This window comes from Staurois parvus, unplaced genomic scaffold, assembly GCF_062004578.1.
Source record: "Staurois parvus isolate SC_StPar_1 unplaced genomic scaffold, SC_StPar_1.0 ptg000402l, whole genome shotgun sequence".
Lineage (NCBI taxonomy): Eukaryota > Metazoa > Chordata > Amphibia > Anura > Ranidae > Staurois > Staurois parvus.
Window position 1 is genome coordinate 5,182,957 of NW_028318198.1, and position 72,089 is coordinate 5,255,045.

Here is a 72,089-nt window from a genome sequence, read left to right on the forward strand (position 1 = left end):
GGGGACAGTGACAGAAGAATGCCATCCCAGCAGCAGATCCACAGTCTGGGAGTGGAGGAAGCCAGCCTCCCTCCCTCCCCTACGGTTAGCAGGAGCAGATGTGGGGTCCCCACCAGAAGTGCTGGCAACAGGACAGAGCGCCGCTGGCCTCTGCCTAGCAACTACAGTCACCACCTGGATACCTCAGGGATTCTGGGCAGTCAGCCCAGATCCCCCACAGCATGATGGAGTCGGCCCAGTCACCCTGTCTTCTCTCCAGCAGCTGAGAGGACTTCAGGGAGAAAGACCAGCTCGTACTTCTCCCCAGCAGTGGGTATGTTCTACGAGAGAGGCAGAGGTTGGCTTGGTGAGTAATGCTTTGTGTGGGACAATTTGTTTGGGGTACTGTGTGGGTGCTGGCATTGGGGGACTGGAACTACAGACTAACTTCGGAGTCCACCCGTCTGGGGTTTACTCCTGCATTAATCTCCTCCCGAAAGGGGAGATATGTGATGGGAGTGACTTTGGGTGGGGGGACCATGGAACACAGCTCACTTTGGAGGGGTGGGGAGACCCCTGTCTTAGCTCCCCATATCCCTCCTATGTGTAAGTCACCCTGTGCCTGTTAGGGGTACAGGGTGGAATGTCCTGATATTGAGTAGACATGTAAAGGTGGGGTGTGGGGGGTTGTTCATTGTTTACTGCCATGTGGTGCATCCCATTGTTCTATTGCGTGTCTTGCTTGGGAGCAAACTATTATGGGATGTATGTGTTTGTGTTTCGCCCTGTGTCAATATGCAGAGAGGTGGCTTGTTCCCTTTAATGCATATATCTTGTGTCTGCGTTAAAATAAAGCGGTCTGTCTCCTGGTTTCCTTCAAGTCTGGTGTTGTCTTGTCTTGTTTGGTCAGCAGTGGTGTCTGTGGTTGGTGTTCAGACAGGGAAGCCGTATTCTAACGGAAATACCCTAGTGCAGTCGGAGTCCAGTTCCGTTACAAAAGCCTTCCTGTTTTTTTGGGCGGTACCGCAGACCAAAGTTTTTTCACGGTACAGGTGGTGGAAAAGGGGCAGACTGGTATAGAAATTGTCTAAGTAGATGTGAAAACCTTTTTGGAAAAGTGGAAAAGCCAGGTCCCAACCAATCTTTCCGCTTGTGCCAATGTAGGTTGAGCACTCAGGGGACTGGAGCTGGGAATCTTTGCCTTCGTAAATATTTATATATCCAATGGCTCTTTCACAAAGCTTGTCGAGCTTTACTCTATAACTGTCCCTTTTGCTTGGAATGTATTGCTTGATTCCCAGCCAGCCAGTGAAGTTGATAAGGGATTCTACCACACATATGTTTGGGTCAGGGACATCATTTTCAGCAAATCTTTGGGAAAAATTTTGTATAATTTGTCATGGTTGGGATGATCTCGGAGAGGGCACTTGGTATTGTCACTGAAATGAAAAAAGAGCATGATCTTCCCATAGCGTGACCTGGGCATTACAGCAGAATAAATGGGTATGGGGTGGATGGGGTGTGTGGATCAGTAAGCATGTCCTTAATTTTTTTTTGTTAAGGGTGAGTCACAAAAATAACTTCAATTCCTCCAATGTAAGAGGTCTCCCTTCAAATGGACGGACATAGGATAAATTGGGGTTGTTAGTAATATATTGTTGGGCAAAAAAGTTTGTCTGGTCCACAATAAAATGAAGGGCAAAAATAAATTTAAAAAATCAATTTCTGAAAAGTTTTCTGTGTTGGCCTGCACACTTGACTGTGCTGTGAAAGGGAGAATACTTGCTGATCCCGAATTGGAGGGCAGCCATAATGGGTTGACAAGAGCATCTGGGAGGTATGTCTGGGCCCTGATTCTTGGGGTTTGATGGGATATCCAAGTACTGGTACTGGGCCTCTCATCCATGGATCTAGCACCATTGTCGCTTGCCAATTGACCACTAGGGTTTATGGTGCTGCTGGTGGCTGCCTGGTTTTCAGAGCACCATATCCTTTTAGGAGGGACCCTTTCTTCCTCCGATTCGGTCGCTGATCCACTACTTTTGATGGGTTCATACACTGAATTGGAATCAGATGGTGAGAGCTCCCTGCTGCTCTTATCCATCATATTGAGGATTTTGAACACCTCACTGGTGTAATTTTTTTTTACATAGCTGGCTCTGGGACAGGTAGACTGCTGATGGTGGCTGTAGGATGGGTACCCTGGTGATAGTGGCTGTGTGATGATATTCTGCTGATGGTGGCTGTGTGACGGTACTCTGCTGATGGTGGCTGTGTAATGGTACTCTGCTGGTAGTAGCTGTGTGACGTGTACACTGCTGATGGGCAGCTGTGTGATGGGTACTCTGGTGATGGTGGCTGTGTGACGGGTACTCTGCTGATGGCGGCACTAATGGACAATGTGCAACAGGTGCACCGTTGATGGGCACTGATGGGCGACAGGTGCAATGCTGATGGGTACCAGGTACACTGATGGGTATTGATGGGTGACAGGTGCACTGATGGGCAACAAGTACACTGATGAGTGACAGGTGCACTAATGAGTGACAGGTACACTGTTGTGTGACTGGTACACTGGTGGGAGACAGGTACACTGAAAGGAGACAGGCACACTGATGGTGGGCACTGTGAAAGGAGCAGTGTGATCTGTTTGTGCACTGTGCTGTGTACAGAATTGTAACTCACTGTTTGAAGATTCCTCTCCTCACACAAGATCTGTGTGTGAGGAGAGGAAGCTGGTAACAGTGAGTCCGCTCTCTGTTTACATTTGTGACTGGCTGTGATTGGACACAGCCGATCACATGGTAAAGAGCTGCTGCAATTGGCTCTTTACCTCGATCAATGATGGGCACACACGTGTTCAAGGGACACAGTTCACCAGACACCGCATGCTGTCGGGGGTGTAAATTGACCACACTATTCATGGCTACCATTCAATGACAGTGTGGTCAGTTCACGTCTTTCATCATCTAGCTCTCTGTGTAGTATCTCTGTATCTCCCTCACTTCCCCTCCCTCCCCCTCTGAACTATTAAAATCATAATCGAATGTGCTTTTTTAATGCAAGCATATACCCAACGTAATGCTTCTCAAAAATGTGAAAAAAATCTTGAAAAATGGATGTATACAATGCATTCTACCCACGTTTCATAGTAAAAATTGGGTATGCATGGAGCTCATTGAGATGGTCTGTTATAAAGTTTTAGTACACTATTGATGCAGCACACTGGTGCACTATAATTGTTACTCTGTAGTATTTTGCTATACTTGTTGGTACTGAACTGTACATGCTGATGATATTTTCTTTATTTTTCTTCCTCTTTTTAATTTGGTTCTTTGCTGCTTCGTGAGGCAATTTTTTTTGTTTTTTTGGGGGGTTTGTATTTCTTTTTTTCTGTATTTTTTTATTTTTCATAAATAAAATCTAAAAAAACAAAATACAAGCAGTGTAAATACCTGAATGTTACTTTATTTTTTAATAGCCTCTTGCAATTTCTTGCAAATTAACAGATTTTTTTTCTACAGCTGCAGTGGTGCTTTAATGGGAGGAGGTATTACCCTAGATCAGTGGTCGGCAAGCCGCGGCTCGCGAGCCACATGCGGCTCTTTACCCAGTCTAATGCGGCTCTTCTGTGTGCCGGGCGCCTGCTCCCCTCCCTCCTCTCGGTCGGCCGCTCCCCTGCCTCCTCTCGGTTGGCAGCCCCAAAAGTCCGCGCGGACCTTTTAATCCGGCCTGCGCATGTGGCTGTCAGGATGTGTGTAGGCGGGGCAGCGTGCCGAACGTGAGGGGAGGGGAGCTAGGCTCCTCTCACAGTCCGCCCTGAAGACCCGAACGGCGCGGGAAGACAGCGAGAGGAACGCAAAAGGTAAGTGAATTGACACGGGGGACTTGGCTTACTAGAAGGGGGGGGGGGGGGAATAGTACTGTGGGGGATGAAATACTATATGAGGGATGAAATACTATATGGGGGGATGAAATACTATATGAGGGATGAAATACTATATGAGGGATGAATTACTATATGAGGGATGAATTACTATATGAGGGATGAAATACTATATGGGGGGATGAAATACTATATGGGGGATGAATTACTATATGAGGGATGAATTACTTTATGAGGGATGAAATACTATATGGGGGGATGAAATACTATATGAGGGATGAAATACTATATGAGGGATGAATTACTATATGAGGGATGAAATACTATATGGGGGGATGAAATACTATATGAGGGATGAAATACTATATGGGGGGATGAAATACTATATGAGGGATGAAATACTATATGGGGGGATGAAATACTATATGAGGGATGAAATACTATATGAGGGATGAATTACTATATGGGGGATGAAATACTATATGAGGGATGAAATACTATATGAGGGATGAAATACTATATGGGGGATGAAATACTATATGGGGGATGAAATACTATATGGGGGATGAAATACTATACGGGGGATGAAATACTATACGAGGGATGAAATACTATACGGGGGATGAATTGCTATGGGGGATGAATTACTATATGGGGGATGAATTACTATGGGGGATGAATTACTATATGGGGGATGAATTACTATATGGGGGATGAATTACTATGGGGGATGAATTACTATGGGGGATGAATTACACTATGGGGGATGAATTACACTATGGGGGATGAATTACACTACGGGGGATGAATTACTATATGGGGGATGAATTACTATGGGGGATGAATTACTATATGGGAGATGTATTTTCAGTTTTAAAAATGTGGCTCTCAAAATAAATTTCAATCATGGTTTTGGCGAGATTTGGCTCAGTTGAAAAAAAAGGTTGCCCACCACTGCCCTAGATTAACCCCTATGAGCCACTGTGTGTCACTTAAATCATCTACAAATAAAAATCTTTTCACTATAGCTTTTGTAAGGTTATTTTATTCCTGCTTTTTTGTTGCTCGCTCATCTGAGAAAATCGCAGAAAATAAATTCATGTTCAACATCTACTAATTTACTACATGTAACCAACACACTCCTAGAAAAGGGTTCAGATTAATGGATGGCACACATTTTCTTTTCTTAATGAAAAAGTAATTTTTTTTTCAAAACAGTGTGTACTGCCCATTGTAGAAATAAACAACCAACCAACCAACCAACCAAAAAAAGAGCAACCTGTGTGGGAGTGCCCCCAATCCATATCAGACACTTTTCCACTCATGAAGCCTGGCCAGGAAAGGGGGTGCAGAGGACAAGGATTGTGCACCCCTACATCTGGCCATATGTTCTCAACATTGGGAGGATACCTTGCAACTGAAGTGGCGAAGCCAAGGCATGTTGTCCCCATGTTGGTAGGGTTTGACCTGTGCCCACAGAAAAATGTCACATGACAACAGATTGCATTCCCAACTAGCTGTTACCATGGATATCCCCACACCACAGCCTCACTTATGAAAGGTGCAGGGATGTCGGTGACATCATTGACCTAATATGGGCATGTGGTCTGAACTTTAGCTCATCCTTAACCATTTAACAATTGAGCTATAGCTGAATGATGGCTACAGCGTGGTCGTCTACTTCTGGATAGGCGCCATATGACGTCCTCCAGAATTGCGCCTCCTGGCGAGCTCTGCGATTGCTGTGTCGTTTGGATACAACTGATCACATGACATGGTAAAGGGCCAATCACAGTGCCCTTTTACCATGTGATGAGCTGTGTCCAATGACTCAACGCCAAAGCCAAGGGCGACTACTCTGTCCTCCTTCTCCTGGACCTCTCTGCGGCCTTCGACACAGTTGACCACCCCCTCCTTCTTAATAAACTACTCTCCCTTGGCATCGGAGATGCTGCTCTCTCTTGGTTCTCATCCTACCTATCCCGACGCTCCTTCAGTGTCACCTACAATGGTGCCACCTCCCCCTCCCTCCCCCTCTCTGTTGGGGTCCCCCAAGGCTCTGTCCTTGGACCCCTTCTCTTCTCCATCTACACCTCCTCCCTGGGCAAACTTATACAATCTCACGGCTTCAACTATTACCTCTATGCTGACAACACCCAAATCTACCTCTCCACCCCTCACCTCACCCCCACTATCTCCGCCCGCATCACTCACCTCCTAAATGACATCTCAGACTGGATGTCGCTACATTTCCTCAAGATTAACCTCTCCAAAACCGAGCTTCTCGTCTTTCCCCCTGCCCACACCCCCCCCCCCCATCCTATCCATCATCACCAACAACTCCACTATCACTTCCGCCCCGCAAGCCAAAGTCCTTGGCGTCATTCTTGACGCGAACCTCTCCCTCCAACCGCATGTCAAATCACTCACAAACACATGCAGGCTCCATCTTCGCAACATTGCCAAGATCCGCTCCTTCCTCACCCCAGACACCACCAAACTTCTAGTACACTCCCTCATCATCTCACGCCTTGACTACTGCAACTCCCTCCTCACTGGCCTACCCAAGTGTAGGCTCTCCCCGCTCCAGACCATCCTGAACTCAGCTGCCAGACTCATCCACCTTACCACCCGCTCCACCTCTGCCACCCCCCTCTGCCTCTCCCTCCACTGGCTCCCGATTGCCCAACGCATCAAATTTAAACTCCTTACCTTGACCTACAAAGCCGTTCACAACACTGCCCCTGACTACCTCACCAATCTGATCACCAGGTACCACCCTACCCGTACCCTTCGCTCCTCACAGGACCTCCTTCTATCCTGCTCCCTGGTCTCCTCCTCCCATGCACGACTACAGGACTTCTCCAGGTCCTCCCCCATCCTCTGGAACTCACTGCCCCAATCCATCAGACTGTCGCCTTCTCTATTCACATTCAGGCGCTCCCTCAAAACCCATCTCTTCAGGGAAGCCTACCCCACCCTCACCTAACGGCCATCCTCCCTCATTCCTCCTACCACTTCATCCCCCCCAGCCACTTCCTACTGTACCTTTACCCCCTCCCTCCTAGATTGTAAGCTCGTAAGAGTAGGGCCCTCTTACCCCTCGTACGCTGTCTGTCTTTGTTGTACTGTGCCATGTATTGTCCCCCCCTATTGTACAGCGCTGAGCAAACCCTTTGGCGCTATATAAACTCGTAGTAATAATAATAATAATAATAATAACAATGTAAATACATTTGCTGGTTATCGGCTGCACTTTCCCTAAGCTGTCACAGAGGAGAGCCAGTAATCAGCAAGTGTATTTACACATCAGAGGCCATCAGTGCAGCTCTAACAGTGTCCAGCAGTGCAGTCCCAGAAGTGCCCATCAGTGCAGTCCCAACAGTGTCCATCAGTGCAGTCCCAACAGTGTCCATCAGTGCTGCCAGTCAGTATCCATCAGTGCCCTTCAGTGCTGCATATCAGTGTCGTCGATCAGTGCCCATCAGTGCTGCATATCAGTGCAGCCTTATCAGTGCCTCTTCATCAGTGCCCATCAGTGAAGCCTATCATTGCCTATCAGTGCTGCATATCAGTGCCCATCAGTGCAGCCTCATCAGCACACATCAGTAAAGTAGAAAAATTACCTGTTTGCAAAATTTTATAACAGAAACTAAGAAAAATAAATTCCCAAAATATTTGGTAATTTTTCATTTGTTTAGTAAAAAATAAAAAAATCCAGTGGTGATTAAATACCACCAAAAGAAAGCTCTATGTCTCCAAAAAATTATAAAAATTTAATTTGGGTACAGTGTTGCATGACTGTGCAATTGTCATTGGCCTGGGCAAGAAGGGGGTGAAAGTGCCCACTAGGCATGTGGTTAATATACATCACTGGATGACATGATAGATGTTGGACCTATATAAGGGACTTTTATTAGTATCTAATAAAAGCCTTTTTGCATGGTGTGAAATTTTATGGGAGACCCCATGTCACTTTACTTATTTAACCACTTCAATACCGGGCGCTTTCACCCCATTCCTGCCCAGGAATTAGAATGACATTTGTTCGGTCATACAACACTGTACCCATCTTAAATTTGTATTTTTTTCACACAAATAGAGCTTTCTTTTGGTGGTATTTAATCACCACTGGATTTTTTATTTTTTGCTAAATAAACAAAAAAAAAATACAATTTTGAAAAAAATGAATTTTTATTAGTTTCTGTTATAAAATTTTGCAAATAAATAACCTTTCTTTATAAATTTAGGCCAAAATGTATTCTTCTACATTTCTTTGGTGATAGTAACCCCGATCAGTGTATATTATTTAGTCTGTAGGAAACTATGGGACATACAGCATATCTGAAAATCGATTAATTCTGATGTACTGACAGCCAATCTCATTTCTGGAGGCCTGAAAATGCCATGACAGCACAAATATCCCCCAAATCACCTTTTTTTGAAAAGTAGATAGTCAAAGGTAATAGGCATGGAGAGGTTTTTTTGTAATTTTTTTTATCACAATTTTTTGGACCTAGCAGATGATGCAAGTCTGAATAGGAGGGTCACACACTGCTGGCATCATCCACAAGAAACTTTATTGGAGACTGCTCAGACAGAACATGGTTCTCTGTCTGAACAGTCTCCAATAATGTTTCTTGTGGATGATACCAGTGGCGTGCGACCTTCTTTTTTTTCAAATGGCATAGAACTGTATTATTCACATAATAATTATAAGTAGATGTCCAGAGCACTCCACCACACCCTCCCTTATATCAAATGTCAAGAGTCCTCCCAACCATCAGAAGTCAAGTCCCTCCACCCTCCCTTACATCACAGTGCACCCAGCCCTTACCTTGTGCTGCTGCCGGGGAGGAGCTGGGGCCAGAGCTGGAAACCAAAAAGTGAAGTGCCTAGAGGAGGAACAGAGGATGGCTGGAGTCAGCTGCAGGAGTCTTCTGAATGCTGAAACCAGGGGAGGCTGAGAAGAGGAGGTGCTGTGGCTGCACAGAGTGGCACAGGATCTGTAGGAGGAGCTTTGTCCTCCTCTCTGCTGCCAACTACTGAAGAAGAGGGGAGGGCAGAGATGCTGCAGTACTAGTCTTGGAGTTTGGGCCTGAAAGCAAATAGATTTGGAGCTGTTCTTCTCTGAATACAGGATGGAGTCCAATGGAAGCTAGTTGACTTCCTGAAGCAGAAGGATGCTGCTGCTACCAGTGATGTCTGCTAAAGAGTTCTAGCACAGGAGTGTCAGTCTTGACTGAAAGGTATTTTCCCTGTGCAGTGAAGCATGAAGTCCCAGAGTTCTGCTTTAATCTGAGCAACCCTAATCCTCTCTCCCATAGACCATGAGTGATAAAATTCCTTCTGTGCTTAACCTAAAAGTGACTGGCTCCTATCTCTCGACGTGTCCCACTATGCCTAAGTGGTCTACCCCTGAGGTAAATGTCAGCCAACCTTGACTCTGGGTGTACCACCATGCTTCCAGGGGTCAGGGGGATTTGGACATAATAACATTCTCAAAATGAATGTCTTGCCCATATTGACCTACCTATTCCAGAAACTGACTATATCTCTACAATCCACCTTTCCAAAAGACTTATGCTCAACCACTCTATGTTTTCTTTGGGCAAATTAGAGGCCTAACTTAAATGTCAACTCCTTAACTTATCCAAGTGTAATGGAGTTTCCCTCACCCCTTACTATAACACAGTCCATTTGGTGCAAATAATTGACTGGTGCACCTCCTACTCCCTTAAATCCTGGATTCAACTAGAATAGGATTTTACATCCATTCTTTTGAGAGGGCTTCCAAATCAATGTTTAACTTAAACAACGCCCCTAAATAGGTCCTATTTGCATTGCATCCTGAAAGCTCTTTGCACGTCTTACCATTTCCTAACTTCCTGGTCTACTCACTCCAATACTGGACTCCTATGCATTCACTCCTGGGGAGACAAATGCCAAATTTCTTAACCTTGCCTGAGCAGGTCTCTTTCGGGCCCTACATTTTACCTCGGCAGGTACATTTCAGTCACATGAACACTTCAGGACACAACTGGACCAGAAATTAGGAACATGATGAATGCTCCAACTTTCTCACTTAATTCATTCCATCCACTCGGATGAAAAGTGTATTTAGTAATACCACTGCCTTGGAAAAATTATGTTTTGCATCTTCCCCCCACAGATACACCCTCTCCCTAACATACCCTTGCACAATACTGAGTCTGATTCCCATCCAGTCTACATTTGAAGCTGTGAGAAAGAGCTCAATCTGACATGGTGATTACATCCTTTTCTTAGCCCATAAGCTTGTTTCTAATAGAATTCAGGAAGTGGGGTATAAACTATTAATAAGATGGTATAGATGCTATAGACGTATTAAGCACTGTAATATGGAAAGAGGCACACTTCTACACCTTTTTTTTTGAATTACCCAATTCTTATCCTCTTCTGGTCAGCAGTCCAGGCATTATGATACAGACTAACAGAAGATTCCTTTAGCAATGTGCTTTTAGCTTTTCTACTCTATCTTACTCCCATTCTGATACATAAACTCCCATTCTGAAACACTCACTGTTAATCCATTTAATCAATGCTGCCAGAGCATATACCCCTATCCTGTGGAAACAGGCTACTCCATCTACCCTCTCACACTGGTTTGCTCACATCAACAAACCTATGTAGATGGAAGACTTAACTGCTTACTTTACTAGAGAGAGGATAAATGCCAAAAGACCTGGTATTACTTCCTCACTGGGGAGTGTCACATGGAGGGTGGGTGGCAGAGTTCCAGATTAGCTGGTCATTCCCTCCTGTTACAAGAGGATTTTGTCTAAAATTTGTCCTCCCGCTAATTCTGAAATTTTGGAGTATCCTGGACCCCTAAATCCCCTTTTGTTAAATTTTTTCTGCAATAAATTAAAACAAGACATCCCTTAGACTAAGCCTGTATTGTCAGTAGATATGAAACTATGCTTGTGACTGACAGCATCTGTACTAACTAGCGAGACCAAGGATAATATACTATGGCCCCTTTGGGGAAGAGCGCTACTCATGTAAAATAGTGTGATGATTTTTACTTCAACTTTAACTCTTTTTTTCTTTTTTAATGACTACTAGACCTTCTCAGCATCTGTGCTGGCAGAAGGAGTGGGAACCTGAAATCAACACTGAGGCTGAGATGCTAAAAAAGACTGGAAAGCTACTGCCAACATAGGTAGATAGGTGAGAAATTATTGTTAAAAATTAAATCCCTGCATTGATTCCTCCTATTTCCTTACAACTTCAATCCACAGCACTGGTCCCTAGTAGTCAACTGCCTATCATACCAGCTCTTCTGCTACCTGTTCCAGATGTAAACATTCTCACATATGTGACAGTATTTTTCTAGTTGACACTGCTAGATGCAACACTTCAAGAGGTCATTGGAGGGGCCTCATCAAAATTTTGTTATGGAGCCCTGTTATCTGAAGTTACTATCCTGTGAAGAAGTCCGCTCTTCTGCATGCTCAGAAACATTAACAACCCAGCATGGTAAGAGTGTAAATCCAGATCTCTCTTTAGAAGCCTTAGAGTGCTTGCATCCTGTTTACCAGCCTGTAAGATAATTTAACCCCTTCATTATGTAAGGTAGAACAAACCTAATGCCTGAAAACAGTTTTTCAACTTTGACATGTGTTAGTAAAACTGTGCATATCATCACAACTACTTAGTATATCCAGGTGAATTATACCTTATCTTTTCAGGACAAATTGGGCTTTCATTTGGTGGTAAATGATAATGGATATATATTGAAAATGACTATGGATATACTATGATAATGAAAATAATAGTACAGAAATAAATACATAAATAAATAAATAATAATAACTAAAAAAATATATATATACTGTTCACAAAACTTTGAAAACACATCAAATCTCAATGGGGAAAAATATCATGCTGGATATCTATACTGATATGGACTGGGTAATGTGTTAGGAATGCAAGGATGCCCCATTGTTTGATAGAAATGAAAATGATCAACCTACAGAGGCTGCCCGAAAATCAAAGTGAACAAATGATACAGCAGGCTAGTCCATTTTGCTGAAGTTTCACTGCAGCAACTCAAAATGGTGCTCAGTAGTTTGTATGGCCCCCATGTGCTTGTATGCATGCCTGACAACGTCTCGGCATGCTCTTAATGAGACGACGGATGGTGTCCTGTGGTATTTCCTCCCAGATTTGGACAGTCTGAGGTGCAACCTGGTGGCTTTCCTGTTTTGGGGGTTGTCTCATTGTTGCCCATCTAGTGCATCTGTTGTTAATTTCATTAACACCAAAGCAACTGAAACTGATTAATAACCCCCTCGGCGTCTTAGGTGATCAATATCCCAGGAGTTTAATTGACCTGATGCTATACTCTGATTAAAAAGTGTTCCTTTAATTTGTTTGAGCAGTGTATATATATATAAATGAGGCTGTATGTTTCATACAGTTACTTACCAGAACAATGCAAACTAAATTTGCCTGCTCCTGACAGTCACAGCTATAGTAAAACAATGTTTTTTTGTTGCTGTACCCCTGACACTGCTTTTAAATTAAAAAAGATTTTATTTTAATTAATCCTACCCAAAAAACACTGAACATGACCTTTGACCCTCACCTCTGCTTCTGCCTGCCTCCCTAAATCCTAGCCCTAGCGCTCACCTTTAACCCTGATCTAGCTATTCTGGTTTTTTTTGTTTGTATTTTTGTTATGTTTTTCTTTTTATGCACACTTTTTTGTTCATAATTTTCTCCTCTAGCAAGGAGAAAAAGATACAACGTATAAAGACACACTTCTTTTGGGCTGCATATATATGTGTGCAATTGGTAGGAAGGGGTTAAAAAGTCATATTTTAAGATGAGTTTTCACCAAAAATAGTAATGCACAAACTAACATAATGCTAACTTTTTTGGTTTGTATTTCTATAAAACATATGTACACAATACATTTTTTTCTATAGCCTAAATCTAGGGCATCGAATGCAGGAATCATTTCATCTGCTCAAGTAAAACTTCAACAAAACCCAGTAAGACATCAAAGAAGTCTTTTCCTTTACCAACACAATAACATAATAATATAGTATAGTTATTCTGTTCTACTGGCATTTTATAGGTTTCGCTTGGTATTATGTTTCTATAGTTCTTCAAGTAGACACTTGTTTCTATTGTATTTTTTATGTGCCCTAAAAAGTAAAACTTTACTACAACAAGCCCTCAATCTACATAGATAAATTATTCTTTCTGACCATTTTTTTTTCTTAATTAAGACAAGTAGAAAAGTACAAACATTTGCTTTAAATGGCTAATAATTAAATTGTTTGCAATGCCAGAATTTATTTTTAATTTTGAATAGAGTAGGAAATAGTTAAGATTCCCATAAGTTTTTTTTTGCTGTATATATCTCATTGTAGGGATTTATTTTTACAGTTTTACCCATTTAAAATTGTCCCCTCACCTTCTGTTCTTGGAACTCTAAAATGTTGGATTTCCCATGCCTTCTTGTACTTGAGACAATGCTAACAGGACTATTAATGAGAGTGAAATTTCTCTACAGACAAAAGTAAAACCCTAACAGAAGTTCCCTTCAACATTTTATGCAGAACTAAAAAAAAAAAGTTTGGGTTAAGTGACCCTGTTGATAAATTTGATTCACAAAATAATGGAGTTCTTGCAAAGAAGACATGGAATACTTGCTTTCCCTACTGGCCATACAAAACAATAGATAAGAGAAAATTCTGACCATCTAGAAAAATCCAATACTTTTGTGAATGTCAATATTTTGGTCCCCTGTTGATTTTCAGCCAGTGCTTTATCTTTACTATTGCTGTGTTTTGCGGGTTTGGTCAGTAGGATGGTGATAAAAAGATTGATTTTAGTGTTATAAAGGTCTAACTTATGTCTGCTGGATAACAAGTAAAAAGGAATTACATTCATTACTTTTTTTTCCATAAAACAAGAAAGGGTTTGTTTTGATGTTTGGGTTGTTTTGGTATTTGATTTGTTCTTGATGTCTGGGTTAATTTTGGGTGATTTTTCCTGAATTCCTACCCTGGTGACATGGCATGAAGTAAGGCTAATCCTCTTAAAAGTGGGAAAATGCCAGCCCTAACAATTCTGACCATGGCAGTCCTCTCTGACTGTTCATTTGCTGAATGCTGCCGGGCATGTATCCCCAACTTATGGAAGCTCACTACCCCACCAACTTCAAAACATCGGTTTACCAGACTAGATGAAATGAGAATGATGGAGAGCTTGACAGTGTCTCTTCATGGAAGAGATGATCAGTTGCTATGGGACAGCTTTTACTTGCACGTCTCAGTACACTGATGTTTTATTCGAATAGAACAGTAGAGCCCAACACATGATAGTGCGCTGTGGTTCTCAGTTCCCCTCATCTGGACCCGGGGTGGGGGTGGGGGGGGTGGGGGGGTTTAGAATAGATGGAGTAGAGTCTTCCAGCCCCTTCCATCCCTTAATTTTAATGTCCCCTCGACCGCCTGTTTTTTTCCCCTTTTTTTCCAGTCTTGTTTTTGTTAAGGTATGCAAGTTCATCTTGGGAAAATAATGCATTGTGGGTATTAGGTCATGTTTAAAGTCCTAGAGCAGACAGCTGATTGGCTCATACGACAATGCCCGTTCATTGTGGTACATTGATCGAGATAGCTGGATTGTTCTTCTTGCTTCATATTTTGCAGCCGGTACATGCCGCATGTCAGCAGAGCTGTGTTAGATATTGCCCTGCAGTTGGTCACTTCTGTTTAGAATGTAAGGTCTTACATTATTATTGTACTGTAATAACGGAAATTTATGCGCAGCATGTCATTGTTAGTACCTAAACTATGCATATTCTAAAAAGAAAACCCAGATCTATGGACATTTTTTTCTTCATGCACAAACATGTTGAGTATTTAAAATATTTAGTATAAAAAAAAAGAAAAAAAGGGACAGCCTTTGACTACACGATAAACGATATTTGAGTGTAAAAACTGAAGCGCAACACCAAGATTTTAGAGTCTGAAATGAGGATTTATTTCAAACACATGGCAGATACTACAGCCAATACATTTCGAGGACCAACACTGTCCCCTTCTTCAGGGCCTAAAATAAACAATATCTGCTGGTAAAGACTCAAACTGAAAGTTTAAACTTTATTTTTTGTTACTTTTCCCCTCAGCTGCTGAACTAGTGATGATACTTCAAAACACAGAGTGTAAACTTTCAATTCAAGTCCTTACCAGTGGATACTGTTTATTTTAAGCCCTGGTGAAGGGGACAATGTACAGTCCTTGAAATGTGTTGTGTGTAGCACCTGCCATATGTTTGGAAAAAAAACAAATTTGGGATTCTAAAATCTTAGTGTGGCACTTAAGTTTTCACACTCAAACATCATTACTAGAGTAGGAGTCCACTGTTCCAGTTCCTCAGTTCACCAGAGCAGCCCACCCATCACTTAGATGCCTCATTGGGATACCATCAGTACATTTCAGTCAAATACACCAATCAGTACCCAAGTACATCTACCTAAGGTTTCAGCGTCATCAGTCTACCACGTCAAGCATTTGTCTACACTATGAGCTTCCAGTTACCTTGTTATAGATAACAAAAAGGACCCTTTGCCCTTCTGAAGCTTTCATATAGATTTGCTTATTTCTTTTCTCAATATACCTCTGCTTCAAAACAAGATTTCTTCTACAAAGCCCTAAAGGGCTCTCTTGTTATTTGGGGCTAGTATGCTGCTGCATAATCAACATATCCATCCATGGTGTTATGATCTTAAATGTTCTACTATGCTGGTATGAACTTGGATCTTATTTCATGTACCAGAAACAGGTTTAACTGAGATTCAACTGGCTTCCTTTAGTTTAAAGATTAAGGGGCTTATTTATAGCTCTGAGCAAGATACTTCTGTTTTTATTCCCAACTACAACTGAATTTTATGTCATTCATAAAATTCTGGAGCCAGTATGGAGTTTATAGCGCTCCATTGAGTTCTCTTTCTAATACCGCAGAGAGGACACTGTGATTTGAAAAGACACTTGTCATATGATTTTGACAGATGACACATGACAGGCTCTCCTCCGATTTTCTTTTCTTACTTATTGAAATAATGGTACTCGTTGTTTCAAAACACCAAGCGAAAAATGTCTAAAATAAAATTCTGTGCTTTATAAAAGTGCTGGTAACTGTCTTTTTAGGTGGCCGTTTGGCAGCAGTAAGGCCTTAATTCTGCTTTCCTAAACAGGTCATTTGTGTAACTACAGCAAAGCATTGTTAAACTCGTCAACCTCAGTATAAAACTTTTGGTTATTATCTGAGAATAAAAACTTTATTGACAAAAAGCCTCATAAAAAAACCTCTGCTCACAAACTGTAGTGGCTAGTGAGGCCCATAGGATATGGACAAGGGCAGAGAAGATCTACAGGAACTTTAATATTAAAAGTGAATTAATACATATTTCTAAAGAAATTACAAGGGAGCACAGTAAGTAATACCTCACTGTGGTCATGTTGAATATTTTATGGAATATTCCTCGAAGTTCTTGTTCAATGAAAAAACAACAAATTAAACCTACAATGCCCATAGCTAAACTGTCCTGAGTGTATGCAAACAATAAACAATTAATTTGTCCCTCCGGTCCCTCCTGTAAAAAGCAGGTTTGCCGAGGGGCTGGGTGTGCCAGCAATGCTCAGGAGAAGATTTTACTCCAATAAAATGAAAGTAAATCTAGCTAATGTACAGGCCGCTGATTTCTCCGCATTGGGCTGTGCTGAAATACAAACTCTCTTTATACAAGCTCACAGCTGTAACAGCTAATTTATTCATACTCATGACAATAACAGAAGTGTACGGTCTGGTTAAATATTTATATGGGCAGCATAAGCAGTGCAGACACGCAAGGCCGAATAGCAAATGCTCCCTTAAAAACTGCTGCTGGGGACAGAAAGCTCTATCTATTTATCCTCAAATACTTCTTGTTATACATATGAATTTGTACAAGCAGAGTAGTTCATTTTGCTGCTGTTTAATACAGAGTTTTGAAAAGTACTCAAAATAGTTTTCATTATGCAGTCTTCTAAGGTCGCAAGCCACTTATATTTATTTATAGCATGGTAGTTTTTTCTGCTTCCTATCAACCCTATAATAATTTGCTCTATTCTCTCCTCCTGGGCTAACCTCTGATATCCTACAATTAATAGCTTTTTGAGGCAGAAACAGGTCCCCTTTTCCCCATGTGAAAATTGGGTTTTAGGAGGTACAGTTGTGACCAAAATTATTCAACCCCCACTGAAATTGAGTGTTTTGGCCAGTTTGACATTGCTTTTGATCATTCAGTCATCTTGCTTACATTTACATTAAAGAGGCACTTGTAGGTCAGACAAATATAACATAACAGTTATAATGAAATAACCACAAATGTCTTTTCTGTGCTCACAGCATTATCAGTTTTATTCAACCCCCAAGTGACATTCAATCTTAGTACTTAGTACAGCATCCTTTTACAGTTATAACAGCTTTTAAACGTGAAGCATAGCTTGACACAAGTGTCTTGCAGCGATCTACGGGTATCTTCGCCCATTCTTCATGGGCAAAGGCCTCCAGTTCAGTCACATTCTTAGGCTTGCGCACTGCAACTGCTTTCTTTAAGTCCCACCAGAGGTTCTCAATCGGATTTAAGTCTGGTGACTGCGATGGCCACTCCAAAATGTTCCAGCCTTTCCTCTGCAACCATGCTCTAGTGGACTTGGAGGTATGCTTGGGATCATTGTCCTGTTGAAAGGTCCAACGTCTCCCAAGCCTCAGGTGTGTGACGGACTGCATCACGTTTCCATCCAATATCTCCTGGTACTGAAGAGAATTCATGGTACCTTGCACACGCTGAAGCTTCCCTGTACCTGCAGAAGCAAAACAGCCCCAAAGCATGATTGACCCTCCACCATGCTTCACAGTAGGCAAGGTGTTCTTTTCATCATAGGCCTTGTTCTTCCTCCTCCAAACATAGCGTTGATCCATGGGCCCAAACAGTTCTAATTTTGTTTCATCAGTCCACAGAACACTATCCCACAACTTTTGTGGTTTGTCCACATGGCTTTTGGCATACTGCAGTCGACTCTTCTTATTCTTTGGAGACAGCAAGGGGGTACGCCTGGGAGTTCTGGCACGGAGGCCTTCATTACGCAGTGTGCGTCTTATTGTCTGGGCTGAAACTTCTGTACCCACATCTGACAAATCTTTTCTCAGTTCCTCAGCAGTCACACGGGGACTTCTCTCCACTCTACGCTTCAGGTAGCGCACAGCAGTCGAAGTCAGCATCTTCTTTCTGCCACGACCAGGTAGCGTTTCAACAGTGCCCTTTGCCTTGAATTTGCGAATGATGCTTCCTAAGGTGTCTCTTGGTATGTTTAACATCTTTGCAATCTTCTTATAGCCATTGCCCTTCCTGTGAAGAGAAATCACCTCTTCTCTTGTCTTCCTGGACCATTCTCTTGCCTTCACCATGTTTGTAACCACACCAGTAAATGTCTAGAAGGAGCTGAGTATCACAGTCATTTTAAAGCTGCCTAATTGGTGCTTATTATGCTTGATTGCTGCTCGGTGACATCCACAGGTGTTTTCAATACCTGATGGAAAGCACCTGTATGAACCTCTGTTCTTCAGAGTGGTAGTCTTTAAGGGGTTGAATAATTGTGGCAATGAAGAAACCACATAAGAACCATTTACTACTGTATTACATAAACAATTGATGTCATTTTAGTTGCATTTGGGTAGTTACAACGTCCTTGTAGGATTTGATTCTGAATACAATTCCAAATGTACACTATAGTCCCTAAACCCCTTTACAGCATTGGGGGTTGAATAATTTTGGTCACAACTGTAGAATAGCAGGATGTGGATCTTATTTGCAGTACAGCATATGTGACCTCACCCCATCTAGTGTACTACAGATTATGGGGCCAGGTCAAGGCCAAAACAATTCCTGCAATAGAGCACTAGTGGAACAATGTGTCAACTTTACCGCATTTCTAAACCTAAATGCTAGCCCTACCCTTATCTCCTATAGTTAAACACTACAACTTCCCTTATCTCCTATAGTTAAACACTACAACTTCCTCTCTGATAGACATGTGCATTTTTGCTGTACAAATAAAAAGTGCGCTAATTATTCGCAAAACATGCAAGGATAAATAATAAAAATAAATTAATTCATAAATATAAACATAAGTCCAGCCACCATAACAGTGATAGTCCAATATCAACTTAATGTCAATCTTGAAAACAAACACCCATGTGCAAATCCGACACCAGATGAAATGAATACACTCACCAGAGCTATATGCTGATTATATTATAAACCAGCATGATAGCATTTTGCTCTGGGAGCGATGATCTGCAGGATATCCCAGTAGAGGAACAGCAACCAGTAGTGATCCAATCAGCACATATGGAACAGCTAGGCAGCACATATGGAACAGCTAAGCAGCAAATGATCTTCCAATAACATGGGCAAAGCTCGAGGAATCAGAAGAGATATGATGGTGCAGTATGTTTAAAACCAGTAAAATTTTATTAATAAAGTATTGCACTCACAAAGAAGGTGTTTAGCCGACACCAGCAATGACAGCCTCTAAAATGCCACATCCACAAGGGAAAAACCAAGGGACGAACCTCCTGCACTGCGATCAACACAGCCGACAGCTGGGAGGAACGTTCCAACGTCACATCCACTAGGCCAGGCCCAATGCGTTTTGTCACTTGACGTCTTCAAGGGGCGGAGTGAACATCAGACGTCTGCTCATAAAATATATACCCTTTCTGCATACGAGATCAGCTGCAGTCAATCAGCACATCAATCTGATACCAAACTACAGCTCAATCTCCGCAGTCAATAGGAATATGTGGCAATAACACATAACAGCAAATTGGTGTGGCATAATCAAATAGTCATAATGAAAATAACATATAAATACACAAATGGTCCTATGGAAATATAGGTGAGTATTAAACATATATATATGCTAAGAGTGGTAGTAGAAATATACATAATCTCAAACCTACATCAGAAGGATGATAATAAAACATAGAACTCTGTATAAAAAACTACCACCAAAGACAAACAATAAAGATAATATATATGGAGATAATAACCCATAATCTGCTCATATAGAGGGCCAAACATTGGAATGGTACCCCATCCACAAATCTAACCATCCTTAATTTAACCTCGAGAGGTATAATTCCCAAAACCATCTAGCTTAACCTCCAAGGGATATAAAAAATTCCCAATTTAAAAAATGAACCAGTATTCGATCTAAAATTCGATAAAAAAAATCGAATAATCCATTAAGAAAAATTTGATCAAAAAAGATCGACCTATTAAAAATTGTGATCAAAAGTTGATCGACCCAGGTAGGAGGTAGAATAGCAGGAAGTGGACCTTATTTGCAGTACAGCATATGTGACCTCACCCCATCTAGTTTACTACAGATTATGGGGCCAGGTCAAGACCAAAACAATTCCTGCAATGGAGCACTAGTGGAACAATGTGTCAACTTTACCTCATTTCTAAACCTAAATGCTAGCCCTACCCTTATATCCTATAGTTAAACACTACAACTTCCTCTCTGATAGACATGTGCATTTTTGCATTTTGTTTTGTTACAATTCATTTTTCAGATGAAAATTAAATTTTTAGAGAGGCGGATGTATACGAATCTCTGAGTGAACATAGTAGCAAATGTCAACAAATGTAAAAACGGGTATAACGAAATAAAAAAATGCATTTGTTTCATTTGGATTATGTCCCATTGGGAAATTAATTCAATTTTCAAGTTCATTTGATAATTCAGATTCAGGTAATGAATAAATCCGAAATTCATCCCATGTGTTAATTCAGATGCACCTGGTGGCAGTTGATATTGTCCAATCAGCTGTTGCCATTTCTCTTGGTAGGTTGGACTAGCGTCTGAAAATATCAAATCCTTCCAATTTGAATCTGTCAGATTTGATAATATATTGAATATATAGCAATCTTCTGGAAAACATTTTTGCAAATCCACCTGGACTGACGAATATACAAAATGAATGTTGAAGATATGAAACAAATCAGGTCAAGATAACGAATATGATGAAATAAATTTCTTAAATGATCACATGCATCCAAAATGAACCAAAATTAAAATTTCCGGAGTGGGAAAAAGACTTTAATGTCTCTTTCACCACCCCTCAATGGCTACAAGTCATATGCTGTTCATACTCTATATCTCATTGTGTAAATCACTGGAAGCTTGCCCTGAAACTGCCTACATGCTGGTACCTCACCCCACATAGGTTACATATGTTTTACCCTAACAGTTCCTCTATATATTGAAGAGGTTGTGGCTCCACGGGCAACCCTATACATATATTCTGGTCATGTAAAAATGTTTGCCTTTTCTGGAGGAAGGTTTTTCAAATTAATGTAACTGGCATTCTGACCCTCCCAATCCTGCCATCCTAAATCTAGGTATTGAGTCCTTCCCTCCCTATTATCATAGTATTGTAGCCCATATTTTACTGGCCGCAAAACTGACAATTACAAGACAGTGGAAAAAAGACTGCAGCAAATCTGTCTGAAGCTGTGAATATTACACATCAACACTATGCCAATGAAAGAATGTTAGCTCTGCAATCTGATACTTTCTGTAGATTTGAGAAACTTTGGAAACCTTGAGCAAACTGGTATACTGTTTAGGAAATGGAGATATTTTCAGTAGAATTACTAAACATATTCTGAACCATATCCTGTACTGATGGTAACTTACAGATCAAAGGGGGACTGTCAACTCATGGGGCCCCCGGGCAATAGGGGATCATGGGGCCCCTATGTCCTTGCCCAAACTCAAAAAAGCCTATGAAAAAGGTACCAGGGGCAAACCTACTACCCCCAAAACAATATTTTGGACTTTTTGCTATAAAACATGTCCAGTAAAAAAGAATTTAAAAATCCAATGCCAAAATGCATTCTGCGACATGTCTTTGCTAAAAAAAAACCCAATGCGTGTAAGTTAATTGGTTTACGTGAAAGTTATAGCGTTTACAAAGATACCGGGATTTTTAGTTTTTTATACTAATAATGGCGGCGATCAGCGACTTATGGCAGCGATCAGTGACTTATGGCGGCGATCAGCGACTTATGGCGGGACTGCGGCGGACATTCTGACATTGGGGGGTACTGACTTGGGGTCACTGACATCCCCAGTGACACCCATACAGTGATCAGTGCAAAAAAAAAAACACTGACACTGTACTAATGGCACTGGGGAAGAAGAGGTTAAGTTTATTTTTCAGGAAAGGGTTAACTGTGTGAGGGGAGTGTTTTACTAGGGCGCGGGGGTGTGTACTGCAGGGAACACCGCAGATCAGGAGAGAGAAACTCTTCTGTCCCGATCAGCATGTCCTGGAGCTGTCAGGGAACTGACAGAAAGTACAGCTACTGCAGCTATGCTCTCTGTCAGCGATTGCCGCCGATCGCCGGGACATAGCCGGTAACGACCGGCTGTGACCCGGTGACTGACATCCACGGCTATGATCGGCGGGACAGGTAGGGCGGCGGCGCGCTTGGCGCACGCCCCCTACCTGTTTGCAAAACACACGTTTTAAAATGTGGTTTTGCCCAGCTGTGCCGCCCTGCCGCCGTATTTATACAGTGGCTGGGCGGCATGTGGTTAAGGCGTATGTGCATGATGAAGGAATATTACTCTAACACATGCTAACAACCCAGCAAATATATGACCAGTTTTTTGTGGACAGGAGCTTCCTGAATAGTATTTCCATCTTTTCCAAAGTTCTTGAAATACATTCTGGATACATGACAAATATTAAAAACTAGGTCATTTAAATGGCCATGTGTACAGTAAAGAAGACAGAGAGACTAGATGAGGGATTATAAGTTTTTAAAGCTGCTGACTTGCTTTCAATACCTATATTGATCTATGTTACTTTTTGTCTGATTTAAAAAAATGAGTTAAAAAAAATAGTTGGCAACAATTCTACTTTTGTTTTGTTTTCCTTTTCTCACCTTTTTGTTTATTAGTGTTCACTCTCCCTTTTTAACATGTTGCCATCCAGTATTCTTAAAATATTATTATTATTATTATTATTAATAATAATATTTTTTATTATTATCAACATCATTATTGTAACAGCAATATTTAAGCCAGTCATTTCAACGTCGCCTTTGCCATACCATTGTGTGCATTGTAAAACTAATGATGACCACTAGGTGACAGCATTGTCTAAGCTACTAGGGTATCACTTTATTTCGCACTAGAAAGCTGAGGTGTACTATGGTGTTTTAGGTTTCACACCATTTTCATATCATATTCCAATCAGGTTGGAATTTTTTTCTCTGGTCACTTGAAACAGATGTTATCAATGTGTGTGATCATATGCTAAGTGTACGCTATAAATATTCATTAAAGCAAGTGATCTAAACAATGTCTATGATCTAAACAATTGCAATACAATAACCTATAACTCAAAAAAAGTATGATTCACATATAGCAATTGCAAAATATATGCTGTTATATGCTGTTACTGTTTACTTACAATAATTCCGAGATTCCAATAATTGGAGATCTGTTTACCAAGCTTACATGTTCACTGATCTATACATGTCAGGTGTTCACTAGTAATGTGCTAATTTTCCAGTCTATGTATGTTATTGCCATCTTATTCTGTATTACTTCCTCTAACTTTGAAAACCTATTGGAAAAAAAAGTCTCTGGATTTGTGCTACAACAGCCCATTCCAGAGATGTCAGTCTAAAATATTCAAAGAAGAAGCTAAAAAAACCCTATGAAGCCTACTCCATAAAGCCTTAAGTTCCATCAATATCCACAGACAAACTGCCCAAGATTATGAACACAAATGCCTCTGCCCCCAGAGCTTCAGTGATAGCTGCAACCTGCTCTTCCACTATTATCTTCAAGAGTCCCAGGAAAAGCCATGAATCTTGGCATTATTACACAGCCCAATGACCATCTAGCTCAGGTCCACCTGAAGACAGAGATGAGTTGCCTCTTGCAACCAAGACTCAATCCCTGAGGCGCTTCTAGAAAAATAACTTCTGTAGACCCCCTGTAAACCTTGTGCAGGATAATTCTGAATAGTCTGCAAACTTGCCATGGATAGCGAATGCAAGTGGGGTGTAGTGGAGTGCCCATTTGCTCACCATGCTCAGATGCAGACACAGGCCCCTTTAACTCAATTTCCCATGAATTCCTGGTGTCCTGAATATAACCATAGAAAGTAGGTTTCTTAGCTTTCCTCCCTCAGCAGCTCAAAGAAGGCACAACTGAAGAGGCTGAGGTAGCTATGCAAGTGATCTACAGCAAGGTGAGAGGCCCTCCATTATTAGAACCAGTGTTTGGGCAATTGGGCAGGTGCCAAATAGCATGACGTTTCACCAGAAGATCCACCTAATAAGGAGAGCATCTCTCCAATTGCTGCTGGAGTACTGCAGTTCTTGTGGGTTGTCCCTTGTCCTTGGACCTTGATCCCTCCAGTGATTTGCCAAGGTTAACAGAGATACCCTGGATTTCACTGAGAGGGATGCTGTTTATGAAGATAAGCTCATAGAGCTGTTTGTGTTCTGAGCTGTTTTACTTAAGTAGTGATTCTCAGCTAGACACTCTGTTTCTATAGAATCTTACAGAGACTATGCTATGCAGCCACATGTTACCCAGAATGAACCACAGAGACAATGCTGGGAAGAGTCCAGGCAGCCTTCATAATCTCTTTTGTATGCTCTTTGCCATCCTTAACCATTATTATTTCCAACTTTGCACCTGTTTAGTAAACTGCAAGTTACAGCTACTCCATGTGTGCTGATTAGGCCAATTACCAGTTCTGCTAAAGCCTCCTGATGACACACCCTACTGGGTTTATCATAACAGAGGAAAAAGAGATTGTGAGTTGCTGGAAGGATACCTAACATTTATGTAATGGTGAATTTCTTGTTATCAACAAGCTAACACAGTCTCCTTTACTGCTGTGCTTGAACAAAACTAAAATAATGAAAAAATATAAATGTAGAAAAAAAATGGGGTATCACAGTATCTAGAAAGGAAATTGGTAGTGAAGAAGAACATTCTGTTATTATCTGTAATGAGGAAAAGATATCTAGAGGTAGGGTGGTTATTAAAGCAGGCAGCTCTGACACAGGCACTTTCCAGAGCATCACATTTTGAAAATGTTCCAGTCAGAGAAACGGAAGAAGCAGAATCTACACTGCATTGGATTCTTCCAGATGTAGATATTTTTATCCACATGGCCAGATGACATAACAATCACCATGTATGTTGCATGTGGGAGAGGTAGACATTTGGCAACCACACGTTTTGTACAGCATATAAAGCATCATCAGACTGTGTTGTGTTTGCTAAGATGCCCATCTAAAAGTTTTTTTTTAAATTATCAACACTCCCCGTTGACACCCCCAACTGTCCATATTCTTATTGATCTAACAGTAAAAAAACACTTACACAGTTTAAGGTTAAACCACTTCTCATCCAGCTTCTTTGAATTGCCACATGTCTTCTTAAGAGCCCTATGAATGAATAGTTTTCTCCCTATGCTAGAATCATCATTTAGATGTTTGTATATTGAGATCATATCTCCTCTTAAGCATCTTTTCTCCAAGGATGTTTGTAGTCATTGCTCATAACTGTGGTCCTTCAGCCTCTTTATTAGCTTTTCATTGCCCTTCTCTGGACTCTCTCCAGTTACAGCACATCCTTCCCGAGGACTGGTGACCATAACTGGACAGCATACTCAAAATGCAGCCAAATCAGAGTTTTGTAAATTGGTAGAATTGTAGTCAAATCTCTTGAGAAGTTACCCTTTTTATTAGTATGTTAGTCTTGCTTGCTGTAGCTTGGCATTGCATGCTATTGCTGAGCCTCTGTGATCTGTAGAACCCCAGATCTATTTCCCTCAGAGGTTCTCCCCATAACCTGTAACTTGCATTCATATTTTAGCCCCCATGTGTATTACTTTACATTTTTTAATATTATACCTCATTTGCTATGTAGTGGCCCACCTCTTTAATTATGGAGGCCTTCTTTGAAGTAGGAATTAACCATTTTGCGCTTATGAGATACCATCACACTCTTCCACTTTGGAAGAAGTACGGTGGCCACCACCAACACGTGTATCCTCTTCTTCTTTGTTCTCTACATCATCAGCAAGGTTCCAAACAAAGGTTCTACACATATTCGTCTACTCATTGATAAGTTGAGATGCTGGCATGTATCCTCCTGGAGCTCATCTGCTGGTTTCCTAGGCTTTTGTCAAGTGGAAAAAGGTAATCTGCACTGATAATAGCATGGTCACTGAACTTCACTTCTGAAGATTGGCACTATAGTTCTCATCTGTAGTGGTCCAGAAATGTCTGAAAACTATTTTTGATTGCTAATAGTCTTTTTAATAACCAGGATTAAAAAGTTTATCCTGGTTTTGAGAAGTCTTTCCTGTTAAAAGTTTATCTATGACCTTCCATCCTGCAGATTCTCAGTCTATTATCCCAATCTGGCAATGAAATGCAGTCAATGACTATATTGTAGAATATAGCAGAGCATTATATCAAAGAGTGTGGTGTGTGCATCTATATTTGTACATAAATAAATATACCCTGTCTTGAAAACATTCTCAGACCTTTGACCAATGCTTACATTTTACTGAATACAAACTACAAAGATGTTTTGTTCTGTGAGCTATTTTTATTTCAAAGAGTTGAAACACCTTTAGTTTGTTTTCTGTAAGAAATACATTTTAGAAACATAAAAAATAAAATATGTTGTTTAGTTTATCTAAACCCAGGAACAAAAATTTAATATATTGGAGCTTACCCATCCTTAGATGTTTTGGCTGTATTAATTTTCTTTTTCATTTTTTCATCTTTATTTTCATCTAGTAATCCTGCTCATAACACATTTTCTGTCCTAGAATGACAACTCATACTCAGCGTATTGTCTCTATCTAGGATGGAAAAATCTATTAGGACTACAGAGCATCTCCTTCTCTTGTCATCTCAACAGCATTGGAAGATGGTGTTCTGCAGGCTACATAAAAGATTGATAACACTACTAACCGATACTAGTCAGCACAAGTCACGGGTACAGGACTTTACAAGCTCACAGACTACCTGGCCAGATCAGGAGATATTTATTTGCACTTGTGGAACAGAAATACAGTCATGGCCGAAATTGTTGGCACCCTTGATATTTTTCCTGAAAATCAAGTATTTCACACAAAAAAGGTATTGCATTAACACATGTTTTGCTATACACATGTTTATTCCCTTTGTATGTATTGGAACAAATATAAAACAGAGGCAGAAAAGCAAATATGACATAATGTCACACAAAACCCCAAAAATGGGCTGGACAAAAGTATTGGCACCCTTAACTTAATATTTGGTTGCACACCCTTTGGAAAACATAACTGAAATCAGTCGCTTCCTATAACCATCAATAAGCTTCTGACACCTCTCACCCGGAATTTTGGACCACTCTTCCTTTGCAAACAGCTCCAGGTCTCTCTTATTGGAAGGACACCTTTTCCCAACAGCAATTTTAAGATCTCTCCACAGGTGTTCAATGGGATTTAGATCTGGGCTCATTGCTGGCCACTTCAGAACTCTCCAGCGCTTCTTTGCCATCCATTTCTGAGTGCTTTTTGACGTATGTTTGGGGTCATTGTCCTGCTGGAAGACCCAGGATCTTGGACGCAAACCCAGCTTTCTGACACTGGGCCCTACAGTGCGACCCAAAATCCTTTGGTAATCCTCAGATTTCATGATGCCTTGCACACAGTCAAGGCACCCAGTGCCAGAGGCAGCAAAACAACCCCAAAACATCATTGAACCTCCACCATATTTTACCGTAGGTACTGTGTTTTGTTCTTTGTAGGCCTCATTCCGTTTTCGGTAAACAGTAGAATGATGTGCTTTACCGAAAAGCTCTATCTTGGTCTCATCTGTCCACAAGACGTTTTCCCAGAAGGCTTTTGGCTTACTCAAGTACATTTTGGCAAACTGTAGTCTTGCTTTTTTATGTCTCTGTGTCAGCAGTGGGGTCCTCCTGGGTCTCCTGCCATAGCGTTTCATTTCATTTAAATGTCGACGGATAGTTCGCGCTGACACTGATGCTCCCTGAGCCTGCAGGACAGCTTGAATGTCTTTGGAACATGTTTGGGGCTGCTTATCCACCATCCGGACTATTCTGCGTTGCAATCTTTCATCAATTTTCCTCATCCGTCCACGACCAGGGAGATTAGCTACAGTGCCATGGGTTGCAAACTTCTTGATAATGTTGCGCACTGTGGACAAAGGCAAATCTAGTTCTCTGGAGATGGACTTGTAACCTTGAGATTGTTGATATTTTGCCACAATTTTGGTTCTCAGGTCCTCAGACAGTTCTCGTCTCCTCTTTCTGTTGTCCATGCTTAGTGTGGCACAGACAGACACACAATGCAAAGGTTAAGTGAACGTCTCTCCTTTTTATCTGCTTTCAGGTGTGATTTCTATATTGCCCACACCTGTTACTTGCCCCAGGTGAGTTTACAGGAGCATCACATGCTTGTAACATTCTTATTTATCCGCAGTTGTGAAAGGGTGCCAATACTTTTGTCCAGCCCATTTTTGGAGGTTTGTGTGACATTATGTCGAATTTGCTTTCTTTCCTCCCTTTTTTTGTTTTGTCCCAATACACACAAAGGGAATAAACATGTGTATAGCAAAACATGTGTTAATGCAATACGTTTCGTGAGAAATACATGATTTCCTGGAGAAATATCAAGGGTGCCAACAATTTCGGCCATGACTGTAACAATAACTTTCAATAATATATTAACCAACCAATCAGGAGCAAATAAGGTAATTTACACACACATTAAAATGTGCCTCTAGGTGGGAAAAGTTTCAAGAGTGTCAAATTTGTATTGCTGTCCATGGTCCCTTTCTGTGTTTCAGTGACAATGGTGATCATTGTGCACAGACATTTTTGAGTGGTCTCCAAACATTGTGAGGGTAGGTATTCCAACAGGGACACTATTTTCCAGTGACAACTATGTGAAAGGGGGGTTTATCCCTTCCTTTCTCTAACAAAAATGCTTCCCATACTGTACACTTTAAGACCTGCAGTTTACAACTGTGAAAGAATAAATTCTCAGGAATACTGTCTGCACTTGAGCCACACCAGACAGACAGCAGGAGCTTATAGAGGTAAATAAGTGGGCGAGAAACTTTTATAGGAAGGAGAGTTTTGGGTTCACAGAGGACTGGTGGCCAGTTACCGACTCTACAGCAGGAACAGACTGCACCTAAATGGGAGATATATGCAGCTCTGTCGGGTGAGGAGCTAGCCATAAGGTTAGAGGAACTTTTAACTTAGGATGTAGGGGGAGGGATCAGTGAAAGGTATACAATGAAGTGAGCAAGAGTCAGAGAGTACAGATGTGGGCAAAGTCGGGGGGGGGGGCAGATGATAGAGCAACTAAAATATCCATGATCACAACTCTTAGGCTAGATAAACCTTACTATAATATAAGACATTTTATAACATTTTATAAGTGTTCACATACCATCTGTTCTCAGCTGTATAAGAGCTGGGAGATGAGAAAAAGCAATACACTGATCTTTCCAGTGAAAGGCTCTGCAGGGGGGAGTGCCAGGACAAGTCTAATCATTGGAGGAGAGCAAGCTGAGCTCACAGCATAGCTAGAGAACTAACCACAGTGCCCTGCTTAGTGTGGTCAGTTTTGTAGTAGAAAATCAGAGGAACTGGTGGGAACACCAGGGATTTCACACAAATGAATCAATACAAAGACAACAGGATACTTTTTTTTATACAAGTACATGGTACAGAAGGCATATATCAGGAATATGAAATATTGGTTTGCATATTCCTTATGGATGAGGCAGAGACCCTTCTCCTTTTACAGTCAGAGAGGGTCAGGAGGCAGGCCAATGTTATAATCATGAGGAACTTCAATTCCAATACTGACTGGGCAGCCAGAACTGTACACTCAATGAAGACTCATCATTTCCTGAATGTGATGTGGAACAATTTCATGAGTCAAACGGTGGAAACCCCAACTAAAAATAATCCTCTGCTAGACCTACTAATTACAAACAACACAGAGCTGATTGCAGATGTTGAAGTAAGGGACAACTTAGGAAACAGTAATCATGGAGTAAATATGTTTACCATAAATTATAGGAAAGGGAAAAAGATAAGGATAAGAACAATACATTTTAAAAGAGCCAACTCTACTAAGCACTCCATAATACATGACACTAAATGGGATCAAATTCTTGAAACAAAGAACACTGAAGAGAAGTGGGAGAGCTTTAAGGACATATTAAACAGTGGCATTTGTCAGTGCATTCCAATGCACAAATATAAAATGACAAAAGCCAAACCTGGGTGGCTAAATGCTAACATAAAAAGGCATATTAAAGTATATGTAAAACCTCACCTTGTAAAAGAAGTCATTCAGTTTAAAATAGAAATGAAAAACATTTGTGTGCATATATATATAAAAAATTGAAATATCTTTTTTCTCTTTTTTAATAAGTGCTCACATATCCACTGTTCTTAGCTAGAGAACTTACCACGGTGTGTTCTCCTGCATTGTGTGGTCAGTTTTTAATAGGAAACTACATGGTACAGCAGACACATAGCAGCAATATAAAATGTTGGATTTACATATTCTTTATTGAGAAAAAAAACTGTCCTTTAGAAAATAGGGGATCCCCATCAGCATTCCAAAACTACATGGAATGCAATAAAAAATGCCAGAGCATGAACAGGTATGACAGACATATGACAGAGGAGAGTAAAAAAATTAATTCATTAAATACATTCTTCTCCTTAGTATATATGAAGGAAAAGGAGGGGTGTAAAAACAAGACAGTAAAGCTAATAGCATTGCATTGAATGTATCTCCGTGGCTAACAGAGACCAGTGTTAAAAACAGACTAGAAAATCTTAATGTGAACAAATCACCATGTCTGGATGGCTTTCACCCAATAGTCCTCAAAGAACTTAGTCATGTTACAGCTAGATCATTGTTCCTAATTTTTAAGGAAAGCTTACTGACTGGAATGGTAACAACCGATTGGTGAAAAGCAAATGTTGTGCCAAGATATATACCTGGAATCTACAGACCAATCAGCCTAGCATCAATTGTTTGTAAAGTATTTGGAGGAATGCTAAGAGATCATATCCAAGAATTTGCTGGTGAAAATAATATTATAATTAGCAAGCAAAATTAATTCATGAAGGATAATTCTTGTCAGAAAAATCTTTTAATATTCTATGAAGAGGTGAGCTATGATTTGGATAGAGGAAGGCCTGTAGATGTAGTGTATCTAGATTTTGCTAAGGCATTTGATATAGTACCCCACAAATGGTTAATCTACAAATGAAGGAATTTTGGCACTGATGATATAGTATGTACCTGGATAGAAAACTGGTGGAAGTAGTGCGTCCAGCATAGTGATGAATGGTATATTCTCTGAATGAATTGTTTATATACACAGCACTGTCACCACTTGTTATTTACCATTAATTGTGTGCTACCAAAACATACACAAAAGAAATCATAAAAATATGAAATGATCCTCCAACATATGAATAATGAATAGCCTCTTTTCAACAGAAAGTCCTCATCCATCCAATGTGAAGTACTCTACACATTATCTAGTTCACCAGTGCAGTTCTACTTTATTTGTGATCTTCTTGATGGTGCATGCTCCCCCCACACTCACTAGATTAAAATGACCCTCTAGCATATGGGTCAAACATGCTTCTGGACTTCACCCTCCTGGGTATCTCCAATGGTCGTCATGTGTTGGTCACAGTAACAAAGTGAAGGCACTGGATTTTTTGCATTTTATTGGAATATTGTTTGGACAGTGATTTTCAGTGTTTACAGTCTCATTCACTTTATTGCACAGTAATTGTTATTGCTAGATTACTGCAAGATATTGTTTCATGCACTTTACCCAGTTGAGGACACAACTGTGGGAGATGCATGATAGTACAGGTTGTGAACAGTAACAGCTAGAGAGTTTTTTGGGGAATTGTGGCAAATTTGTCTGGGGAATTATGGTATTATATACAGTCATGGGCAAAAATATTGGCAACGCTGCATTTCTGTCATATAATGCACCATTTCGTTAAGAAAATTGTTGCAATTACAAATGTTTAGGCATTCTCATGTTTATTTCTATTGTTTGTATTGGTACGACACAAAAAAATGAAGAAACAAAAAGCTAAATCTGACACATTCCACCCAATACCCCAAAAATGGACTAAACAAAATTATTGGCACACTCAATTTAATATTTGGCAGCACACCCCTTGGAAAAAATAACTGAAATCAATCGCTTCCTGTAACCATTAATGAGATTCTTACACCTCTCTACTGGGATTTTGGATCACTCTTTTTTCACCAACTGCTCCAGGTCTCTCAGATTGATAGGGTTTGGAGATCTCTCTACAGGTGCTCTATTGGATTGAGATCTGGACTCATTGCTGGCCAGTTCAGTACTCTTCAACGCTTTGTCCTAAATCGTTTCTGGGTGCTTTTTGATGCATGCTTTGGGTCATTGCTCTGCTGTAAGACCCATGACCTTTCACGGTGACTCAACTTTCTTACACTGGGCCCTACATTGCACACCAGAATACCATGCACACATTCAAGACATCCAGTGCCTGAAACAGCAATGCAACCCCAAATCATCAGTGAACTTCCACGATGTTTGACTATAGGGACTGTGTTTTTTTCTTTTACCAAAAAGCTGTAATTTTGTTTCGCCTGTCCCGGCACATTCTCCCAAAAAGGATTTTGGTTTCCTTAGGTAAGTTTTGGCAAACTCCGATCTGGCTTTTTTATGTTTCTGTGTTAGCAGTGGGGTCCTCCTGTGTCTTCTACCATAGCGTCCTTTTAATGTTTTCTTTATCCACCATTTGAACAATCATTTGTTGCAATCCTTGATCATTTGTTCTCTTTCATCCACATCCAGGAAGATTAGCTTCAGTGCCATGGGCTGTAAACATCTTGACAATGTTGTGCACAGTGGACACAGGAACATTAAGATCTGTTAATTGGTAAAGGTGAGTTAAATTACAAAATACAGGTGCATCACAAACTTGGAATGCAATTATTTCTTACTATTTTGAGAAGATGCCAATAATTTTGTCCAGTCCATTTTTGGGATTTGCATCAGATTTGTCTTTTTTCTTCTCCACATTTTTATGCCATACCAAAACAAAGAAAAGAAATAAACATAAGAATGCCTAAACATTTGTAATTGCAACAATATTCTGGGTAAAGTGGTGCATTATCTGACAGAAATGCAGGGGGGGGGGGGGCAATATTTTTGGCCATGACTGTATTTATTCACTTTAAGGGGAAGGTTCATTTTACATTATTGAAAGAGGGAGGGGTTCTTTAGCACTGAAAGCACTGCACCATATCTATTATACCTTCTTTTGAAGGGAGAATGTACCAAACGTCTAAAGAATGGCATTTTAAAGCTGCCCATATGAAACAACTTCTCAATAAACAAAGTTTTATTGAAACAAAATTTATAAAAAACATAAAATGAATTATAAAGACACTCATATCCAATTAGTCAAAAATATACAAGTGGTTCAATGTAGCTTTCTTCAACGGAACAGCTTCAAGTAGTGGCTTCAACATGTTTTGTCTTAATTGGCCTAGTCAGGAAGGCTGTTACTACCAAAAGAGAAACTATATTAAAAAAAATTAAGTAAACATAGCTGCGCATAATCCGTGCATTAAAGCTGTTAATTCCAATGTGCATTGTAACCACAAGAAATCTCCATATAAGTTCCAGATTATGTATTCCAACAAAAGGAGGCCCCATTAAGGGGAAGCAGATGATGGGAGAAGAGATCAGAGGGTTGGCTTCATCAGTCCAATTCTGCTCCTTCATTGTTCAGTCACAAACTGTTCAACCCCTAGCTGTATTAGGCCAAAACTCCTCTGGCAGGTAAAACAGTATATGTATATAGAAGCAACCTTGCCTACCATTCTGCTCCTTGATGCAATTTATTTGAAAATCTCAGTACTCACTCAATAAATAGGTAAATAATTATCTTGGCTGCGCCTACCCTATTAACGTAAAATAATTCACATGTGCATTAATAAATTCAGAATACCAATGTGCATTAATACAAATAAATAAATAATATTCAAATCAGCTTAAGTTCATCTATTTAAAGTAAATAGTCCCAATTCATATAACGTGATATTCTTCATACAGTAAATTCCTTAAGACTCTTCCCACCTAAGCAGCCATTTGCCTGGCTCATTGCTTTGGCAGTGTGCTGAATCAGTCATTTGAGTCAGTTTTCCATAGGATCTTTTGGGGATGGGAGGGTGGCAATAAGGGACAGAATGGCTAGCAGCACATGTGTTAAGTAAACCAGTATACAGTGGGGTATTGGTCTAATATAGATTAGATTTTAGTCAAATTAACCCTATGAAAAGTTTTGCATAAATTGACCCATATGAAAAATGGCACAAAAAGTAAGAGATAAATAAAAGAACCATAGTGACCATGTTACACAATGTTACTGTGCATTGCTGTAATGAATGGTAAAATTTGTAATACCATGCATTACTGCAGAGCGATGGTGTCCAGTATCCCCAATAATACAACACCTAAAACAAAACTGAAAATACACTTATCCAATATAATACTTTCTTGCTGACAATCTTCCAGGTGGGTGTTTGTTCCAAAAAGAAAGAGTGGCATGTAGGGACCTAATACTGAGCATTGTGTCACACGCATGCACACATATACATACAGTGCATTCAGAAAGTATTCAGACCCCCTTCACATTTTCCAATTTTGTTATGTTGCAGCCTGATACTGCAGTTGTTTAACCACTAGCCTACAGGGCACTTATACCCCCTTCCTGCCCAGGCCAATTTCCAGCTTTCAGCGCTGTTGCACTTTGAATGACAATTGCGCGGTCATGCAACACTGTACCCATATGAAATTTTTTATCTTTTTTTTGTGACAGATAGAGCTTTATTTGGGTGGTATTCAATCACCTCTGGGTTTTTTTTATTTTTTCTTAAACAAACCAAAAACCAGTGAAAATTTTGAAAAAAAAAAGTTTTTTCTTAGCTTTTGTTATAAAATTTTGTAAATAAGTGATTTTTCTCCTTGACTGATGTGCGCTAATGAGGCTGCAGTGATGGGTACTGATAGGCTGCACTGATGGACACTGATAGGTGGCACTGATGGGCACTGATGAGGAGGCACTGGTAGGTGGCACTAATGGGCATTGACAGGCATCACTGATGGGCACTGAAAGGCAGCACTCATATACGGCACTGATAGGCGACACTGATAGAAGGCACTGACTGGCACTGTTAGGTGGCACTGACTGGCACTGTTAGGCAACACTGATAGGCAGCACTGATGGGCACTGATGCACACTGATAGGCAGCACTGACTGCAACTAATAGGCATCACTTATAGGTGGCACTGACTGGCATTGATAGGTGGCACTGACTGGCACTGATGGGTGACACTGAAAGGCAGCTCAAATGGGAAATGATATGTGGCATTGATGTGCACTGGTAGGCACTGAAATGTGGCACTGATGTGGCACTGATGGGCACTGGCAGGTGGCATGGATGAGCACTGAGAGCTGGCACTGATGGACACTGACAGGTGACGCTGCTGGGGCTACACAGATCGTCAGGGCACACTGATCATCAGTGCTCTAATGATCTGTGTACATGTCCCCTCCGAGGAATGCTGATTACCGGCTCTCCTCTCCTCACGAGCTGTCAGCATGACAGTTGTGGGGAGAGAAATGCTGATAAACGGCATTTCCTTGTTTACATGTAATCAGCTGTGATTGGACACAGCTGATCACATGACCAAGCCGACATCTTCGTCTCTTTCCGTGGATCGGTGATCCGCTGTGTCCGAGGGACACAGCGCACCGCAGATCGCCGCGCTGCGTGGTTAGAATGGGAGGACGTCATATGACGTCCTCCCAGAACGAGAGAACCACCTTGCATCCGTCATATTACTATATGGCGGGCGGGAGGCAGTTAAATACATTTGTTTTTCATTAATCTACACTCAGTACCCCATAATGACAAAGTAGATACAGTGTTTTAGAAATGTCTGTGAATGTATTAAAATTGAAAAAAACCCAGGAATATCACATTGAACAAAGCATTTAGACCCTTTGCAACAACACTTGACATTTTAGGTCAGGTGCCTCCCATTTCTCTTGATCATTGCTGAGAGGTTTCTACACCTTGATTGGAGTCCACCCATGGTAAATTAAATTGATTGGACATGATTTGGAAAGTCACACACTTCTCTATAAAAAACATCACAGCTGACAATTTATACTGTATCAGATCAAAAGCAACTGCCTGCAAAGCTCAGAGATAGGATTATTCTGATTATTCTGGGGAAGGCTAAACAAAATTCTTCTGCATTGAAGTTTCCCAAGAGCAGAGTGGCCTCAATAATTCTTAAATGGAAGAAGTTTGGCAAAACCAAGACTCTTCCAAAAGCTGCCAAACTGAGCAAGAAACTAAGACAATCATTTTTTAATGAACATTTACATTTTTTTTTGTTTAGTAAAAAAAAAAACCCAGTGGTGATTAAATACCACCAAAAGAAAGCTCTATCTGTCTCAAAAAAATAATAAACATTTCTTATGGGTACTGTGTTTCATGACCCCGCAATTGTCAATCACAGTGCGACAGCACTGAATTCTGAAAATTGGCCTGGGCAGGAAGTGCCCAGCATTGATGTGGTTAATTGTGCAATATCTGATAGAGGGGAATTTTGTTGCATGCAGCATACCAGATTATTAGGGTAAACTGATGAAGAGCACATTTTAGGAAGTTTGCCTGTCTCTTGTTATAAAGCAAATAAAACAACTTCTTCCTAGGCAGAAAGATACAGTGCAAGGATTAAGGCACAGATCTGGTTTTACAGACTAAAATGTGTCAAATCAGACCAGCAGCAAGTAAGATTATTTAGTAATAACAATTTAGCTCTCCTAATCTACAGCTCCAGAGAGAGCCAGGAGTCGTGGTCTTGCACATCCTGACAAGGAGAGCCTTGTTTAAAAATCACTATTTTCAGAAGTAACGTGGAGGAGTTTGTCATTAAAACTCACAAAGCTTGCTATATTTCTCCAGGCTCCAGCAAAACCCGAGATTTTAAAAGCTAAATATACATATGCACACAGATCGCTGCAGGGATCAATACAGCCCCGTAGAATCCCTAGAATCAAATCCTACATGAAAGAGAAAGTTTTCTAAATTAGTCAAAATAAAAATCCCCTTAGTGGAGGCATATGTTAAAGATGAAGCCTGTGGATGTTTTGTTCAGCTATGGGTGTTTGAGTTCATATACTGTAAGTATACAGGGCAATGCCATGCTGAAAATCACATTTTACTAGCTTCATGCAGCGATAGGTAATAGGAGCACTCCGTTCAGAATTTTACAATAAGAATAAAATTACATGAGGCTGAATTACAAACAAAAATACAGAAATATAATTTGGTCCAGTTAAGTATAAATTTAAATTATTAACATGTTTTTTTTTATACAACTAATTTAAGCATTTGATTATTTAATTAATTTTAGCTTCTGGTGATTCTCTAAAAAACAGGAATGGGAGAGGTAGGGACTGCACTCTGATCTAGTTAGGGGTTTGATGCTTTGCACCGTACTGCCTGAAGAGTTACAGGAATATTACAGGATGAGGGAGTGCAGTATCAGCAGTCTAGGCGTGGTACTGAACTCAGTTGTATTGATTAATTGCAGCGGAGAAAAGTAAAGTCCTAAGCTGATTATACACTAGTAGATTTTCGTTCAAAATTTGTTTTAAGAACATTCATTTGAGTACCTAATTGTTAGCGGAGTTAAACTAGCATTCATTTTCGCTAAACTTGTTTTTCATTAGGTAAAGTCCGTTATCTTCAGATTCAAATGTTTTAGGCCCCTTTTGCATGGGCATACAGTCTGTCGGTTTTTCTAACAGATCCAGACTAAACCACAATGTATGTTTATGGGTGTACGAATGTAAATGGGTGATCATCTCTTTAAATCCTCCTACATCCATGTCAGTTAAAGTGGAGCTCCAGTTCCCCTAATAAATATTTGGTAAAAGCAGATCCACAATGACCTTTCAAATAGCATTAACAATTGGAATAATTCAATAGTAAAAGCATTGTAATTACTTAGTAATGATTAAAAGTTTACCATGATCTTGGAAGCAGGTAGGCGCCATGATGGCTGTGGGTATCTGAAGCCCGCAGGTATTTATTTCCGGGAATTGGTGCTGCTGGCTATCCCAGCATGCACCACTCGTTCTCGCGTCTGTGCAGTACAGACACTGCTTGGCGCGATGTACACACTCTGCAATTCCAGCATAGAGCACAGCATAGGACGCAGCAGGATACAGCATCCACGTCTTCCTGTAATCTGGTCTCCGGTAAAATGTCACAAAACTCCTCCCATTTGCGTCATTTCCGGTTTCCAAGTCCCACGATTACAGGAAACCAAAGGACTCCTGGGATACAGGAAATAACATCCCAGGAGACCTTGCAAATCACCTTACAACGTCATTGCCTAGGCGGCTGGGAACTGCAGGCTTGCAGTGGATTTACAGGTATGTATATTTAAAAAAAATATCCAACTTGTTATTTATTTTACAGGGACAACATAATCAGGTGAAGTATGAAAAATGGGTGGTCCCTTTTTTTCCTTTTTTTTTTTTGGAACATAATGTCCAGATCCATTGAAATGCAATGGAACAGATATAGACTGAAGTAAACTGATGTAAACTGAACTGATATAAACTGTTGTAAATTGAACTGAATTGAAATGACATAAACTGAACTGAACTGCAGTGCAAACTGATGTAAACTGAATCCATTTTTGTTTTTGAAAAAACATGACTTAATGGATGCTGTCTATGTGAAAGAAGCCAAAAGTAAATAAATGTTTGAACTACTGTCAAATGACATTCATCAAACTGTACTGAGTAAGGTTGAAAGCTGGTTATACTAGTGTATACCCAACTTTAGACTCGGCCGTGCTATCTGGCAGGAATGTCCAAATTATAAGAATAGAATTACAAATCAGTTCACAAATAAAATATCTGGAATGTATGTATTTAGCTTCTTGCCTAAAAATCACCTTCAACAAGGCATTAAAAGAATAATGTCGGTGAGCAGCATGTACAGTAGTTGCCTATAGCAGTCAACCAGATCATTCATTCCAATACCAATTTTGCATTATTTTTTATAGCCATGTAACATATTTTATGCACTCTCTTTTACCTAGTAAATACCTCCCTTGTGGGACATCTGAAATCCCTGAGACTGCTCTCCCCCCCTTCCACGCCTATATCATCTCATCATTCATTGGGGGCGGATTTGACAGCAACTTCTCCAGAGAGCCTTAATACAGCAGCAGCTTCAACGTGCTCTTCCTCCTGACCTTTCACTGAGCTGGGAGTGAGAATGAAAAGTCTTGTGACTGCAGTATAATGGATTCAACAGAAGGTATTTGGGACATTTTTATTACTAGTGTTCTGCATTCGGCAAGGAAATTCATCATGTTGTCCTGTCGGCAATATTACATTTGGCCTCTAGATGGAGCCCAGAATAAATTTACTGTTTTTGGAGAAGTCAGAAACTATTTAGCTGTAATAAAATTCCCATCATATATCAAGTTAGTATGATATATGGACAGTTGTTTATGTGAGTTTTTATATCTCTTTAAGAAAAGTATAATATTTTCCAACTCAGTACATAAGAACAGGTTTACTGAATAGCCTGTACATTCCTATGCTCATACTTACTTGCTGTTTTGACTTTTGCCATCCCCTTCGCCTACCTCCAAAATCCTTGTGTAAGTTTCTGGTTGACTTTGTGCAAAACGTTTTGAGAATTAAGGATTCTCTTTATGCCCCCACATGGCTTGGTAAATAGATGCTCATACATGCAGTGATGCATCATGGTAGGTAGATGATCACATACTCCCCTATACCTTAAGTTGAGAAAGCAGCAAGGAGAGCCTGGATGATAGGTAGCAGCTGCATGTGGGGAGGGGGGGGTGGTGTTTGATGGGAAGCAGGAGCTGCTAACTAGCTAACCAGTGCACCTGTTTCTTTGCACAGAATGAACAAAGTACTGGTTACTTGTAGTGTTACCCCCCAATGAAGCCGCTGTTGTCCGGTTACTCTGTTCCCAGTGCCAGCATCCCTCTAGATCAGCCTTTCTCAACCAGGGTGCCTTGAGGTTTCTTCAGGGATGCCTTGGCAAAATGTGTAGAGATTGCCCAAAACATGTATACAAGCCAGCGGGTGGAACAAGCCTGCCTTTTAGTTACACGAAGCCATAGGTTTTCATTGTGCACCATTACGACCTTCTAGCCGCCAGCATCCTGACAACCAATTACATCATCAGTTGATAAGGAGGATGTCAGCTGTCTGCACAGCATCCTAGTTTGACCCTCCCCTGCCCCTCTCCATCAGTGTTGGGGTCACATTAGCTCAGTGATTAAGAAAAACTGCAGAAGAAGAGAAACACGGAAATGCTAGTCAGTACCAGTGTGCAAAAGTGTATTTGCTTTGGAAGAATAAATCGCCTCTAATGTTGGGTGTCCTATATCTGTGGATGTTGCTACGTTATATAAAACTATTAGAATAGTTTTTCACATTTTAGTATGGGGTGCCTCAAGACTGTCCTGAATTTTATGCAGGATATCTCCAGCTACTCCTACTGAAGCTTTTCTCAATTGTTTATTTCTCTTTTCTCCCCGCAAACAGGCAAACAGAGCCCGCTTCCAGTACTGTTCCTCTGCTCCAATCTCTCCCACTTCAAGTACCTGTAGAGAAAGGGGGAGCAGTCTCTGTGAGTGGTCTTGCCACAGCTGTGCGGCTGCTCAAACATTGGCGCAATTGCGCGTGCTGGGCTACATACATTTAAACAGCAATTTATCTTTTCATGAATTTGATTTTGTTAGGTGGAAAATCACATTTTTATACAATATTTATTTATATTTTTATTCTACAGTTTCTAACAATTCTTGCTCTTGAAGTATCCATTATGCTGAATTAATAGTATTTAGATTTTGCACGTTCCCACAGCAAAACAGTAAGGCAGATTATTTGATTTTCTTTCCTTCCACCATCCATGGAAGGAAAGAAAATTGCTTGATTCTCCCATCAACACAATCAGTGTTGATGAGGAAATGCCGCAGTGATATTGTGTTCCCCTGGCAGGGAGCATTCCCAACTTGCAGAACACAATGATTACTGCTAGCGGCTCTGTACACTGGTAGTAATCACATGCAAAGAATCCATCAGGCTGATTGTACCTAAGTCGATTGATGAATCGACTTGGGTAAAATCACCTTGCCCATAGATGGGACAAATCTTGGCCGGTCCCTGCTGAACGGTCAAGATTCAATCCATCTACGGCAGGATTATGTACAGTGGAATGCTGTGTGTACAGACATTTTACCCAAGATGCTGCAACTATAAACAACTGCAGTCAGGTTCTTAGGAGAACAATCAATAATGAAACATTTTTCATAGGGCAGTGATAAGCATGTACAGTATAAAGTCAGCACCGAACAAAAATACATAATAAAACCTCTTTACAAATGTAATTTCAATGTCCTTTTTTACAATATCTAATTTATTAAGAGGGTTCAGGTAAATTGGAAATGCCTGAGTAGTGCAGAACTCTTCAACCTGCAGCCCTGATTCCTTGGCTCTGTAAGGTAGTTTTGAAATTCAGTTTTTATCTATCTTTTTACGCACTCATCAGTAAGCAGCATCTAGAAGGAACGAGTCGGTGTCACACTGAGCAGTGTCCCAGCGTGATCCGCCGTAATGACCTGCCAGGAACGAAGGCAGCTATCTCTCACTCTGAAATGTCCTGGGGGAACCTCCTTCTGAATTCTCAAATAAGTCCTTTGGCAAGCAGCCTCACTCAATTTAAATATCCTTTCAAGCCATGGAAGAATTTCTTTCTGAAAATGTATCTTCATTTGTAGTTTTGTTTCTGACCTACTGACCTGAAAATAACAAGGTGTTTTGTAAACCCTTCACCCTCCAAAAAGGAAGAAGAAATGCACCTTGAGATCACAGAATTAGAGTGTCACAACTTGTTAGCGATTGTTTATAGAAGGCTGCAGTCAGCCACAAATATTACATTTTGCTGAAACATTACACAGGGATGGGGAGGTGACAGGGGATTGGAGACGGCTGCTTGTTGGTTCTTTTTCAAAATTTCAACAGATATCTCGTTCAGGTTTTATGATACAGGTTAGGTTTGCATTTAAAGTGGACCGTTATCCCCTTTCACTAAAAATCACACCAGCATGCAGCTGTGCATATAAAATCATTTTACATTCAATAGTTTAACAACTATTTTTTTGTTTTACTTAAAATGACTGTTTTTCCACGTCCTGGTTGAGTGAAGCACTGGAGATGCACCATGACCTCACAGCGGCATCCTGGGAAGGTTACATCACAAGTACTTTCCACATCATGTGCATTGTCACATGTTCCAGGAGGCAGACCCAGAGTTCCACAAAGTAAAGGGAAATAGATTAATCCGCCCATAGCAAAGCTTGCCACTGGGAGAAGAATGGTGAAGAAAAGAAAAAGAAAGTACTGTATGCATAGAATACAAAGCCTGCAATTATCTGTAAGCATGTTTGTAGATTGCCATTACTAAACAATTCTAAATGCGCCTTTGTTGTCATTTTTGTGATAAGAGCGAAGTTCATTTTTAGGTAGATCTTTAACCTTATAGGTAGTATATACAGTATTTTCTGACGTATAAGACTACTTTTTATATTTAAAAATATACCCCAAAAATTGGGGGTCGTCTTATACGCGGGGTATAAAATGTGAACCTTGAGTTTGTTTGGGTCAAGCTGGCTGGATGTGTGGTAATACTGTATATACAGTATACCGTGCTGAGCCAAGCTGGCTCAAAACAAATGTCCCTATGACAGATTAATCTGTCAGCCCGCTGGATGTGCGGTATATACAGTGTACTGCGCAAAGCCAAGCGGTTTCAAAACGTACTGGTTCGTCCCTACTGCAATCAACCCGCTGGATGCGTGTATGTACGGTAGCTGCGACTATATACAGTATACACTGGGCCAATTACGACGAGTGATGTATTCTACTAATGAATACAAAGCCTGCTCGGATTGGCTGAGTCTGAGAGGTGGGCTGATGATGTCACAACCTCAGCCAATCCGAGCAGGCTTTGTATTCATTAGTAGAATACATCGCTCACCATAATTGGCCCAGTGTATACTGTATGTAGCCGCAGCTACCGTACATACACACATCCAGCAGTCTGATTACAGTAGGGACGTACTGGTACGTTTTGAAACAGCTTGGCTCAGTATACTGTATAAACCACAGTGATATATACTCAGTATACTGTATATACCGCACATCCAGCGGGCTGACAGATTAATCTGTCATAGGGACATTTGTTTTGAGCCAGCTTGGCTCAGCGCGGTATACTGTATGTACATTACTGCACATCCAGCGGGCTGTATATATACTGTATACTGTATGTAGCCGAAGCTACCGTATTACCGCACATCCAGCGGTAACCATCTGATTTGGAATTTGATCCATATGATGACTGTCTTACAAATGTATCACAAGATGTCATTCATGAACTTATGATGTCAGAGGATGAACATGAGGATTTTGAAGGATTTTAAGTACCGGTAAGTCATAACCATTTCAATTAAAAAATCTAATGTTTTTAAATGGTGTTGCCTCGGAAGGGGGGTAGTCTTATACGGCGAGTTTAGCCCAAAACCTATGTTTTAACTGGAAAATTAGGGGGTCGTCTTATACACCCAGTCGCCTTATATGCCGGAAAATACGGTATGCCTTTTGCTTCTCTATCAACATCTACCTTCTCATCCCTATATGTGAGTTGTTGGTGGCTCACTCTATGGACAGTACACCAATACAGCAGGTGCATATAATGAAATCAGTAGCCTTGTGTGCAAGATCAAAAGTGGGCCCTAGGCATTCTGAGTAGTGCAGAAAAAAATGCTATGCATGAAGCACGCTGCAGCGAAAAGTGGGCATGGTTTACATTGAACTAAATATTGGGCGTGGCCAGGGGTGGACTGACAATTCATGGGGCCCCCAGGCAATAGGGGATCATGGGGCCCCTGTGTCCTTGCCCAAACTCAAAAAAAGCCCATGAAAAAGGTACCAGGGGCATCTCATGGGGCCCCCTACTGACCCCGGGCCTTCGGGCAGTGCCCGAGTTTCCAAATGGTCAGTTCACCCCTGGGCGTGGCTTAAAAGGGATTTGGTTAAATAGAGTCTAAGATGACTTACATAGTGCAGAATGTGATAATGTGAAATAGGGAATGTACAGCGTGGAGTGTATGGTGGTGGGTAGTATGTGCAGAAGAGGAGTGCTGAGTGTATGGTGGTAGGTAGTATTTGCAAGAAAGTAGTGCAGAGTATATGGTGGTGGGTAGTTTGTGCAGGAGAGGAGTACGAAGAGTATGGCGGTGGGTTTTATGTGCAGGAAAGGAGTGCACATTGTATGGTCATGGGTAGTATGTGCAGGAAGAGCAGCGCGGAGTGTATGGCGGTGAGCAGTATGTGCAGGATGGTGTCAGTAGAGCAGTGGATGGTGTCAGTATTTTTATTTTTTTAATTATTTTTTTATCATGATTTTTTTAAATTATTTTTTTGAAACTTAATTTTTTATTATTTTTATAATCTTTTCAAAATGCTTTTAGGTGGCCAGTGGATGGTGTCAGTAGAGCAATAGAGTGGGTGTCAGAATTTGTTTTATTTTTATTATTTCATTTTTTAATAATCTTTTGCAATTTATTTTTGTATTATTTTTTCACAATGATTTTGTGGGGGGCAATGGACAGCATTAGTAGAAAGTGAACAGTGAACACTAGCATTTATTGGGCTGTCATTATATTGGGATAAATAAGCAGAACCTGTACACCCTTATATTGTGCGTCCTTATCACAGTCCTCATTACATCAGATGTCCCCACATGGGACTAACTGCTACCATAGGCTGATGACACAAAACTAAACTTCTTTGGCTGCACTTATAAATGCTATTGCTGGAGGAAAAATAGGAAAGAGGAGGAGGGGAGGGAGAGAGATTTGGGGGAAGGAAGGTAGGAAGCAAATGGATGGAGGAGGGAAGGAAGGAAGGGAGGAATGGATGGAGGAAGGAAGGACTCACATGGATGGTTCCTGGCTCAGTGGTTCAGTCAGAAGCAACACAGAGCTGCCAGCTGCTCTGTATACGATTTCCTTCCCAAACATTCTCTTCTCAGAAGCTGTACAGATTGGAGTGCGGGCGAGCACAGGGAGAGGCAGAGTAGATCCATCCTATCTCCTATCCCATTGATGCGGAAGATTGGGGGAGGGGCTGAGCCAGGGCGGACTGACAACTCATGGGGCCTCCGGACAATAGGGGATCATGGGGCCCCTGTGTCCTTGCTCACACTCAAAAAAGCCTATGAAAAAGGTACTAGGGGCATCTCATGGGGCTCCCTACTGACCCCGGACCCTTGGGCAGTGCCCGAGTTTCCAAATGGTCAGTCCGCCCCTGGGCTGAGCACTGTATGAGAATGGAAGGGAAGATGGACATTTAGCATAGATGAGGCATCAGAGACCTAGGGGTGGGGTGCAGCAAAAATATGGGGGGCTCCTCAGCCCACCCCACTAGATCTGACTCTGAGGGGGGCCCAAAAAAGAAATCCGATGGACAGTTGGGGTGCTGCTTTATTGAAAGCCATATAGGGAGATTATTGCTTGCAACTGCCCCCCAGGGGCGGACTGACCATTTGAACACTCGGGATCAGTAGGGGGCCCCATGAAATGCCCCTGGTACCTTTTTATAGGCTTTTTTGGGTGTGGGCGAGGACACGGGGGCTCCATGATCCCCTATTGCCCGGGGGCCCCATGAATTGTCAGTCCGCCCCTGCTGCCCCCACTGCACAGATCACCCACCACTTTCCATTTCCCCTGCTGCAGGAGGTACCAACCATGGTCTGGCCCTCCTACTGGCCCCAGTCACTCAGGCATGTCTAAATGGTCAGTCCACCCTTGTTCCTAATACATCTCATCCATGGGTGCAGTATGGGTCACAGCACAGTGCCCCCCCCCCCCCAGAGGCCCATGTGCAGTTAACACCCTACAGCCATGGATGATACGCCACTGCAATACAGACATTTACATTCAGGAAGAGACACAACAAGAAGCATATAAATTTGTCTAAATTGAGGAGAAATCATTTTCCCTTTCCCCTTACCAGCTGTTCTGGTGAAACATTAAAGGTGATAACCAAAAAAAACCTAAAAAAAGTATATTTCCCAAGTGGGCACACAGAACTAGAACAGATCCTAACCCTTCACCTCTGTATCCAAAATTTAAAAAACAAAAATGTTTGTCTAGAAACACACTTTACCTAGAATTGAACTGATTCTATAGATCGTTGTTTCACAACCTTTTTTCCATCAAGGCACCCTTTAAAAATATGGATAGTCCAGAAGCACCTTTTAAAATTATGGACAGTCTTGAGGCACCCCATTCTAAAATGGCAGTGCATTGTGATTGGCCAAAGCAATGCACCTGATAACAGGTTAGGTGCAATGCTTTGGCCAATCAGAGCGCATGATGATGTCACAAAGGGGTGGGGTGACTCCGTCCCCTTGTGACGGCATCACGGTATTTAAGAACTGTCATCCTAGCGCAGCTGTCGGAGCAGAGCGTTTTTTAGGACGGCTGTGGCTGCAGGCATCGTGATTTACTTTGTATCTACTCCTGGGGACATTTTTTTAAATTTTTGTTTTTGATAAAGGACTTGTCAATGACTGTATACTGTCATTTTTTACACTACACTTTCTTTTTTGTGAATGAGTAGCTGTACCATGTACCCCATACTCATTCACATAGCGGGGTTTCGGGATCTGGGGTCTATTTGAAAAAAAACATTTTATTGCCGGGCACTGCCGGCAATTCTTTTTACACTCAGCTGTCAGCAGCGAACCCCGCTGACAGCTGAAACATTAAAGAATGTTTTTAGTAGCTGCTAAGTATCTTACCGCATATTCAGATGCAGTAAGATACTGCTTAGTGAATTGTCCCCTCTGTTAGAAGTTCGCGGTTGAACTTTTGTTATGTTCGAGTGTGAGCCGAACATTGGGTTGTTTGGCCCATCACTACTCACCACATCGGGACGGAAGACTAGAATTGGGCTTTCCCTTTTCTCACTTTGATGCCTGCTATCTCCTGGCTCTCCCATAGTTCCTGCTTCTTAATCTTACTTCTTAATCCTACATCATATTTTAAGTAGCCTCCCACCTCTGTTCAGTCCAGGGGCGGACTGACCATTTGGAAACTCGGGCACTGCCTGAGGGCCCGGGGTCCGTAGGGGGCCCCATGAGATTCCCCTGGTACCATTTTCATAGGCTTTTTTGAGTTTGGGCAAGGACACAGGGGCCCCATGATCCCCTATTGCCCGGGGGCCCCATGAGTTGTCAGTCCGCCCCTGGTTCAGTCCTATCTAGGTCGCTTTATTCTGTCACCTCATGGTTGGTAGCATGCTGAGAGTGGTTAGCACTTCTGTGTATTGAACCATGCAGGGACCTCAGAAAGTCCTATTGTTTTTTTCTTGCACAAGTTTGCTACATGTTCTACATGTAACCTTTGTTATGTTGATTTGTCAAATTGTTGGATTCTATATAGTATTGTATTTTTCTTGCTGTGACCTCAATAAACAGGTTCATGGAAAAATAAACCTGGGCAATTCAACCTGCCTATGTGAAAACCAAATGTTGGAACTATCAGAAAACTCAGATATATAGGCAACCATATTTATATGCAAACCTTGTAAAAGTAAAATCTGGCCATATCCTTTCCTATTTAAAAAACCTCTATAATGTCATTAAAGCCACATATCAAGAATGTAAGAGAGGTCTAGGTATGAAAGATGGCAGTGACAAGCTTGACTATGTAAAAAGAAAAAAAACTGTAGCTCAGGTTTTAATGGTGCTGTGGCACAAGGATTTCAGAAAAAATAGGTAGACAGCTCGTAAAGCCTACACAATTTAGGATCGTTATTGACAGACTTTTGTTCACTTCAGATTTTGCATTCCCAGGCAAGTCTAAGGGGATAAAAAACCCACTTTAAAGACAAGGGTATGTCAGAAAGTAGACAACTGCAGGTAAAATGCACCTGTCAATTAATTCTAAATAATATCAAAAGCATTTCAAACTGATGCCAAACTGTTGTAATGGACTTATACTGAATTTTGATACTTGTAGAAAATGTATTCTTGTTTATGCTGTGACCCCCTAAATCAAACTTGTCCTATACTCCCAAGTAGGAAAATTGGAAACTCCAAAGACTACCCAGAAAATGGTTGGATTGCTGACTTTTAAATATTTGAAAATGTGGCTTGTTATAGGTAGCAAATACATTCTTTCACTTTTAGAATACTCTAGAAATGTAATGGAATTTGGTTGCTTGGGTATAAACAATTTGCTGATTCTTACTTGCCATTCTGTCCCTTGCTGGCCCATTTGCGCGCTTAAGAAATCATTGTGTCAGCTGCTGGTTAGCTCTGGTCTGAACTCCCAAGGGTTAAGCACTCCTGCTCCAAAAAAACCTGTTGACTATCCGCTTATACTGTACAGTATATCTAGCACTGCATCATGGCACAAAGAGGATCATATGCTTCACTATAGGCTACAGGCTGCACTGCCTTCTGCTTCTTCCTCAGCCAATGGGTAGCAGTAGGTCCCTTCTTCCTGACATCCCCCCCGGATATCATGAGTCTTGACCAGCTTGTTTACTATGTGGCTCAGCAGTAAAGTTACATAGGGCATAATTCTGTTTTAAAAGGGGGTGGCAATGATGTACAGCCTCCCTGCAGGGCTGCTCAGTTGCCCCCTGATAGCCTTATTGGCATAGTATAGGAGGGCCACCTATATCCCCTATATTGGCAGTCTGCACACAAAAACATAAAAGCTACACCATGGGTCATGCAGGGGCAGATGCTGCTTGAGCTAACCATTTTTGGCCCCCACCTCCCAAGGAAAAGAAATATTAAACCTGTGATTTTAGCAGGTTCAGCATTACTGAGCTGTACTGATGATTTAGTGCCCAGTAAGAACTGCCTCAGTGCCACCCCACGCCAAGCCTCCATGAGTCCCCCTGAGGTTATCACCTCAGTTGGCCACTTCATTTGGGCTCATTAGCAGAACAGCTCTGGCTACACCATAGCTTCATGATTGCATCATCCCACTGCCAGCTTCTTAATCCAGTAGGTGCTATCCCTGAATTATGATTAAGCAAAGATTATGCTAGACTTCTAGTGAGAATGGGAAATACACAACTTGTCAGAGGGAGTGCTGTAATTTTTTGAAAGGTAGTAAATACCTACACATGTTACACTTACACATTACTTGCATTTATATGAAAAAATATATCTGATTTTACGTTCACTTTAGAAAGACTCTGTTGGGAACCAGAACCTTGGGCTGATTAGCAGCGCATTAAAGCCACTACTCATAATTTAAAGAAAACCTGTAGTAAGAGAACACGATCCTTGACCCATCTTGCTAAAACAGATAAATGATTTTGTAGCACTAATGATTTAGTAGCACTTAATTCGGAGTCAGAAACCAGTCCTTGAGCTTTGGTTTTGTTGTTTATTGAGGTGATTTAGAACTGGCATGGGGTAAGGGGGGTATAGGATGCCCAAGGGGACCGATAACTGAGGACAAACTTCCTGGAACTATTCATAAGCTTCTCTTCTCTGACACATCTCTGTTGGATTGCTAGCCAACATCTCCTAGTTGTACCACCCCAGACACTAGATGAACTCCTCTTCACCTAGCAATCTGGAGACTTTTCCTGGTGGTAGCAAATTAGGGTGGGGTCCCCTTTAAAACATTAAACATGGAGCAGGCTTGAAGTAATGAATAGCAAGGGGTGTGTTGGGTATCTATCCAGAGAAGAATTTCAGCCTCTAATAGTTGTGACTAGTAATAGAGGTGGAGTGTTTTAGCAAGGCTTCTATAAACTTCCCTAGTTTGGCCAGTGAAGTGGCGGATATGCCTCCTCCAGCAGCAGTCCCATCTCAACCCCTTTAAAACTTAACACATATTAATCACAAAGCTTCTGAGGTAAATTTATTGCAGTTAAGGCACTAAGTGAGTTTAATTACCACCTTAATCAGCCACAGAACATGTGTAATCAATATGTGTTCGGTTGTAAAGGGATGAGGTGGAAGTGGAAGTGGATGGCTTTGGCTCGGGGTACCTTTCCTTGAACTCTCTCCACTTGATTCAGTGGAACCAATACATTGGTTGCATCTGGATTGCTTCTGATATCAATGATGCTCCCTTTATGGTCTGGTATGCGGCTGTTAACATCTGCTCAACGTGTTCGTCTGTCCAGTAATCTCCTAGAAAACTCAATACCACACACCGCTCTGGGTTTTCATTCTTCCCTTGGTACCAAGCAATGATCTCAAATGGTTCCATGCTTTATTTCTGGAGTTCACAGATTCTCTGAACATGGATATCTTGGATGCACCCCCACGTGTAGCACTACCCCCTTAAGGGTTGTTGATGAATTGGGTACCCCTATAGTCCTGCACATCCAGTCATTCAGCATTTTCCACACAAGCTTGCATTCGGAATCAGAAAACGGTCCTTGAGCTTTAGTTTTGTTTTTTAGAGGGGATTTAGAACTGGCATAGGGTAAGGGGGGTATAGGATGCCCAAGGGAACCAATAACTGAGGACAATCTTCCTGGAACTATTCACAAGCTCCTCTTCTCTGTCACAGTCTCTGCTGGAGTGCTAGCCAGAATCTCCTAGTTGTACCACCCCAGACACTAGATGAACTCCTCTTCACCCAGCAATCTGAAGACTAGTGAATTAGGGTGGGGTCCCTTTAAAAGCACTAAACATGGGGCAAGCTTGAAGTAATGAATAGCAACAATTGGCATAAATGTCTATAGGCAAAGGCATCTCCCCCTACATCAAAGGCAAAAATAAACAGTAATGGGAATCCTGCTTTGTTGAAGTAGGGAAACTTATTGTTTCAGTTGGCACTGCTCTATCCTGGTCTGCAACTGTATGTCTTGCGGTCAGCTTGCAGATGTAGATATATCTCAATTATGGCGGCTGTGAGAACTAGGCAACAAACTGAGGCAACTATATGTAATGTTCACAAATATGTGAAGGCAGATAGTTGAAGTGGCAAATTGTCACTATTCACTTGGTTAGTGGGTGCATGGGTCTTTCTCACCTGATCAAAGTAGTCTGGCAGATCGTATCAGTCTTTCTTTTCTCTGCAAAGGGGTGCGTCCACAGACTCTCCAGTTCACACTTGGCACCCCATCTGGTCTCCTGCTGACAGATTGGCCTGCTGGGCAGTGTGGCAGACTGGGTGGTCAGTAGGTGCTTTCCGGTCTTCCTCTCTTTCCAACCCTGGCTTTGCGGCCTAGTTCAGCACTTCAGACATCAGCACACCTCCTTCTCCTCCAGTTTCTCCCAACACTCTCCTGGCCAATCTCCCAAGCTTTGATATTTATATGTCCCTCACACACTTCTCCTTTTGGGAAATGTAGTCTCTGACTGCTCTGCCTACCATCTGAATCCTGCTGTGCAGCATAAAAGTTCCAGACAGCAGTTCTGTTCTTGTGAGTGACCCTGAGTGGCAGACAGCCGCTATCTATTGTCAATTTTAATGTATTGTAAGTAATAAAATTTCAATGGGTTACACACTCCCCCCCCCCCACTTGAAGCCTTTGGTCCCCAAGGAACTGGTATAAAACAGACGTTTAGCACAACATATTTACATTAGATAAAGAGATAAGCCCCAATAATCGGGAGGAGCAATTATTGGCAAATACACACTGTTACTCAACTGCTGCACTAGTGACTCCTACTCAGGGTTAGAAGATTCCAATTGCCCAAAGAGCAAAGCAGTAGCTGTAGCAACCTCCTTCAAGATGGTGTCAGCAGAGGGGGTTACAGGTTCTTGAATTTGATTCAATAAGGTGACAGTTTCAAAAACCTCTAGGTAATGTCAGCAAGGGAGTTTATGGATTCTCAGATCTGCTCCAACAAGCTGTAAATGGGAGCTTCTAAAATTCTTTGGTTCCCATGGAAGGCTTCCTCAGAGCTTTCACCCAGAATATCATAGGTCAGTCTTTTGGGTGCTCTTATCTCCTTCTTTCTCTAAACTCCTCCTGAGGGGAAGCATTCTCTACCTCTTCTAGGTTTAGGGTTCCAGCAGCCTCCTTGCTTTCAGATCCTGTTCAAAAATCCCTTGGGAAATCACTTTTAAATTCAGGAAAAAGGAAGTCTTCAATATGGAAGCTTGATGAAGAAGTGAACTCAGCAAGTCCTGTGGGGATTGCATCAGAGGAAGATGGAATCCCTGGATGAAAACTGGTAGAAGGGGCAGTTGAACTTGAAGCAGGGGTGGGTGTCAAAAGGTCGTATTTTATAGCAGTTAAGAGTGATCGGCAGTCTATTCCCTTTTCCACTTCCTCTTCCTCTTTATCCCCCTCTTCCTCTGAGATTGAGATGGAGGAGATCTGTAAGCCTGAGTCCCTGTTACAGGAGGTTCACCTACTGTATCTGGATTGCGACCCACACCGCATCAGGTAAAGGCAAGAGATGATTGCGATACCATGATTTGACTGGGCCTTTCTTCCCCTCTGGGCGAATCTGATAAACAGGTAGGTTTGGTAAATTTCGACAGACAATGAACAGTTGAGCTTTCCAGTGAGCTGAACTTTTATGTTTCCCTGGGATCCCCAGGTTACTTAATAACACTCAATCTCCAGATTGCAAATCTTGGAGTTTCACCTTGATGCCGTAACATTGTTTATTTCTTTGTCTTGCTAATTGAGTGGCTCGCCTGGCTTCTTCATAAGCAGACTCCAACTGATATTTCAGTCTTTCAAGATACCCTTGATGTGATAAAGGGGTTAAGTGACCAGGCGCAGTGCCAAAGGCCAAGTCATTGGGCAACTTAGCCTTCAGCCCAAACATCAGACAATAGGGGGAAAATCCTGTGGCATCATTCTCAGTACTGGTATAGGCGTGTACCACTTCAGCAATGTGTTGACTCCACTGTTGCTTCTTCTCCAACAGCAGGGTGCCCAGCATGTTCAGATGAGTTCTGTTGAAATGATCTGGCTGGGGGTCACCTTGAGGGTTGTAGTTCTGGACATTTTGATTCCTAACAAGGTCAATAATTCCTTAATCAGTTTGCTTTCAAAATCTTTGCCCTGATCTGAGTGTACTCTCTATGAAGCACATAGTGCACATGAACTTTTCTACTAACACTTTTGCCACAGTAGATGCTTGCTGGTTCTTTGTAGGGAATGCCTGAGCATATCTAGTGAAGTAATCTGTCACTACTAGGACATTCCTCCATCCACTAGAATCGGGTTCCAGACACAACAATACACACCAGCTCTATTGGTCCCTGGCTCTGGAGATGGCCCAAGGGGGCGGTTTGCTTTGGCAATGTCTTCCTTTGTATCCTGCAGGGACAGGTGCGACAATACTCTTCTACTTCGGATTTCATATGTGGCCAATAGAACCGTTCACTCACCAACAGGTAGATTTGTCTTGCCTCAGGTGTCCATGGGCATCGTGCAGTCACTTCAGCATCATTTTCCTGAATTTTGTGGGTAGAAAGAGCTGCCATAGATTTTCACTTTGGTCTGATAGGCCCCCTCAGTAGACCACCCCATTCCTCAGTTCAAATTTATTCCACTCTTGATGGACAACCTTAGCATCAGGGGGATCTTCCATCCTCTAGAGATCTGGTTGCATCTCCATTAGGGTGCTTCTTGTAAGCTGATGGAGTGAATCTTGATCCTGAGCCTCTTGCATATCATTGGTGGTGAGATGTGGTAACTCTTCACCTTTCAACTGAGATACGTTGCGATAATATGGTGGGGTGCAGGCACCCTGGGCTCCCACCACTGTAGCATACACCACCTCCTCAGGGGATACCTGCAGAAAGTCTGGTCCAGAGCATCTGCATCCTTATTCCCTGCTCCAGGTCAGTATTTATGGCTGAAATGAAAGTCAGATAGTGCAGCCAGCCATCGTTGTCCAGCAGCATCAAGTTTAGCTGTGTTGAGCACATAGGTTAGGGGATTATTATCCATCTTCACAAGGAATTCAGCCCCATATAAATAATCCTTCAACTTGTCCAACACTGTCCACTTCAAAGCAAGAAACTCCAGCTTTTGTGTCGGGTAACATCCTTCAGTGGGGGAGAGGCTGCGGCTCACGAAAGCCACAGGTTGCAGTAACCCAGCATGCGCTTGGTAGAAAACTGCCCTCACAACTGGCATCCATATAAAGTTTATATGGCCTGGAGGGGTCGGATAAGCCAACACAGGGGCCTGCGTTAGACATCACTTAAGCTTGATGAAAGTTTGCTCACAATGCTGGATCCACTGACTGCTGATGGACTTCTGAGGTCTTCAAGGCGCTCTCTTGGGAGGGTTCTTTTTCGGCTCACTGGTTTCACCCTCCATTTTCTTCAAAAGGTAGGTGAGGGGTGCAGCTGTCTTCACAAATCCCTCCACAAACCGACAATAGTAGGAGCAGAAACCCAGGAATGACCTCAATTTAGTAATACTGTTGGGTCAAGGCCAGGTAGTCACGGCTTCAATCTTACTTGAGTCTGTAGCCACCCCTTGTGCAGAGACCACGTAACCCAAATAAATGACGGAATCCTATAGAATTGGCACTTTTCCAAAGACAGTTTCAAGCCTTCGTGTTGAATAAATATAATAAAGAATGTAGCGCTACTCCTTAAGGTACATACACACATAAATAAATTAATAGGTGATGTGTGATCTCAAAATTGCATCAAATTAAATAAAAAATAATAAAAATAAAATGTGAAAGTGCTATCAATTATTATTAGTTTGTGCCCATGATTCATTAAATCTACAAAAATAAATTCATATAACTCAGAGCATGTAAAAAACACTTTTACATATATACATATATATATATATATATATATATATATATATATATATATATATAATACAGTGAATAAAAAATCACACGTGCCTCTCATGTAGTGGGAACACCCCAATATAACGATACATAAAACAGTGCTCTCAAAGTCCAATAAATATTGATAGTGACAAAACGAAAAAACATGTGCTTCCAATGACTACTGTTGGTGACCATAAATAAACAAGAAATCATGTGGATCTTTGGGTGAATGTGAATTCTGACAATCCGACCACCAGCTGGATAAGCCTCTCACCTCATCACTTCGACCCTTGCGGATCAAAGCGCTTTTGTGGATCCCCCTCACAGATCCTCCAAGATAGCTATCACTCCAAATGTTGCTCCTTGTCGCACCCAAATCTCTCAAGACCTCGTTCAGTGCCGCGGGCTGCTATTAGAGCCGCCATAAAGAAGCGGCTGCCCAATCTTCGTCTGAAAGCCAATGTGGACCTGCTGATTGATGCTGCAAATTACCTGGAGAGGAGCCATTGGTGGAATATTGTCTTGAGAGATTTGGGTGCGACAAGGAGCAACATTTGGAGTGATAGCTATCTTGGAGGATCTGTGAGGGGGATCCACAAAAGCGCTTTGATCCGCAAGGGTCGAAGTGATGAGGTGAGAGGCTTATCCAGATGGTGGTCAGATTGTCAGAATTCACATTCACCCAAAGATCCACATGATTTCTTGTTTATTTATGGTCTCCAACAGTAGTCATTGGAAGCACATGTTTTTTTGTTTTGTCACTATCAATATTTATTGGACTTTGAGAGCACTGTTTTATGTATCGTTATATTGGGGTGTTCCCACTACACGAGAGGCACGTGTGATTTTTTATTCACGGTATTATATATATATATATGTTGTGACAGTGTGGCGATCTGTCACCGTGGATTCTCAACAAGGCAGGTTGAGGGGCTCCAGGGTAAGTGTTTGATACGGAGGAAAGTGGCTTTTCACTTTCCTCCTTTGTTTGTAAGGTCTGTTTTGGGATCTGGAGCCTGGAGATTTCAAAGAGATCTGGGAGGGATGAAATCTCCAATCCTGGGACCAGGTTTTGGGAATGGCCAGGAGACTGATTGCACAGGTGTGTGCAGGCCTCTTCATAGAGTCAGGACCAGGGTTCTGGGCTCCACCCCGGCAGATAGGAGTCAGGAGGGCTCCACTTGGAAGACGGGAGGTCACTGCCTGGAAGTCAGGTGGGCTCCACCTAGGAGAGGTGGAAGCCAAAAGCAGCAAGGGGCTGCTAGAGTCTAGCTGTGTGCTAGTGGCCAGCTGTGTGCATGAGCCATAAGTCTTGAAGAAGTCTGCAGGAGACAGACAGCAAGCTGAGTATAAGCCAGGAGGCTGAACTGTTGTTTTGTGGATGATTGATACCCCTGTGTGGGAAACTTCTGTTGTGAACTTTCATTTAAATAAAAGTGGGCTAAAAAGGCCCTGAAAAAGAAAGCGAGTAGCTGTGTGCATTTAAAAGCTCTACCACTTTGAAGTGAGTTCCCACAATGTATATATGTAAATGTGTTTTTTACATGCTCTGAGTTATATGAATTTATTTTTGTAGATTTAATGAATCATGGGCACAAACTAATAATAATTGATAGCTCTTTCACATTTTATTTTTATTATTTTTTTATTTAATTTGATGCAATTTTGAGATCACACATCACCTATTAATTTATTTATGTGTGTATGTACCTTAAGGAGTAGCTCTACATTCTTTATTATATTTATTCAACACAATCACTGGTATATGATTTAATGTTAGCAGCTTCTCCAGGTGTGTTTTTGTATTCAGTTGAAACACTTGCGCAGGAGGTTCACACCATTACAGTTTCAAGCCTTCATTGTGAAGACTTTGGAACACCTTTTCTAGCCACTCTTCATGCTCCTCCACAGTTCTAGATGACTATTATGTCATCTAGATAGACCAGAACCTTGATTAGATTCATGTCTCCCACCGTGCACTCCATAAACTTCTGTAAAGTGGCAGGTGCCCTGGATAAGCCTTGGGGCATACAGTTAAATTCACAGAACCCCAATGGGTGGATGAAAGATGTTTTTTTTTTCTATCTTCAGGGTGCATAGAGATTTGGTAATATCCACTCTTCAAATCCAGAACCCTAAACCATTTGGCTCCTGATAGACACTACAAGGCATCTTCAATCTGGGGGGTTGTATATTGGTCTGGAACAGTCCACTTATTCAGGGTTCTATAGTCGATGCACATCCGCAAGGTACAATTCTTTTTGTGAACCACTACAATGGGACAGGCATAGGGACTCCTTGATTCACGAATAATCCCAGCCTTTTTCAGCTTGGCCAGTTGTTCTCAGAGATCTTCTAAGTCCCCTAGGGGGGCTCATTGGGCCCACTGCCGTAAGTGCTTATCTTCTGTTGAGCACTTTTGGTGCACACGACATCATAATCATTTCGCAAAAACACTATCTCCCAACTTGTCAGCCTATCTTTGGCTCTCTTCTTCCACTCTTTGGACAGAGGACAATCCTGAAGGCCAAACTCCCTCCTTGCAAAGACATCTGGCTTATCGGGTGTACTGACTGGGGTTGTCACATGTACTTGCCCCAATAGAGCCCAAGCTCTCAAGGTTATGGGGTCTTCAGTGTTGTTACAGACTTGGACTAGGACATTGCCTTGGTTGCGCTGCAAGGCCTTTGTTGTGATCACTTCTGGAATTATCTCTACCCCATTCATTTCTTCTCTTTTCTCCGTTTCCAGTACCACAAAGGTTGATCCCATCTCAACTTGACCCTGGTCCTCAGGCAGGTGGAGCACTTTTTTTTCAGGGCCATTCTTCCAAACCTTTTCCACTTCCTCTTCTGGAGCCCAGTGCTGACGACTCTCTGATAAGCTTGTCAGAGCTGTGGGCAAATACTTCCTTTAGGTACCATATTTTGTTCAGCTAATGGAGTAAGGAGGCTGCATACTAAGTTGGTGTTGCTCCCGATTAGTAGTGAACACCGCTTTATCCCCATGGGTCTGGGACAAACAATCGCAATTCTCCGTTCTTCCTGTCAAGGTTGGCCTAAAGGTCAAACTGATAGGTATGTAACCATTGTAGGGGCAATTCTTGGTCCTTATTCCCCAGATCTCCAGCTCCTCTAACTTCAGGATGGAGACATGCTTCAGCTGTTTGTCATAAAAATCCGTATAGAGCAGAATCACCTTGGCCTCTGTGTCCAACAAAGCTTTGGTGTATGCTCCTTCCACTTGGATGGAGACCACTGGAGATGGGCCTACTAGTTCATCTGGAAGTCTCTCGGGTTGAGGCTTGGCACTTCTGATGCGAGCTTTCCCACGTTTGGTCGCTTAATTCTGGAGAGTTGGCTTTTCCAGCTTTTTGGAGTGGTCTGCATTGATTTCCCGTGCTAGAGTCCCGGTCAGTGGACTTGGGATCTGACTTAGCTTTGGGGGACAGCTAACAACAGGAGTCTGTGTGGTTTTGGTCTCTAGAGATTGTGTACCTTGGAGTAGGAGCTCAGAATGTTCTTCAAGCTCTCAGCTGGCTCCTTCACTAGGACCGCCATCTTTGACAAGAATAGCCTTTTTAAGGCATGAATTTCTTTAGCCATCATGTCGGCTGCTGGCTCTGTCTGAGGGCATTGAGCCTGAAAGTGTCCAGGTTTTCCACACTGGAAACAATGTCTGGGGAACCCTGAACTGGATTCTCCTCTTCTAGCTTTCCACTATCCTTTGTATCTTTATGGTATCTGCTACTTCCCATTCCTCTATAGCCTGAAGAGCTTGGTCAACCCATGTATCAAAGTCATCTTCCCCTAGGGGTGTAGGGATCTTTGTAGCCTTCGACAGTTGTGACTAGTAATAGTGACTAGTAAACTTTCCTTGTTCTGCCAGTGAAGCTGCTGCTATAACTCCTCTAGTAGCAGTGGAAGTGGATGACTCTGGCTCAGGGATACCTTTCCTTGAACTCTCTCCACTTGATTCAGTGACACCAGATTGGAACACTTTTGGAACACTTTTGCCAATACTGTCAGTCAGATGTATACTCTGTTCTTGAGTAAAGAGGAAATCCCTTTTGCCCTCTCAGTCAACACCAATACATTGGTTGCATCTGGATTACTTCTGATAGCAATGATGCTCTCTTTATGGTCTGGAATGCTGGCTGTTAACAACTGCTCGGCCTGTTCTTCTGTCCAATCATCCCCTGGAAAACTCAACACCACGCATTGCTCTGGGTTTCAATTCTTCCTTTGGCACCAGGCAATGATCTCAGATGGTTCCATGCTTTCTTTCTAGGGTTCACAAATTCTCTGAACAGGGATATCCTAGATGAGACTCCACCTGTAGCACTACCCCCTTAAGGGTTGCTGATGAATTGGGTCCCCCTACAGTCCTGCACAGCCAGTCATTCAGCATTTTTCACACAAACTTGCATTCGGAGTAAGAAAATAGTCCTTGAGCTTTAGTTTTGTTGTTTATTGAGAGGATTTAGAACTGGGATAGACTTATTTGGAGAGGATCTATAGGCATGGAGATTAAGGATTTCCAGGCTTCAATTGAGGCTCGTATAGTTGGTGTTGTTTTACTAGTGGGAATCCTTTGGCACAAGCTTGCTAGTGGGGCTTAAATCTGTAGTAGCGGATAGAGTTTTTTCAATGTCAACCCATTTTGTGTCATCTTCCACTATAAACCAATGTTTAAGTTGGTCTAATAATGATTCTTTGTGAACCTGTTATTTTTTTATCAAGCTTAGCTTGCTCATCTTCCACCAGTTCCTTGATTTCTTGCTTTAAGGAAAAAGCGGGTAACATTTCCTTTTCTTTTGTGGTGGTAATGACTCCTCTTTCCAATCAATCATTTGTTTGACAGCAGACACAAATGGAGGGATCATTGCAGAGGCATAAGTAGAACCTTCAGGGCACCAGTGCAAGAAACCACAAAGGGCCCCCTGACCCTCGGCTGGTTCCCTTCCCACTGATTCCTGGGCCCTTTACTCCCTTCACGGGCCCTTTATTTTGGTTCTGCAGTAGTACCCTTTCACATGTTCTGCAGTGGGCCTCCTTCCTGCCATCTTGGGGCCTCCCCTTGGTGGAGGAATGCCAAGGTCCGGTTGCAAATGCAACCATTACAACTGTGGTAGTCCATTGGTGTCAGTAGTTTTTTTATTCTTATTTTTTTTAGTTTTTTTTACCATTTTATTTATTTACTTTTTACAATTTTGTTTTATTATTTTAAACATTTTTTAGGAGATCTGTTGGGGGGGGGGGGGGGGGTTTGGTGAAATATCAGGGCTCTAAAAAGGCTTCTGATGTTTCACCTTTGAGAGAGTGAAAGGAGATTGAGGACATCTTAATCTACTTCTCTGCAGCCTCAGCAGCACAGAAACAATGGACAGGAATAGCTCTGTACACAGCTACCCATTCATTCACAAAACAAACTGAAGCATTGTATGCCTCAGTTATGAATGAACAGAGTCAGTGATCAGTACCATTCAGAAAAAAAGATCTGATAATTACATATTTTACCAGCCCCTTCTCTGCCAGTGGGAGGGGGGAGCGGGAAACCCAGGAGAGATGCAGGGGATGAGGGGGAGCCAGGGCATCACACAGGAACCCATTCACAGCAGGAGGTTGATAGGAGGTGTGGCGGGGCAGCATGGAGTGGAACCAATCCCCTCCACTTCACTCCTGCAGACTTTCAGTAGCTGCAGGATGAAAATAGAGTGGATCGGCTTCTCTATATGCCGCCCCATCCTATCCAGGGGTACAGGGGAACCGCATGCATCCCCTGGAGCATAGGGCTGGGTCACAATTTTGACCCGGTTTGTAGACCTCTGGATCAGTGAAAAAAGCAAAGTAAGATCAGAAGCTCAAATGTCAGCCGAGCCGCCTAGCTTGGGTGACATTCCCTCCTGGGAATAATTTTGAGCCTATGATCTTTCACATGTTGTAGTAGTAGAAACAAATTCCTTTATGCTATCAACCACCTCCTTGATATACAGTATGGTTTAATATTTTAATTTTTTATAGCCCTTCTCAGAGAAGCTTCTTTGAAGTAGGCTTCCCGCATGGGTGGAGCTTCACAAGCCCAGCAGCCTTCCTTGGTTGATCTTTGAATAGCAGCATGCCTGTGAAGGGATGTCAAATATCTATGAAGGTGACAGGATGAAACATTCCGCTGGTAACTGGGATAGGGTATGGGGGGTATAGGATGCCTAAGGGAACCGAAAACGGAGGACAAACTGGCTGGAACTTGTCACACGCTTCTCTTCTCTGAGACAGCCTCTGTTGGAGTGTTAGCCAGCATCTCCTACCACCTCAGGCTCTAGAAGAACTCCTATTCACCCAGTAATCTGGAGACATTTCCTCTTGCTGGTAGTGAATTAGGGCAGGGTCCCCTTTAAAGCACTAAACATGGGGCAGGCTTGAAGTAATGAATAGCAACAATGAGAAAGTTGTGAAAGTGTGGACATGTGTTACACATGTATCAGCTGGGGATACCACTATGTAGAGATTGTTAATAATTGTACTGTTTTGAAATTAACCTTGTAACAAGGATGTACAAAAAATGCAATATTCTTGTGGAAAACATGGATATGTGAAACAATGTATACAAAAATGTATTTTTAATGTTCATCAACCCTTTTATCATAATGATATGGTCAATAAAAGGATGCTTGTATAAATATACATAGCTTGTTTTTTGGTTGCCTTTAAAATCCCATGAAAAGAGTTTTCAATCGACATAACTAAACAGGGATGTTGGCAACCACACCCACAGCCACAAAAATCTTCTATTTTCAAAGTTGTACCACCCTAGACTCTAGATGAACTCCTCTTCATCCAGCAATCTGGAGACTTTTCCTCTTGCTGGTAATGAATTAGGGTGGGGTCCCATTTAAAGCACTAAACATGGGGCAGGCTTGAAGTAATGAATATCAACAATTGGCATAAATGTCTATAGGCAAAGACATCTTCCTCTACATCAAAGGCAAAAATAAACAGTATTGGGAATACTGCTTTGTTGAAGAAGGGAAACTTGTTGTTTCAGTTGACACTGATGTATCCTGGCCTGCAACTGTATGTTCTGCAGTCAGCTTGTACAATAAACTGTAATGCAGATGTATCTCAACAATGGCAGCTGCGAGAACTAGGCCACAAACTGAGGCAAAAACACTATATTGCCAAAAGTATGGGAACGGCTGCCCTTACACGCACATGAACTTTACTGGCATCCTAGTCTTAGTCCATAGGGTTCAGTATTGAGTTGACCCACCCTTTGCAGCTATAACAGATTCAACTCTTCTGGGAAGGTTGTCCACAAGGTTAAGGAGTGTGCCTATGGGATGTTTGACCATACTTCCAGAAGTGCATTTGTGAGGTCAGGCACTGATGTCGGCCAAAAACGCCTGGCTCGCAGTCTCTACTCTAATTCAAGGTGTTCTATTGGTTTGAGGTTAGGCCAGTCAAGTTCCTCCACCCCAAACTTGCTCATCCATGTCTTTAGGAACCTTGCTTTGTGCACTGGTGTGCAGTCATGTTGGACAGGAAGGGGTCATCCCCAAATTAATTCCACTAAGTTAGGAGCATGAAATTGTCCAAAATGTCTTAGTATGCTGACACCTTAACCACTTGCCGTCCGCCTGCTGTTTATAAACAGGAGGGCGGTGGCACTCCAGAGGCGTTCATAAATGGCACCCGCCTTTTCTAGCTGTGCGCGCTCCCTGGGAGCGCACAGCACCGCGATCCGGTGCCCGCTGTGTCCTCCGGACACAGTGAAACACCGATCGTCGGACGGGACCTCTGTACGAGGTCCTGATCATGTGATCACTGATTGGCCAATCAGTGATCACATGCAAAGTAGTAAGCAAGATGTCACTTGTGACATCATTGCTTACTACGTGTGAAATCTGTGAATGATCACAGAGGTCACATGGTACAAGGCTATTCACAACAGCCTTGTACCATGTGACAAGCTGTGACCAATCACAGCTCACTCAGTACTTCTCAATGACTGCAAGAATACAGACAGAGAGAAAGAGAAATGATTGCTTTTACATCCTATATGGGTGTAAAAGCAATCAGTGTAAAAAAAAAAAAAAAAATCTTCATCACCCCCCACAAGTAGTACTGTACTGCTAGGGTGACAGTATGTAAAAAAAAAAAAAAATAATAATAATAATATAAAAACATAAAATAAAAATGTAAAAATAAATGTTTAAAATGTATAATTTTTGGTTATAAACTAATTTGGATTTTCTTTTTAATAAAAAAATAACGGAATAAATTTTGGCCAAGATTTATCATGAAATATTATTTATTTGCAAAATTTTATTAAAAAAAACATTTTTTTTCAAAATTTTTTGACTTTTCATTTACATAGTAAAAAAAATAAATATCCCAGCGGTGAATAAATACCACCAAAATAAAGCTTTATCTGTCTCAAAAAATGGCAAAAAAATTCATATGGGTACAGTGTTGCATGACCGCGCAATTGTCATTCAAAGTGTGATAGAGCTGAACGCTGAAAATTGCCCTGGACAGACTATCTGCCTCAGGCTCGGTGTCCTGTCTAGACGCGTGAAAGACTGGGTGGTCAGTAGTCTTTCTAGTCTTCCTCTCTCTCCAGTCCTGGCTCCTCAGCCTAGTTCAGCACTTCAGCCGTCAGCACACCTCCTTCTCCTCCAGTCTCTCTTCGCACTCTTCTGGCCAATCTCCCAGTCTTTGATATTTATATGCCACCATCCACAGGGTACCCCTCTTGGGAAATGTAGTCGCTGACTGCCCTGCTCACCAGCTGAGTCTTGCTGTGCAGCATACAAGCTCCAGAGAGCTGTTTTGTTCTTGTGAGTGACCCTGAATGGCAGACCACCACCATCTAATGTCCATTTTAATGTATTGTAAGTATTAACATTTCAATGGGTTACAATTTGAAGTCAGTAAGCAGATCAGGATAAACCAAAGACTGCCAAGAGGCTAGCATTTTTAGAAGAGTCGGGAATGGCGTCCTACATATATCTCTTAGTATTGGTGCACTTCAAGAGCTGCCTACTTGTACTTCCTGTTTGCCAAATTATTGTGCTCTCTCCAGCCAATATCTTGCTCTTGCCACTCCTGCTGCCATCCATACTACAATTTTGTTATCAACCCATGGCTTGTTCCTTGACTATGCTTTTGCTTGATCCCAACCTTCGATCACTTGTTACTGACTGTTGGCTTGTTTTCTGGCTACTCTTCTGCTTATCCATACCTGCTACATCCACGACCTGGTACTAATGTGCAGCTAAACCCATCTCCACCATTTGGAGCTCTGGTGAATACCAGTTAGTACTTTGAATGCACCCCTCAGGTGAGTCTGTAATATCTGCCAGGGTGACCTGCTTACATACCTATCTTGCTGGTTGGTGGGATGTTCGGTACTACTATAGCTACTGACCTCCAAGCCTGACTCCAGATCATTATACTGTCCCATGTCTGTCTCCTGCTTTGCTATTTTATTTTTTTGTATTTAATTAACCCTGCACATAGCTGTAAGTTCCAAATTTCTGGTGCTGAAACGTACAATCTTGCTAGAAATACTTTCTACCTCATATCTAAACAGTATATGCTATCAGTTTCATCAGGTCCTTTTTTTTGACAGCAGCAGTTGAAATAGCTGCTGTATTTACACAACAATATCCGAGTGTATAAATGATTGATTTGCTGGTGTAGCACTTGCTGGTGTAGCACTACACTCTCAGGAGTTGCTGAAGTATTTGGGCCCCCCTATAGTCCTACACAGCCAGGCAACACGCATTTCCACACCGACTTGCACTCAGGAATCAGTAACTTCATGAACTATGTACAAGTGGTTACAGGAAACTTCTCTTCTGGAGAGCTGGCCAGCATCTCCAGTAGTACCAACTCATACCCCAGATAAATCCTCTTCTTTACTCAGCTGTCTGGAGGAATCCCTGAGCAGGGGATACCGTGTCTGCCAAATGGATAGTCCTGGGTGGCAGGCTAATCCAGCTTCCCTCTAGAGTGCCTCCTTCCCCTATTTGGCCCAGAGAGTGCAGGTCTACTCTCTGTCTTTCTCCTGTGCTGTTGGTGGATCAGTGGCTGCTGCCAGGCCTTTTAGGTGGGCCGCTCCTTTCCTGCCTCACAGGTGGTCCTCTCTCAGGGGGGCGATGAAGTCCTGTGCTTTCCTCCTTCCAAGATCCTCTGCCTGTAGGTGAACCCCTCTCCATCTGGGTCCCCTCACAGGCTCCTCTCTCTAGCTTCACTCCATCTTCAAATTCCACCCGAACTCTCCCCTCCTCTCCAGCTGAGCAGGCTCAATTACTCCTAAATGTTGTCCTGGCCTCTTGCCAAGTCTCCTATTGGGGATTGGCCACTATCCTCTAAAACTACAGACCAGCCACTCCTCTGACCGCAATTAGGGCCCTGCTGGCTATCACACCCAGGCTGCTATTCAGCCCTCCTTGCTAACAATTAGAGTCTAGCTTCCCCTTGCTGACTAGGCGGGTGCTACACTGGCAAACTTGAGAAGGGGAGTGGCAGTGGAACAGAAGGACTACACATACGCTGTGCAATTCAATTAAATTTTTGGAGCATGTTACACATGCTGAATGTCCAAAACAGATTAATAATACACCAAAATATATTATAATAACAACTTGGATCTGCTAGCCTTTCTAAAGGACTTCCATATTTTAATCACATTTTATATAATAATCATGAATGTGTAAATGTTTTCAGAAGTTATTAGAACTTCAATAATTGAAAAAAAAAAAACGCATAGGATTTTAGTTATTTGTTCACATAGACCACTATTAATGTGTCTTAATCTGTATGTAATTACATATCCTTAGTGGTTAAAGCAGCATTCCTCATATAATTTAGGTGGAGTTCAAAGCACATGTAGTTAAATAGAGTATATATGCATGTTGTTTTATCCCTTAAGGCCTGCAAAGGAAAGAATATTAAGGAAATGAGGAAATGAGAATATCACCGTTTAGGTTTAAAATGTTTTTGTGCAAGATCTTGGCCTATATGGCATATCAACAAATTTGGCATCGCACTTGGTGCTTTCAAGCTGCCATTAACTGAATTGTTCCTGCCAAAGATACATCTCTCAAAAAGATTGCAGTCATTACTGCAAAAATTGTTGTGTATTTACAGTGAGGCCTGTTTGTTCTATTTCAGTCTTATTTTTGCAAATATTTCTACACAAATCCACTCTACATTGTATGACTTGACTTTTATTTCAGGGAACAGCTGAGAGATTATCAGCCCTGCTCTTTACTTTAGGCCCTGGCATCCCCTCCTAAAATGGAGGGGTTCTAAGCCCAGAGTTGGGCTTTAATCTGACATACAATGTCCCCCTAAATGGCTAAAATGAAACATGCAAAATTATTTAAAGTGAAACTAAACTCAAAAAGTGAAGTTCCGCTATATTATAGGGAAATATCTAGTAATGTTCAGTGTGCCTAAGCAGCACCCTGAATAGGAGGACATTTGACTTACCTGGAAATTCCAGTAAGGGACAAAGGCAGAATATTCATACACCATGGATTATAGGTGTGTACCTTCAGGTGATTATACATTGGCAAAAGTTTAGAGGACACACCCGTTTGGTGCCTCTCCTATAACAATACCCCACTCCAAAGTGGGAGTAAGAGAAGAGGCGTTAATTTTTTTAGGGCCTGAACAGAGATGGCTGTATTAAAGCCATAATCTGTCTAAGGAAATGTGACACAGATGCAGAGAATTCTGCTTTAAATAGAGCTGAGATCTGATGCTGGGACTGGTGTTAGAGATGGCTCTTGTTCTGGTGCAAGGGAAGCATTATCACTCTGAATTTGAGTGTGGGGAGGGTATTCCCCTGTATGGTTCTCACAGAACAGGCTGCAGAGTATAGGATAAATGTGATTGTAAGGGGAATGCAGTAACCCTGGTATAGACCGTCCTGTAACAAATCTTCATTGGAGAAAGCATCTGAATATGAGGGCTCTAGGCCGAAGTGGCATTAAAGTATTCAACAAGTGGTGTGATGTAACAACTACCATCAGCCACCTGAGACTGAGCTCTGAGTGGTCAAATTTTACAGCCAATTTTTAAAAATTTACACTTTGAAGCGAATACAAACCAAACAAATCCCTGCTTTAATATTAATGGTCACAGGGTGACCCTATCATACCTGTCCATGATTCTTGGCTGTAAACAAAGTACAGGCTTCTTCCATCACAGTGGGCCTAACCCCAAAGGAGTCTTCAGGTACAGGATCCTATAGTGATAGACCACAGCCCTGAACTCAACACATTGCACAAAATGCCATGGTGAGCATTCAGGCAGAATAACTGAAGCCACATTACAGGCTGTCCCCACAGCATGGGGTCCAGGTACAGCTCCCAAGGCTTTGCTGATTCATTGCTTCTATGCTGCACATTTAGGACTTGATTGAAGAATAACACCAAAAATAATGAAAACTATAAGAAACTAGTTAAGCTAAGGGTAATTTTCTCTATGAAGGAGACAACATCCGTTATCTTGAGACACTAGTATAAAACTGAGGACTCACGGAGTGGAGTAGAGCTTTAGGAGAGGTGCCCAGGGAGCATGTCCTATAACGTTTTGTCAGTGTCCAATCTTGAAAAATAGCAATGCACATCCCTGAGCATTTTTATGTCTTGTACCTGTACAATATATTTGCAACTTGAGATAATCTAAGGCAGTGTTGCCTTTGAGCACTAGCCTAACAAGATCTGGATTGAGATTTGGTGATGTCTACTATTCTTCTCATTGGTCTGATTGCTGGAGTGAATATTGTACCTGCTGACCTGCAGTCCAAGAACATCTCTGCTCATACTACACTCATTCTGTGGATCTGGGCTTTTTGTTACCTTTTCTCCAATTCTTGAATATTCCTCCTTTAAATCACCAGTCATCAGATACAACTCTGGAATGGGAAAGGAAAGCCCTGCTCCTCTACCAAGATGGCGCCTTCCACCGTGGACAATATAGGAGACTAATCCTTTACCTCTATTTACATTTGTGGGCACAGATTTCAAAGTCCAGATCCTCTTTAAATGTCAGATTTTCTATATGTGTAAGTATGAGCATTTTTAACACATAGTGATGATGACATATAAATATAGAACAAAAAAATAGCACAAAATTGAGTTTCAAGCAAGGCAAAATAATCTGGTTTGACATTTTGGGTTTTTTTGTACAAATTAAACATAAAATCCAATTGACTGATATGGGCTGGACATACTCTTGTTTTGTGATATTTTTCCCCTTAGTTTTCATGAAACAGCCTCATAGCAGATTTTTTTTATTGCACTTTTTCTTTTTGTTTCATGTTTACTGGTCCTTGAAGCAGTATGCTACCAGTGAAAAACACAAGGGGAGAGAAAAGAATCATCCATTAAGTGTTCTTTGTTATTTTACATATTCTAATCAGCTCCCCCTATCTTTCCTACTGGGAGCTTGGCCCAGCTCATCCTTTCAGAATTCCATTAGCTTAATTACAGATACATTTCAGATATATGTATTTTTTTATCTCTGTGTACTGTTTCAGTAGAAGAAAGACAGAGAACACCAGGGGGTCCAGGCACAGACTGTATATATTGTACAGTATATTTTAATAATGATAAAGGAAAGATAATTATTTTTTTCTTTTCAAAATATGAATAAAAAAGCTTAATATCTAATTTTTTTTTTTATTTTATGTAATAAAGGTATTAATGTATTGATACACTAATTATACAATGTAATTTAGGATACTCATGCAATTAGATTTGTTAGTTTACTGCAAACATATTAGGTACAAAAACTTGATTACTTATGGACTAATTTAATAGTTTTTATTCTTAAATATATGTAAACCCAGTCTTTACCATCTCGCAGAAGCTATTACATGTTATTTTGATTACAAAAGTCACTTGAATAAAATATATGAAATAGCTACTCCAAATATGAAAGCCTGAATTGTTAAATATTATAGTATAAAATTGGTATTAACATGCAAAGATGATGCACTTCTATCACTATGCACCTAATTCACTAGGTCTTAAAAGTTCACTTTTATTACAAAAATAAAAATAAAAATATCTCAAAAACTTCTTACGTTACCTAAATTGAGTTTACCTACAGAGAGTGCTGGAATAAAACTGGCAATAGATGATTTATTTTTTTTTATTCAGCAAGCAGGCTGAACACAAGAAAATGAACAGATTCCTCCATCTACACACACACACACACAAAATGAATAAAGGAATCCCCCCACTCGAATATTGTATTGTGACAGTGTTACTTTCTGCCAACTGGCTGTAGCTGATCTGGCTGCCAATTGGCTGATCCCCAAAAGTTTTCCAGCATTCTCGTTTGAGAAAAGTCAATCTAATGATTGATTCCTCTTGAACAGGAAAGGCCATACCTCAGGAATAGCTACACTTCACTGCTGAATCGGCTGCATTTTGATCCATATATGGTGAACTTGAGCTATCGAGGAATCTCTATCTCACCTGGCTCAAATTCTGGACACTTACATCTTGATCAATCACCTAACATTACAAAAAGCAATCTATCCATACACTGTAGTCTTAGTGAGCCTATATTTAGACATCCTATATTTTTCTGTGGTTTTCTCCATATATTTGAACTCTTCGATAACAACAAAAAGAGTATTTTTTTTATTAAAAAAATCCCAAACCCAACATGTTTCACCAAAAATTGCTTAGCAAGGGTTGCAGTATGTGCAGCATATGTGAAAAATACAGCAAAAAGCCACATGTGTAATGGCAGCCCCCTAAATAATATTTATTTATAATGCCACCATTATGATGTCATTGCTTCACATATGCAAACATGGCATCACCATGCTACACATGTCACGCATATACACTGATGTCACACATGCTGCACATGCTTCCAAACTCTCTGTGACAAAGAATGGTGTTTTCCCTTTGAAACAAGCTGGATTTGAGTCCAGAAATGACTTCACTTGGGTAGAGGAGTTCTTTTGTGTTCTATTATCATAGCACTGTTGACCAGGATTTGGCTGATACTGCTTAGTCTTATGCCCAGTCTTATTTGTTTTTTACTGGCACCTGTGTCTCACATTTCTTTGCTTCTGTGTAACTGGCTGTACGTTTTATGTCTCTTTCTTAAAGTGGCGCTACACCCAAAAGGGGAAGTTCCACCTCAAGTAGTGGTCCCCCCTCCCCGTGAAGAAATTCCACCTTTGGCACCTTTGACAGTTTTAACAGGTACCCACTACCACTTCAACTGCGATCGCCTAGATGATTGGAAGCGGAAGTTGTCCTCCCCTCCTCCCTCCCCATAGTCTTCTGGGACATGTGCAGTGGACACCTGGCTGTGAACCCGCAAGCTGTCACAGCTGGGAGGCCACACTTAAGATGCTGGTGCCGGGGAGCAAGAATGGCCGGTGAAACTGGCTGCGGTGAATACACCGCTGGATCATGAAACAGGTGAGTGGCTGTTTTTTAAATGTCAACAACTATAGTTTTTGTTTCACTGGAGCTCCGCTTTAAGCTGTGAAATGTCTTCAACATTACAGAACAGGTCCAGATGAATGTGACTTACTGGTACTAGCTATACAATTATCTGGATGAATGAGAACCTTCAATTTCATTTTCATTAAAATAATACTTAGTGATCATCCCATCAAGGACCTTGTTCAAGAACTTCCTGTTATAGGATGACAATGCTTTGTCCCTGTTTCTTAGTTGTGTTCCTGTATTGTAGATGGTGGAGACTATGATGGCCATTTGAACACATATTACATGTTACCATCAGTTAATCTAGCCTTAGAAATTTCAAGCAGGCCATCACTGGAGTGAGCGTATGCTGGCAGGAAGTAGCTGCAAAGAGGCTCCAAGGATCATCAGCCCTGGGATGCAGCAAAGGATAGAAAAATGTGAAAATTAGTAAATATTTAAAAAAATGTAGTACTACAATATGCACAATGCTTTAGCAAACTAAATTACATTTAGTTAGGATTTGCATTCACATTATGGGACATGTTCAGTAATTTAATTAAAAGCAAAGACAGTTATACATCTTTGCCCCCTAAGAATATTAAACTTAACTATCCCCCATTCCCCACAACAGGTGCTTATTTTTATTTACTTCCTCTAATGTTAGAGACCTTCCTTATTATCTACAGTTTAAAAAAATAGTGCTGTTTAATTCTAGGTTCTGCGGCATGGGTTCATTCCATTTATATTTTTGGGATGTTATTGAGTCGGTGTGGGTAGCCCAACACTACAGTTTTTACTGACCAGGAGGAGGTAAGTATGAACCTATTTGGAGAATGGTTCAGCAACATTTTTACTGGCCAGGCCATATATGTACCTATGGGAAAGATTATTCAGTTTTTTTCTTAATTCATGGTAAATACCTTTTTTTTTTTTTTTTTTAAGTGATCCTGACACTTCATATAACAAAGCTACTAGCATGTAAAGTGCAGGCAACCAAGGATTACTACATATACCTGGAGCAGCTCTTTTTGCCCTACTATACATTGGCTGTCCTGGACAGACAAAGCAGGGGACATTTCTAGGGTCTTAATACACCAGGAGTAACTTTGAGCACACAGATTAAAATTTTGGGAGGATAGTATGGTACCATGATGACCACTATGGATCAAATCTAAGATCAATATAATCTTTTTAACTGAACAAAAACAAATTAGTCTAAAACTGTAATCACATTATGATGATAAAATTAAAGATAGATAGATTGAAAAGTAGATAAATTATACTGTACAATGTTCCAAAACTGTATAATAAACAGAATGTTTAAACTCAATATATAGTGTAAGTACTCAGTAGAAGATCTTGGTCATGTGCCCTGGGTGCCAGAGGTCAAGCAACACCCCTGGACAAAGATCTGACACTTATGGGTGTTTTAAGAACATGCCTGTTCCCTTTCACTGCTCATACATTCCTATTAGTCCATTACTGTATGCAAGTGTTAAACCCTTATCTAAGTATCCGAAAGAGATCTTAGCTACATTG